This window comes from Columba livia, chromosome Z (genome assembly GCF_036013475.1).
Source record: "Columba livia isolate bColLiv1 breed racing homer chromosome Z, bColLiv1.pat.W.v2, whole genome shotgun sequence".
Classification (NCBI taxonomy): Eukaryota; Metazoa; Chordata; class Aves; order Columbiformes; family Columbidae; genus Columba; species Columba livia.
The window spans coordinates 79,837,998-79,910,086 of NC_088642.1; the positions used below are offsets into that span (position 1 = coordinate 79,837,998).

Genomic DNA, 72,089 nt, shown 5'->3' on the forward strand with positions numbered 1-72,089 from the left:
ACAGGAGGAGCTTGGCAGAGAGCAGGGCAGACAACAAAGCAGCAAGGATAGGGCTCCATCCTCTCTGAATCAACCAGAAAGAGCCCACAGCTCCTACCTGATGGATTCTTCTCACTCCCAACTGTTGTCATGAGTTTGCCAACCCTCTCAGACTCGAACTTCACACCAATGTCTTCTTCACTTTTTCCTTAAGCCAGCCTTGCTAAAATTATCAGAAAAGGGAAGGCAAGGAGTGTTTAAAGTTTTCCACTGTTCGCAAATTGCCTTCGGAGTAGACATTTCATCATTGCTAAGCAGAATTACAAAACTCTTGTGTTTTTAACAAACCTATTTGATTTTAGCTTCAGATCAGATTTTCAAAGTTGTACAGGTGCATGAATGGTTCAAATGTGTACTAAATATGTACTATCAGATGTATCCAGATAGAGTTTGAAATTAGAAGGAAAATATAATTACATGCTTTTTTGAAAGCCTATTCTCATCCTGTATCTCATAAATATCTTTTTGACCTATCTTTATCATTCAGTATTACAGATTTCTATTATCATCTAAAGTCTCACTCACTCTGTGATCAATAACTATTTTTCTAGCACTGAAGTGAAAAGCAAGTTTTTTTCCTATATTTCAAGTGCACACAAATACATGATGCATTCCCACACCAACATGACTACACACGTGTGATCAGGAAAGCCAACAACTCTTCCTCATTGACTGGAGACAGGGATACGTATACACACACATGCTTAACGAAAAATATCCTTTTTATTTATTCTTTCTTTCTATTTTCCTTTTTGATTATATTTTTCCTTTCAAAATCAGTATCACAACAAAGACCCTATAGCTCCTACTTATGTTGTTCCTTGAGACCAGGGTGCACAGTTCAGGTGTCTCTGAGAATGTGTTTATAGAAAGCCAGAAGCAGTATTAAAAATGCCACTTTTTTAAGCAGTCACCAAATGACCGATGATACTGGATTTTGGAAGCACTATGCAGCGAACTACAGACATCTCCAGCACTAACAGCAAGGGTGGAAGCACTTGGGAGGTGAGAGGGAGACACTTGTGAGAGACTAGGGAGCTTTAATGATTTTTAAAACGACATGACAATCCTGCAGTGCAACAGCTGACCCTGTATGCTTTCTGCAAATTGGACAGAAGAAGCACAGGATAAATGCAGATCTCAACAAATGCCAACGTGAAATATCATTGTAAACTTTCAACTAGAAAAATCAACTCATAGTGATCACCCAGACTTAGTGTGTACCTTTCAATTCACCTTCTTGCTTCCTGCTGGCAGCATCAGAATTAGTTTTGCTAGTAGAGAGAGAACTGACAACCCTCTCTTTAGGAACAATAGAACAACAACAACAACAAAAAACAGACACACACTTCCCTGTGTCCTCAAAAATAACAAACATGAAGATAGGGAAAGATTAAACTGAAAAGCAAGACTTTTGTTCAGGATGGAAACTACATGAAATGTGAAAACCTTATAATTGCATCAGGAAATTTTTCCTGGTACATAAGTAGAACTAAGACTGCACTTCACGAATGGATCAGCTAGTGCACGTTTGACTGTGGGAAGAAAGTAGAACAACGGTTTGAAATGTGGCTCCCCAGAGAGTTCATTCCCTGCTTCACTGAGAAAAAAAATCATAGGGGAGGCTGAAGGTCAGCAGGATGGGATTAAAAGAGATGCTTATGGCTCTCTGATACTGTGGTCTGGCACTCCTCCTAGCACAATATAAAGGTAAACATAAATCACATTCTTGGCCTGCATCAGTGTAAAACAGCAGCGCTAGAGCTCAGTTCTATCTTGTTCCTGTCCTGAAATGTTTCTGAGGCAGCATCAAAACATGTAAATCTGTTGCAGTACGCAGCCTAGCGCTCCAATGTTGTGTCTGCCTACAAACCCCTGTACTTCTACCAATACAGATCGATCAGTACAACCATGAAAGTCTGTAAGTGCGGCCTTTATCTGGGATTTCAGGATATCTCAGAACTATAAAAGAAGAAGAGACAGACAGCAAGGTGTAAAGCAGCAGGAGTACTAACTGCTGCTTTTAAAAGTAGAGCTCTAATGTCCATTCAGGATTTCTAACACCATCAGTTAAATAGAGCAAATTAAGTGGCTGACCAAAAGCAAACTGCAGGTACCTGGGCCACAGCCACTAACTGCTGGTGTAGTAAGAATTGGCCTCCAAAGTTGTATGCATGCACAATAGACCCTTCAATTAACATAACCAGCTTTTAAAGGAAATGTTTTAGAAGCTGAAGGTATGCCTGCAGCTGATACAGGCACTCCCAAGATATTTTTAAACTAAATTTTAAACTAAATTTGGTGCAGCTGGCAGAGAACAGTTGACACAAGGAACTGCAGGTGGGACAACTACCCGAGTGTTTACAAATCCTTGGGTAAGTTTTGGCAGGCACAGAGGGGCAAGGCTGCTCTATTTGCTAGAGATATACCCCACTTGGGAAGCTGCAGCCAAAGATGCGAGTAATGATTGTGTGGACTGAAGTATATTATCTTCACTGAACACTGGGTGCAAGGCAAGGACTGAATTGGCTGTCCATTAAAATGGCAACAGAACTAGAGGTTTCACGCACAGAGAGTTTCCCAGAGATGGTTTTCATGTAGCTCACATGTCAGCAGATGTTCATTTTGGCAGAAAGATCATTGCAATGGTCTGGTGCTAATAGTCAATTACAAATCTCAGAAAACGTCAAGGCAGATATCAGTACAACCTGTAGAGACCTGTTCTTTTATGTATGAGGACTGTTACATTTCTGCTTCTGTAACATAATCTTTTAGATGCAAATTTGTTTAACTAGTGGTACAAGGTCATTTCCTCTGAAAATGGATTGATTGTGCTATATAGAGAGTTTACGAATTAGAAGCACTTCTCAGAATTATGGAGATAGTATTCCCTAATTATGTGAGGTCTACTTTCTTTATAGAAAAATTGGCAATTATTCCAAACTGGTAATTTGGCTCCATAGTAATTAATGATATTCTTTAAAAAATAGTCCAGTGTGTTGCAGGAGGTTTATTACAAGCAAGATAAAAACTGCTTATCTAGAAATAAAATTCCAACAGACTTTCATATGTTGATCTGCTTAAACCAGAAAAAACATTTATCTGCTCTAAGTGTGAACACACAAATAATTCCAGACCAACAGCTGTCCTTTTCTTAAAAAAAGGAATTAAACTCCAGGTTGTGTCTTCCAAAAAATACATTGATTTTATTCCTAAAGTTAAGTTATGTTCTCATCAAAACAACTTTTATGTGTGAAAAATATTTACATCATAGGGACAAATATGAGTCTTGGAAGTGTGGACCTGTAAATATTAGTATGTCTGATGCTGTGGTCTTTTGAAGTAGATTTGTTGCCTAAACATAATGAATCATCATAGTCTTTGGGAGCCTGGAAACATGACAAGGTAACTGACATACATCACAGGTAAAATAAATAAATCTAGAAGTTCCTTTTCGCACCACTGTAAAATGATATATACTGTTGTTTAGAATCAATAAGTCTGAAGCCCAAAAATAAGAAGGTATCTTAAGATCCAGAGCTGGACAGTATAAATCTGTCAACACGCAGAAATAAAAAAGAGAGGAAGGCTTATTAGCTCAAGCATTACACCAGGCTAACACGGATGATTCTCAGACCAGATTAATGTATTCACACAGCTCTGCTTGGTGCCATGTAGAAACAATGACTTGGTTGAGGCTCACTCAAGAGCAGCTGAGCTCTACAGAACTAAAAACTTATTAAAACTTTTCTTTACTAAGGAAGTCCTCAAGCAGCCACTGGGTAACTTCCAGTAAGCTACTTTTGTTTAAATCATGTATATTTTTCTTCTGTTTGCACTTCTCTCAAGTAAATACCGTGCTCTGCAAAATCCCAGAGCTCAATGGTCAGCTGTACTACTACTCTTGAGAGAACACAGACCTGCAAGAAGTGAGTTAAGGTTATATTTGCTTAGTAATCACAGCAAACTGAAAAGAATCAGGAGCTTTATATCCAGTCAGGAGGGACAGAGAAATGAGTCACTACTCCATAAATCACAGAAATGTGGAAGTGTTAAGGGCTTAGATTGCGGGGTGACTATAAAACCATGGCAGATGTATTGTTAACCTCCTCTCCCTCCTCTTCCCCTCTTTGTCCATCCCTCTCCCCGCTTCCCACTCAGGACAGGTGATCAGGAGGGAAAGAAGGACAGAGAGAGGAGAGTTGGAAAAATTAAAAATGTTTTAGTAATGCTACTAATAAGAATAGAGAAAATAATACAAAATATTATAAAACCAATCTTGAAAGTCTCAGCAACTGCAGAGCCAGCACCCGAAGTCCTGGACTGGACTCTGCAGCCAACCGGAGCTGGAGTCAGTCTGTCACTAGGCCTCAGTTCACAGGGACGACTAGCAAAGTCCTCTCCTAATGTCGGCCATAAGCAGAACGGACGAAAAAGGAAAAAGGGAAAAAGGGATGAGATCCTCATGATCTCCCACTTTTATATGAAGTATTCACGTGAATGGGATGTTATACACAGTTGGTCAGTTTCTTGGTCACCTGTTTCTTGTTGCCTCTCTCCCAAGATGTCCATCTATGCTTATCAATAACTTCACATTCAATTGCTATGTTTACCAAAACATGTACCTGGTTCTCCAGGAAAATGTAGCTGATATGAAGGCTTTAGCTGACAGACAAATTCACTAAAAGAGAATCTTGTTTTTTAACAAAACCAGGACAGGAAGTCAGACAGAAGGAGTTTGAAGGTCACCTAAGGCATCTCCTTGCCCAAGAACATGGAAAATTACATCCATTCTCATACAAAACTACCATAACCTGTTCTTAAAATCTTCCTATACTTGTCATGACTGGAGGCCTGCAGCTACAAGGCACTTTGCATGATCCCTCTTTAGAGATCGTGTTAATTCCAAAAGAGTAATGAAATAGAGGATTATGAAAGAAAAGTTACAGAAAAAAGAAAAAAAATCACTGCATTGGAAAGAAGCAAGCACAATTTCAAGTTTCTTGGGTTTTTAATTTTTGTCTTATGTTTGCTCTTTGGGAGGCTTTGACTTGGGATGTCTAGGGACAATACTAGTCAAGCTATGGAAACCAGTTGTGCAAAGAACTGAAAGATATTCAGATGGCATGCTTAATTACTGATTGGGTGTTTCAGGAATCTAAATCTGTATAGTGAATCAAAAGGTTAGTTCCTTGTTTAAATATTCCAATCAGAACTCTCTCTTTGCAGCAACTCTACGTGGACCTCCACGTTGTTTTAGTTGTGAACTTATCTGTGGTGCAAAATCTGTCTGCTTTTGGTACTCAGATTCTCCAACTGAAACAGCGGTCAGCCCTGTAAACCAGAAATTTGTCATGTTCACCTTCCTTCATCCAGTTTTGCCCCGAGGTCACCTTCAACAGTGCGGAAGCATGGAGTAGGATCAATCCCAGCTCTTGGTCCCAGATGTGTCCATCTTCAGCAGAAAGGAATGAGAAAGAAAACAAAAGCCTACAGAGACATGTATCTCTGCGGATGGAGGTGCTTTGTGCACAGAAGAAGAGGGAAGAAGAGGGAAACTGCGTTTAGGGCAGGAACGAGCTGTCATTGTTTCAGACAGACACAGAACACCTATTTGAAAATAAACTAAAGCTGGGGGTAGGGGAGGTAATCTCCACATAATTGCAATTGTCCTGCTTGTGATATTCCCTCTCTCTGAGAATCACTGCCGTAACAGTGACGAGTTTCTATGACTCAGTGCATGACTTACATTAATGCCTAGAAGTGCTCTCCGTAAACCAATATTCATTTATTTCCCAGCAAACACATTCAGGCTCCATAAAATGTGCATGCATTTCTTCCTTTGGAGGGGGAGGGATAAAATATTTAGACTGGTTTCTAAATCTATTGCTTTTTCTTCCTCCCTCCTTTTCTCCCAATGCAGCTAACAAAATAATCATTCCTTGCCGTGTCTCACTCGATAAAACGCTAAATAAAATCAAAAAGCCAACCTGCTCATATCGTGAAACAAAATACAATGCAGACGTCACGCACATGGCTAATCTTTCCTAAGTAATGTTGCTCAAGCAGATAGCACCAGCCACACTAAAGAAACACATTTCCAAGATACTGCCCAGGCTATTTAGTATCATTATCATTTCCTCAGGCTTCTAGGTAAACAAGCATGCATCAAAAATAGACCTTCAAAAGGGTTAGAAATTAAAGTGATGAGAAATCATGTTGACTCACTGGCTGCCTGTCCCACCAACAGTGGAACAAGGATTTCACCTCAAAGCTTTACCCTCTGCAATATATGAAATACATTTTTAAGGTTAGTTTACTATTACTAATTTATTTGGCAGCTAGCACTATGCCAATACTATCACATTCTGTTTGCCCATTGGAACGTACAGATAGACATAAAGACAAAAAAATATACCACTTAGACAATCTTCAATTAATATGAGAATTCCAAAGAATTATCTCTAGAACAAGGTCCTACACAACACGGGATATTTCTAAAACTTATGTGGCATAAATGCTAAACTGTAACAGCCTTTGAAAGAAAAATAAGTGGATATATGCCTATATTATGCCTACCATCAAAGTGTATCTCTTGAAAATAAACTATCACTATTCTGCAAACGAGCTTATCTAAGAGGTGCCTATGTCTTTTATTAGCTGCCACTCACCTCAGAAATTGTTTTGTGTAAAATCTTAAACAAGTACTGGCAAAATTCTCATCAGTTCAAAAGGGACCAGGACTTGGGTTTTTGTTGTATTTTGTTTGTTGTTTTCTGGTCTATTTTTCTGCCACACTTGCTGCTAGAATTACTTTACAAGGCAGTCACCTGCCATCAGTTTTCATTCCTTAATCTGACAAAATTATCTTAGTCTTAGTAAATTCTTTGGGAAGTTCAGGTTGTCAAACTAAGGGATCCCCAAAATTTTGCCTTATTTATCTTGGATGTGTCACCAATTAACTCCCAAATGCCTGCAAACATTTTGCAGGGGACTTGATAGGATAGCACTAGTAGCTATAGGTATCACAGTATCACAGTATCACAGTATCACAGTATCACAGTATGTTTGGGATTGGAAGGGACCTCAAAAGATCATCTAGTCCAATCCCCCTGCTGGAGCAGGAACGCCTAGGTGAGGTTACACAGGAAGGTGTCCAGGCGGGTTTTGAATGTCTCCAGAGAAGGAGACTCCACAACCTCCCTGGGCAGCCTGTTCCAGTGCTCTGTCACCTTCACTAAGAAGAAGTTTCTTCTCAAATTTAAGTGGAATCTCTTGTGTTCCAGCTTGTTCGCATTACACCTTGTCCTATCATTGTTTGCCACTGAGAAGAGCCTGGCTCATGGCACTCATGGCACTCACCCTTTATATATTTATAAACACTAATGAGGTCCCCCCTCAGTCTCCTCTTCTCCAAACTAAAGAGACCCAGCTCCCTCAGCCTTTCTTCATAAGGGAGGTGCTCCACTCCCTTAAACATCTTCGTTGCCCTACGCTGGACCCTCTCCAGCAGTTCCCTGTCCTTCTGGAACTGAAGGGCCCAGAACTGGACACAATATTCCAGATGTGGTCTCACCAGGGCGGAGTAGAGGGGAAGGAGAACCTCTCTCGATCTACTGACCACTCCCCTTGTAATATACCCCAGGATGCCATTGGCCTTCCTGGCCACAAGGGCACAGTGCTGGCTCATGGTCATCCTGTTGTCCACCAGGACCCCCAGGTCCCTTTCCCCTACACTGCTCTCTAATATGGAATTTCCCAACCTATACTGAAACCTGGGGTTGTTCCTGCCCAGATGCAGGACTCTACACTTTCCCTTGTTAAATTTCATCAGGTTATTCCCCACCCAACTCTCCAGCCTGTCTAGATCCCGCTGGATGGCAGCACAGCCTTCTGGCGTGTCAGCCACACCTCCCAGCTTAGTGTCATCAGCAAACTTGCTGATAGTACACTCAGTTCCCTCATCCAAATCGTTAATGAATATATTGAATAATATTGGCCCAAGTACTGTCCCCTCAGGCACTGCACTAGATACTGGCCTCCCACGAGACTCCGCACAATTGACTACCACTCTCTGGCTTCTCTCCTTAAGCCAGTTTGCAACCCACCTCACTACTCTATTGTCTAGACCACACTTCCTCAACTTAGCTGTGAGGATGCTGTGGGAGACTGTGTCAAAGGCTTTACTGAAGTCAAGGTAGACCACATCCACCGCTCTGCCATCATCCATCCACCTTGTTACATTCTCATAAAAGGCTATAAGAAGTCACTGTTTTCAATGGGACCAGAATTGTAAATTTGGGGATGCTCCCTTTATTCCCGCCTGACACATGTTATTTCTTCTCCTCCCTTGTCCTACAGCATGTACAATACAGACTCATTTATTAACCACAGCGACCACTTTGTCCATTTCTCCTTGGTAGCCATTTCTTGGGAAAATGTCAACAGCTGCGTTAAGAAATATTGCACATGAATTTAAAACAGCATAAAGACTTTGAGCAAGTCTCAGCTAGCATAATATGGACTGCTTAACTGTCAGCACACTGATTTATAGCGTATAAGATACACCACAGCCACTGTAATCAAAATTAATAGTCATATTACTTCCCAGCATGTAAAGTGACAAGGATATGGTTGAAGCCTTTACTTCTGTAAATAAACTGGTGAAATCCTGAAAGACCACATGGATCTTCCACTATTTTAGTCGAGTTTAAGCACAAGCATAATTTTCAGGTGTTTATGACAATGAAAAATTTCATATTTAATGTTACATATAACAATGTCAGTAGCATACACTCTTGATAAAGAAAACATGCAAAAGGATATGATGAAACATGGAAATAGTTCCTCATGCCACTAACTTTTGTTGCATCTTTAAAAACAGATTATTTGTGTCACAGGGCAATGACACTTATGTACAACTTGTTTTGATGTCTTCTCTTTAGCCCAAGGAATCTGGCTTTTGTTATTTTCTCATTTTTATGCATCTTGCCTTCTTCAAGAAAAGTTTCCTGTTTTTTCATGCTGTGCCTGATCAAATTTTCTATTCTTTTGTTTAGTTTTTAAGTCATTCAAACTTCATTTCCAGAAGCAAAAACCAAGAGGAATGTGTGTTATCAATGTTCTGCTAAGACACCAAAGCTAGTCTACAAAGATAAAGACTTAAACATAGCCCTGATGTTGAAAATATTTAAACCATAAATAACAGCTTTAGAAATGTGTATAAGCAAAAATGGAGCATCATTCCAATAAATTAGCAAAAAGGACCCGTTACAGTTATAAAATTGCACAGCACAATTCGTTGAACACAAAATTAGTAAAACCAGCTGGAGATGTTACTTACAAGCTCCTTAAGAGTCTGACATCTTTCTTTGAAATCTGGTTTGATGAGGCTAAGCCTACATGGAAAAAAAAAAAAAAAAAAGGTAAAAAGAAGGGTAATAATTATTTGTTATCTTTTTCCTCTGTCCTTGCCGTTAATTGAATTTCTTCTGGCTAAGGAAAACAGGCTGGAAATATCAATTCAGTCACACTTAATTTTGTTGAGAACTGTGAAATGTAAATGTAAAACAAATATTTTAAAAAAGCTACAAAGAAGGCTTTAGGCATATAAGGATAGTTGTTGATAATATTTTCTCTGTTGCATTTAACATTAATTTCTTCTCCCTTATAACTGTTTTATTTGTATTAGCTCTCACACCCTGATAGTCCTTTGCTTCGCACTACCTCTCGCTAAAGAAGCTGGGATCCACAACATAATTAAAATAGGTTAAAATTACCAAAAAATATATATTTTTTAAAATAAAATTTGACCATATTGTACTTGATTGGGCAACATTCAGAACCATGAGTATTTCTTAGCCCAACACATTTATTTCTGCATGTTCCTCATTCAGTCAATCCGATCTGTTTCCTGTTTTTTAACTTTAATTAATCCCCAAACAACTAATATTGAGAGCCCCTGTTAATTCAACGTCAAATATGTTAGTCATAAACCCATGGTATTCTGATCTCAAATGAAAGTGGAGAATGACAAGCATGTAGACACATAACAAAAAAAAATCATTAAGGTACGGGATCTCGACAGGCTGGAGATTTGGGTGGGGAATAACCTGATGGGTGGGGAATAACCTGGGAATAAAGGGAACACCCCCAAATTTGCAATTCTGGTCCCATTGAAAACAGTGACTTCTTATAGCCTTTTATGAGAATGTAACAAGGTGGATGGATGATGGCAGAGCGGTGGATGTGGTCTACCTTGACTTCAGTAAAGCCTTTGACACAGTCTCCCACAGCATCCTCACAGCTAAGTTGAGGAGGTGTGATCTGGACAATAGAGTAGTGAGGTGGGTTGCAAACTGGCTTAAGGAGAGAAGCCAGAGAGTGGTAGTCAATGGTGCGGAGTCTAGTTTGAGGCCAGTATCTAGTGGAGTGCCTCAGGGGTCAGTACTGGGGCCAGTATTATTCAATATATTCATTAAAGATTTAGATGAGGGAATAGAGTGTACTATCAGCAAGTTTGCTGATGACACTAAGCTGGGAGGAGTGGCTGACATGCCAGAAGGCTGTGCTGCCATCCAGCGGGACCTGGACAGGCTGGAGAGTTGGGTGGGGAATAACCTGATGAAATTTAACAAGGGAAAGTGTAGAGTCCTGCTTCTGGGCAGGAACAACCCCAGGTTCCAGTATAGGTTGGGAAATTACATATTAGAGAGCAGTGTAGGGGAAAGGGACCTGGGGGTCCTGGTGGACAACAGGATGACCATGAGCCGGCACTGTGCCCTTGTGGCCAGGAAGGCCAATGGCATCCTGGGGTGTATTAGAAGGGGGGTGGCTAGTAGATCGAGAGAGGTCCTCCTTCCCCTCTACTCCGCCCTGGTGAGACCACACCTGGAATATTGTGTCCAGTTCTGGGCCCCTCAGTTTCATAAGGACAGGGAACTGCTGGAGAAGGTCCAGCGTAGGGCAACAAAGATGATTAAGGGAGCGGAGCACCTCCCTTATGATGAAAGGCTGAGGGAGCTGGGTCTCTTTAGTTTAGAGAAGAGGAGACTGAGGGGTGACCTTATTAATGTTTATAAATATATAAAGGGTGAGTGCCATGAGTGCCATGAGCCAGGCTCTTTTCAGTGGCAAACAATGATAGGACAAGGTGTAATGGGATCAAGCTGGAACACAAGAGATTCCACTTAAATTTGAGAAGAAACTTCTTATTAGTGACGGTGACAGAGGACTGGAACAGGCTGCCCAGGGAGGTTGTGGAGTCTTCTTCTCTGCAGACGTTCAAAACCCACCTGGACATGTTCCTGTGTAACCTCATCTGGGTGTTCCTGCTCTGGCAGAGGGATTGGACTGGATGATCTTCTGAGGTCCCTTCCAATCCCAAACACACTGTGATACTGTGATACTGCGATACCTAGGTAATATACATCCATAATTTTAGAGTAATGCTGTGAAATACTTTTGCAATTAATTAAATTCACAGAACTTATTCTGTCCTGTCACTGGGGACCACTGAAAGGAGCCTGGCACCCTCCCTTCATATATTCATACACATTGATGAGTTTTCTCCTGAGCCTTCTCATCTCCAGGCTGAATAGTCCCAGCTCCCTGGGCCTTTCCTCATAGGAGAGATGCTCCAGTCCCTTCATCATCATCATCATCATGGCCTTTATTGGTCTATCTCCAGCATGTTCATATCTCTCTTGTACTGAGGATGTGTACAATTGTGATATTTTAGCATTGGGGGAAGAAATAACATGATGTTATTTCAAGCTGACTTTAAAAACACTTTTATTTCCTCACCCCGCCCCCCATTATTTTGCACAAAGTGACAAATTTTTAAAACATCCATTTTCAAAAATGCTTCTATCCTTGTCAGATTTACTTCAAAACTTCTAAAAACAATTCAGTAGTCAAGGAAGAAAGGGTTTGGACTAAATTATTCTGTATAGCTCACGTATAACACGAGTAAATCTATACTAAAATACAAAATTCAGCTCAACTTTATTTGCAGTGCTGCTTTCTCTGCATGTTCAGAGTGATTAAAAAAGACTCTCAGGCGTTTCTTATTCTAACAATCATCCTAAAGATGAAGACTTACTCGGCTTACAGATTTAGGCTGAATACAACATTAAATATTGCAGCTGATTGCATCAGTGCCTGAGTAAAACTCCGTGAGAGTGTGGCACTAAGAGCACTTGGTGAATTTCTTCAGAAAGTTTTTGCAAATCAGACTACTACACATCCCCTGTTTAATCTCTCCTGCATATTTCAAATTCTAGCTAAACAATCCAGTAAGCAGCATGTTCCGCTCATAACCCCAGAGCAGCAAGAATACTCAGTTGTCTCTCTACCACTTGAAAAGTTAATTGTAAGATTCCCTCTTTCATCTCACAATGTAAATGTGCTTTTGGGATGCTAATTCTGTATCATTCGCAAACAACGGTAAGAAAAGGTGTAGACACAACAGTGGTATATAAAAAGCTATGAAAATTAGAAGGAAAAGAACACTCCAATTAAATTGTACAAAAGCCCCTTCAAAATCCCAGTCTGGCACAAGCAGCACAAATTTAAGAGTTCCTTGTGATTATGGTGGTACATGCTCACGAGGCAACATTCAAAACAGCTTAAATGCAAGACTGTTTGCAAGGAGAGCAGCTGAAGAATACAAATTGAAATAGTCTCCAGGCTTCCATTCTTTCTTAGAAAAAGTAACCTTAATTTTCAAGTGAAATTGAAGCAGTGCCCAATTGCTACCATGCTATTATCAGCTACGTTTCACAGGACATGTACTACCCCGTAGTTGTAAAACAATAACACTGAAGAATATTATGAAGTTCAGAATTTTTACTTGGGCGTATATTAAGAGAATGTGTACATATTTATCAGTATATTCCTATGAAAGAGACATTATTTGTAACAAAAATTCTGAGTTTATTTTCTAACATTATGTGGAATAGTTGCTTTGGAGCACAGAGCATGTTTTTTTGAACACCTGAAGAATGGATAACATATACAACTAAATTTTTCCCATGGCTACAGTCAGAGGCTGAGAGAAATTTTGCCACTTTCATGCTTACACTTGCATAACTACAGTTATGTATTACATGCTCTATCATATATGCCTGGTTGGCTTAATTCACACTGTCATCTGTCACTTGCTTCCGCCCCTGGAATCAAGGTGAACTAGTTTACTACTTCTCATACTTTTAATTCACTACCTGAACTTTACATGATCAAAGAACATTTTAGATGTATGTGGGGAAACCATATCATGTGCTGGTGGTTGTTTTTCTGAACTACCTAATTTCAGCAAAGACTATGACATTGGTAGAGGATTCAACCTGTTTAGATTTATATTTAGAGTATTTTACACAGCTCTTCTGTATCTTCCAAACTTATCAATTCATTTAATTATAAACTGCCAGCTTATGAACTACTATTGAGAAAATTTTTCCCCATTGAACTTCAAACACTTTATATATGGCATTATGTCATTTATATGTGGCATTATGTAAAAGCACATAATTTTGAGATAATTTTTATTCTAGTCCAGAATATTTATCAGAGATTTGATTAAAAAATTGTAAAACATAAAGTTCTAGTGCTATTCTTCCTGACGATGATAAAACATGATAAGGAATTAAAGTCTTACAGTGGTCAGTGCAGCTAGTGAACTTCTAGCCAATTGTCAGTGATATAGAAATCCTGCCTCACTAATCAATAGAGTTTTTTCTTACTGATTTCACTACAATCTGGTTTTCACCTCTGAACTGAAAGGCTGTGAACTCCTCGTGTGGGCTTTCTCTCCCTCGCCTTTAAAAGAAAAAAATCTCTACATATATGATACCTGCTCAGATGGTGGCACATTAGATATCCTAAGGAACATACGGAAAGACAATTAAAAATTGAATCAAATTTATGAATATGATTGCTATGGAGGCACCCCAAAGTCAGTTTTAAGTGGACAAGTTTCAAAACAGACTTTATTCTACCTGGAAAAGTGCAACCAACGAAACTACTAGAAACAGGGTTTATACAATTAGCACTCGACGACATAAAATACAGGTTCGGATATCAGTTGAGGAGATCACTGGGGTACAACAATATAAGAATAATGAGAATCCACAGCATGCATGCACACACTCACAAGAAACAAAACCAGAGCCCTCTGACTCCAGGGTACCCACAAGAAATAATCACTTGCCTGGGTTAGGTGAGGACTTGCCTGGTTAGGCAAGGACTCATTCAAGGGTATATCCAGTAAATAACCACTCACTCAAACAAGGCGCTCTCAATTCCGGGAAGTCTCCTTAGACAGTGTCTCCAGTTCAAAGACCTGCTGCTCTGAGAAGACCATTCCCAAGGATGCCTTCAGCAAGGACCTTGTTTTATAGCCTGGTGACATCTGGCTGTGGGCATTCCAACACAGTCCAGAAGCTTTGCAGCTTTTCTGGGCACCTCCTTTGTTGAGGACGCTGCCAAATGACCGAGGGTCCCACCTCTCCTGCCCCACCAGCTGGCAGAGGTGAAGTCACTGTGCTCCAAGGATGTGAGTAACAGCACCTTGGTACCACCCTAGGTGTGTACATGGGGACAGGCACAGTGGGGCAACAAAAGGTGCTAAGGAGCCATCAACTGCCCCATTGAAGGCTCCAGGTCTCAGGGGGATGTGCAACTGCCACACAATCCACCCTGTGACCACAGTCACAATCTGACAAGCCACTCTGGAGTTGTAGTACAGTCATCTCTTGCCTCTGAAGTCAAAAGGGGGAACTCTGTTAGTGACTTTTAATGCCCACTGTGGATCATCATACCTTATGTGTCATTTTCCTGTTATACATTATCATTACAAGTCAACCTACTAATAAAGAACAGAATAGTGCAAATTACAACAATTACAGTTATTATCAAATGGTGGAGGAGGCTGGTTAGTCATCCTGATAAGGAAAATAAATGCATTGAAAGTTTTTTCACCAGCTTGTTCCCAGAACAGCAACAATTGACCCTGAGTCTGCTGTTATTTGTCCTCATAGTGGTTCTTGTAATGGCACCCAGATGCTCAGGATGTAGACATGGCTTCCTGTACACACCTTTTTCCTTCAATATGATCAAGTGCAATATGGCCTGGCTTTGGACAGTCCTTCTGTATTCATGTTGCTGATGACTTAAAGAGCTTATGCAATATTATGCATAGAATTCATTAGTGCTTCCAGTTGCAGGCTTGCATCCTGAATGGCATGTTGGTGTTGCCCTGGTGTGACCCTCATTCCAAAGACTGACTCTAACAACCACTCAGTCTCAGCTGGAGCTTCTTCCACCACATCCATATGTTCCTTGGTAGGAACAGTCAGGATTGTCCATCTTCCTTTCATCCTGCAAGAGAACACAAAGATGGGCCTTGGTCCCTTGGAACTGGGCTTTTGGAGCTACACGTCCTGGACTATCCACCAGACACTGATGTGGTGGGTTCTCCCATTTTCATTAAGGGCCTCCCAAACTTATAAGCCTCTAGGTTTTGCTAAAGTCAAGGGCACAATACCAATGGAAGGTAGTCTCACCATGACAGGCTGGCCCACTTGTGTTCTTGGGGGCTGGTCTTTCCCTTTGTCTGTTATAGAGTCGTTGTTTGTTAGCAGCCTCTCAGGGCAAAATGCCCTGATTTTGGGGCTTCCATAGCTCTCCAGCGGTTTTCGACTATGAGGACAGCTTGTGCCGTGTGTCCCAGCTAGGTTGCGAGATGTCAGCATGTTTTTTAATCAGATCATTGGTCCGTTCCACGATCCCATTGGCTTGGGGGTAATATGGTGTTTGAAACACCCACTTAATACCTTCCACCCCCCAGCCCAATCCTGAAAAATGTGTGCCATTATCACTTTGGATATTCTCAGGGGTGGACAGGACACTAAACCACTCACACAGTGCTCGCACTGTTTGGTTGTTTCCCTTCCCAGGTAAAAGTGAATTGTGCTTTGTCTTCTTCCCTTAGGGGAATCATGAAAAACATATCTTCGACATCTAAGGAAGGGCTGCTGCAACCTCCATGGATGGGCTGCTGCTTGTATTGCAGTCACCACTGAGGACGTATTTTGGACCAGAGCTGTTAGGGGTGTGATGTTACTATTCAGTTTTCATAATCAATAGTTAAGTGCCACTGCCCATCATTTTTATTGACAAAATAGATTCCTTCTTATGAAGACGGTCGAGTTCCAACCACAAAGCTATGATGAAAGCTCAGTTTGTGAGTCTGTGGGACCGGCTGGACACCAGTTAAAACTGCGAAGTAACTGTGATGGGAGCCACCAACCATTCTCAGGATGTGGACTCTGCAATCAGGAGAAGAATGCGACCCAGTTCCCACCAGTGGCGTCTCAGTCTGAAGAGAGGGCTCCAGTTCACAGACCTGCTGCTCCGAGAAGACCACTCCCCACATATCCCTGTCCCAGTCCTCAGGGTCTGTTGCCCGCAATCAACGTCTGAATTTGGGCAGCGCTAAGGGGGGATTTTGCTTGGCTTAACAGGAGCTCAATCCTCTGTTGTAACAAACACACCCGCGCTCTCTCTCTCTCACTGTAACTCCACTTTCAAACAATCTACTTCCAGCTCTTTTCCAGGATCACGCCTCTCCAGCTGGTTATAGGGCTTGCACTGGTCCCAGGCTTGCTTTAAGCAGGCGCACAGAACAGCACCAAGAACAGCACAGACAATACTGCAAACACTAGCACAGAAAACAATGATTTTTACAAAAGGTTCCAGTTACTTAAAAGACTAAGCTGTCTATTTTACCCTAAATAAACTTACAAGACAGACTTCTTCGGCTCCATGGTTAAATGGTTATTTGGATATGCACACAGCAAACTCCAAACACCCTTAGAAACAAGAGAATGAACAGATACAGTTTCTTTCAAACTGATCAGTATTCAGAAATAAAGAGAAGGAAACAATACACAATAATTTATTTTTATGAATGTCAGGAATGACAGTGCACTTTAATTTTGTAACCAGCTCAAACTATATCTGAGCCAAATATTTCATTTTAAGAGTCCTGTTAAATCTTTTTGAAGGCCTTGTTTTATGTGTTCATGAAATAACTCACTATTTTTTAGCTTTCAGGAATGGTAATTGCTGTAAATCTTCTAAATTAGCATGAGTAGTATCAGCAAGACACTCTGTTAAAATTCATCTACATTGTTGTTGGAATATTTATTAGGTACTAAAATATTTAAAGGAAACCTACAACCACTACAATTCAAATTACATTTCGCCTAAGAAAGCCTTTTTTATAGCACTTATTATTGTTTTGTCGGTGTATAAGAAAGCATCTAACCCAACTCCTAATCTTGAGTGGAAAAAATTCTTTTCAGTAGATTGCTGAATGAAATCATTATATTAACTAGATATTCCCCATAGTTTTTTATCAGTTTGCACAAGTAAATTGCACTGCTCATTGTAGTAATTGACATTTTCCACATTTGCAGATACAATAGAAATGTTAGCACCATTTATAAGCTAGTTAGCTCTTGATGGATTAGTGACCTTCAGAGGTTGTTCAGTAAGGGTTTTTTTCTGTCTGCTGCTGTAGCAGCTGGAGAGATTACCTCCCCCATTTTTTCATTATGATCACCTACTTTCTAACATCCCTTTTGTGTCAGCATCTCCTAACTTGTTCCAGTCCAACTGAGCTAGCTGACATCGACTATTTAAATTTTTAATATTCACTTCACTCATTCCCCACCTCCCTTTTTCCCTCCCTTAAAACTCATTTGTATTCTCTGCTCCAGCTGGTGGTCGTGTCAAGCTTTTCAGCTTGTGCTGCATCATCAGGTCTGGCTCAGCACCACGACAATGCAACAGGATGAGCAAACGCTGCGAATGGGCAAAACCGAAGCAGCTCTGAATATCAGCCAACTCATCACACTTGGCATCCGTTATAAGCTACTCCCTTAAGCAATTCAGTGGGATTCTGACAGGTTTACCTGTAGAGAGACCGTATACCAATTCCTTTATTAAAACGTTACTACACAAAGATCAACCTGAAATGCTGGATTTTCCTTCCTCTATGACAAAGTGACTTGACTTGAGGAAAGAGATGCACATAGAGACCTGACCTCTTCTGTTTGTTTTCCAAATAAACACATCACCTAGGAAAGACAAGAAACTAACAGAATTTGGCTTGGTGCAAATAACATAATTAGCATAATATATATTAATCTGTGGCTCTTACCTTGTTCCTATTTGCAGCTGTTTTAGGAGCAAAACCCACAGAAAACCATGCTGACTAAAGACAACTCAAGTAACAACTGCTTATTTTTAGTACGGGTAGAGTTTCATATTCTTCTCCCCAGAGATAGACAAAATTAACTCCTCACATTTCTTCGGTGGTAAAAAGACTTAAGTGCTTCACAGAGTAAAAACAAGCACCACATTGCCCATATTTTCTGGGAGGAGGGATAACAAAAATATTTTTTTAAGAGATAAAATACGCTTTGTATTTCTTTCTGATTACTCTAACTCAGACAAATATTAAATGAAAATGGAAATATTGGAAGGCTCTGAAAACTCCTTCTGAATTTCTCTTCCATCTTCATGTTAAGTCATCGGTATAGGAACTTTCAAATTAACATGCGCTGACTCTCACATTCATTAGTCATTTATTTCTGTCTACACTGAGCACAGGTCAGGTTTTCTATCTACTTTCCTAGGATAAAACTGGCAAAATAAGATAGAAGGCAACAGACAGGCTCTTCATCTTACAAACTCTAGAATCATTCTCTGAGTTTGCTATCAAGTATTCTACAAATTTTCTGAGATCCATGTTTTACACTATATTTCCTCCTATTCTGTATTAGGGTTATGTATTTTTATCTTTCTTCAAACAATTATTGTATCGTATTGTTTTGAGGCCCAGGGTAATTTTTTTTTCCCCAACTTTTAATCTACATCTTTTCCAGACATTAGATTTCCTCCACTTTTATCTAACATCCACAGGAACAGGAGGAAAATGAACTGTCTTACTGTTAGAACTCTTCCTCCTACCGAGGAGTTCTCATTTTTCCAGAGAAACAGACAACATTCTGTGCCTGTCTTTAAAGAGAAAAAATAATATATACACTTTAGCCCTAAAACTGCAGTTTTGCAGTTATTTACTTTTACTCTTTCAGGCTGACATTTGAGTTTCTCACCCATTGCATAAACTGCTTGCACTATTTTTAGAGTTTTGATGTTTGATTTAAGATACTTGGTGCTACTTCACAGGGAAGCACAGCTGTCAAAATGCTCTGCCACAGGCTTCTACTCTCAGTGTAGCTGTGAGGTTGTAACCTCAAGGATCTTTCTACGTGCATCTTCTCTGTAGGTACCACAGGTCCTGGTGGAAGTCTTTTTTTCTTCTTGTTGACATGGCTGTAAAGCAGAGACACTTCTATAGACCTCAAAAATAAGTTGTCTTGACTTAAAATGAAACTAAGCCAAATCAAATGAGTCCCTGTCAAGCTACATACATTTTTTGTTTCTTCCCTAAAAAACAGAGAGCAAAAGGTCATCATTTTGAGATCCTCTGGTATATAATATCCAAAATATTGATGTACAATTTCATTTCAAACAATAAAAAAAAAAAAAAAAAAAAACCTTACCAGTAGGAAAGTATTGTTGAGGTATTTCAAACATTTTCCCAGGAAATTTCTCCAGCTCCAGTTTCATCAAATAATGCTTTCTTGTGAAGAAAGATTCTGGCAGGAAATCTCTAAGTTGTTTTCCTGCCCAGTTATGCTTTTTATAGCCATATCAAGTCGTACAGTGTATATACAGATTTATATACACACCTACTACCATATTACATTTAATTTATCATTCATTCACACATAAATACCAAGCATTTTTTTCCATTTCCTCACACTACCTGAGCTATCTGTTGCATTTATTCTTAATGTTCCCAATACCCTTAACCATTCCAGCAGATGTGGACAACCATCCTACCAGCATAAAACTCAGGCTGAAGCCAGGTGAGATAAGCCCAACACCAGTATCAGGAAAGCAGGAAGTCAAACCATTCATTTCGCTACAGGGTAACAGAATGCATTCTGCAGCAGGGACGCAGTTCATTGACCTATGCAACAATCAAGGGCTTGGAGAAAATTAATCAAAAAAGCAAAAACAAACTCAAAGCTACAGTTACATCCAAGCAGTGAACAAAGCAGTGACCAGCTGATAAAGCTTCCTCACATACTGCACATTTGGAAAAAAGAGTTCACAGGTTACTATTCATCCAGCTACATTTACTTCAATACAATAAGTCTCTATATAAAGGACAGTCAGTTCCAGGGCTAAAACTGAAAGTAAATTCTCAGTGATTGTCACCTAACTACCAAGGACAATCTATAAAGTCCTGGACTGACTGACAAGTCACATTTCAGAACAGCTCTGGTTCTACTGAAATGAATGCAAAATTGCTATTTTGAAAATTTGTGGTATTTTTAAGTTTTTATTAGTTCTGTGAGCTCTTAGTCTCCATGAAGTATTGTGTAAAAACTCTATCATTCCCAGCACTCCTTACATTTTACCATACCACAAAGTTCTGAGACAAAAAGACTACAGAAACAAAACAATCTGTGTAAAGGAAAAAGAAAACAAAAAACAAACAAACAAAAACCAACAACAAACACACACACACAAAAAAAAGAACATCTATTTGTTATATATTGCTTCTTTCATTTTGTGTGCCACTCTAGTGACAACCCAAGTCCTACACAGCAGAAGTTGTGGCAACTACAGTCTCACATCAACAACTATCACACATGGCCTTCCTCATAAAGTACCTGCACCTCTGGAAGTCCTGATGGTAAAGTGTACATGCTAAATAATCAGGGTGTATCTTTGCTATCTGAGTAACATGAACGCCAAAAGAACAGTAATAGAGCCCTTGCACCATACCAAATAGCACATATAGATTCTGTTTGTTTACTTGCACACAGACAATGGATTGACTTTTCCTGCTTCTCTAGAATGAGATCTGGTGACTAGAAACAATTCATTGTTGTATGATACAGTATAATTTAAGTCAGTAAAATTAAGAAGGTTATAAAATGTCTGTAGGCAAGCAGAAATCTAGCTAGAAACCATGACATATTGCTTAGAAAAACTCTCATGGGATTATTTTTTAACGAATTTTTTTTTCTTTACAATGTATCTAGAAAAGAGAATCATGAATACATTGTTGAGGGCAGTTTTTACTCAGGGGAAGGAATAATACATGGTAGGAACAACAGAGAAAGACACTTAACATAAGCAGAACACTCTGCACCTGTGTTTGCTGTTGTAGTCTGTGGCCAAAATAACTTGTGTGTCACTAAGTCCGAGACTTGACAAGACTCATTCCTAAGATCATACAGCTACAGGCACAGGAGTAAGAAAAACAACAAGCTGCTTGTCTTGTTGATCAAAGAATATAAATTCACGTAGACAGCAGCTGCTGCTGATCCCTTCAAATCTAAATCACAGACTAAATTCAGATCTGGACTTTGTCTTATGAACTCATCTTTCCTCCTTTGCCATAAATCCAAGCATAAACTGAAAACTACCCCATATTTGTGCTTTATGAGGAATGAAGACGACTCTCAAGGAAAGTCAGCGAAGGCTATTATGGGACTCCTGAGCAAGGGACTTCAAATTTTCTAGATAATCTTCTCCAGTGATCAGCTGACTTGAACCCAGGCCTAGTTCTGAGAGAACAGTTGTGTAATCTTGGTTGAAACTTCTGAAAAAAAAAAAAAAAATGCTAAATTGTCAGGAAATGCTATGAGAAAGTCCATCAACAAAAGCCATGAAAAATGAGGAAAGTAGAGTTGCAGAGAATGGTAGGATTGCAAAGCACAGTTAGCTGATCAAGATTTCAAGACTTGCACAAAAATATTCTGTCAAAAAAAAAGGAAGTACTACAAACTGTCATAAGTATGCGTTATCATCATTACATGTATCACCAACACAAGCATGCCTCTGCACAACTTCCATTACACTGGCTTATTGTTAAAACGCTTTACTAAAAGAGCGTGACAGATCTGAAAAAAATATTTATGCTTTCAACAAATGTATCAGTCTCAGTAGGAGGCAAAAGAATAAACAACACACAAAGCACAGTAAATAAAAAGTGAACGTATTTATTATATTGTCACTTCTAATTCCAGGAGGTTTAATAGATATTTCCTTATAACATTCACATGCCCTTTGGAGACTATGATGACAGAATGATGTGTTACTGTCTTCCTTTTATTTAGACACCAAATCAGATGCATCAGACGCAAACAAGGGATCACTTGTAAGGCCGATCCCAGTTTAGGAGGCACTTCAGCCTATATGAGTACCATGCAGTGTCATGCATACACCAAAGAGCCTTGCTGAGTCCAAACTTGAATAGTAGCACAAAAAACAAGACAATATTGTCGATCTCATGGATGTGCACCATCCAATCGTCTATAATTTCTTTCACTAGTCCCTTTCTCATCTTTTACCAAATACCCTTTTTGGATGTATTTGCCTCCATCCCTTGCCCTCTGCTTCCTTCTTGCTTTCTCCCCAAAATCACTGCCCATGGATCAAGTACTCAATAAAGGAAACTGAGTACTGCCGTTTAAGGAAAACATCAAAAGGTGAAACGGCACTGGGGTGTCTGCCAAGACAGAACTAGAAAAATACTTTGAATTTGGTGGAAAAGAATAAATGACAGAATATCTTTTGGCTCTGGTTATATGGCTTGTAAGTAGTTTCCACAGGAAAGAAAACCCATCAATGCAGAGCAGAGGCAAGAGCTGGGCTGAAGTGGTGGCATGCACCCTCAAGCTCAAAGAGACAAGTTTCTACATCCTCATTCTATGTGTGCCATTCTCACACTTTAGATATAATCTAGGAGAAAGTGCTATCGGTGACAACAATATTTTGTATCAGAAGTTGATATATGGCATGCACATACATAAAAAACAATATGGGAAAACTGAACTTTTTTATAGAAACTTTATATCTCTGCCCCATACTCCCACAAGCAGAAACATCTGGCCTTGAATTTTGACCCACAGAATTGCAGCTTCAAGCACATTTTGGCAAATAGTCATGCACCGTATTTATCTGAAAATGTTAACAGCAGTATTCAAGCAAGATTCAGCAATAGCTACTTATTCATGTGCTTGCTCTACCAAAGCAAAAGCTTGCTAAACATCCACTGCAAAAAAATCACGTCTCTGCTGCCTCAGCCCCGCTCACCACTCTGAGGAACCACAAGAGAACCCATTTAGCTAGATTAACTGTGCTATGTGCTAGAATAGCACAGAATAGAAGGATAAAGGTGATTACAAAGAACCATCAATCTGCTCAGTTCTGTGTATTTTTAATAAGAATACAATGTTATCAACCTTACATTGGGATCAAGAACAGCCAAAATTATTTTTGAGTCAACTTGAGTACCTATACGAAAATGAAGTTTTTCTGTTTCAGATTTCCAGTATTTCAATCTGGTTACTTTCGTAGACAATAATCACTTGCTCTACAGTAACGTGACAAGCTTGAGCTGGATTAAATATGCTCTATTCTTGCAAACTTAGCCATTTTTACACTTGAATAGTCAAAGCAAAAATTGGTAGTATCACACAACTCTAGTCAGGAGTCAAGTTTCCAACTGTGAAATGAAATGCTGTGAAGCAATTGACCATGTGCAGTGGAAAAAAAAAATCCATTGCTATTCCCAAGTCTATTTGGTAACAACTCCCTTATATAAAATGTATTGAATTGCCATTTACAAAATGAACTATTTTAGAGGAGAAAGCTGGTCCCCAGTGACAAGCCGCTGAAGCTATCAAGTTTTCCACAGAAGCATTACACATATCTCTTCAAGACACAGAATATGACAAAGACGAGACATGAAAAAAGACACCTTTTGAACAATAGGAATTTTTCATGGTATTTGATAAACATACCAAGAATTTGATAAAGTTTGAAACCACAGAGGATTAAAAATGACAGTAAGTCCACCCAAGATGAATTTCAGAATGTATCTCTTTAGACACTTAAGAGGATTTTTTTTAATTTCAGGAACAAATATGAAGCTGATAAAAAAAGATTTTTAAAAATGTTCAAGTAAAGCCTGAACAAGCATTTTTGAGCTCAAGGTGATACACAGACTTCATACAAGGCATTGGAAACATCCTTACTGCCTGATACTCCAACATCAGTGTTTCTGTACAGTCATGAACCTTCAAGCTTCAGTTTCTACTTGCACCTATATTCATACTTGATGTTTATTCACAAGCTTGACTTGGAGAAATGATTGGCTTTTAATTCTGGGGAAGGCTGGTGGGAGAGAGACTTGCTGGTTAGAACTATAACCCTCCTACTACCTGCAACCAGACCAGATTTGTCAAAGGAAAACAAAACACGCTTCATGTCCTCACTGTTTTTTCCTGCTGGACTTGCAGCCCGTCTCACTGTCAAGGTGCCCCATCTCTCCCAGATTTGGCATTCTGATACACAGTCTCAGGAGTGCAAGCAGTCTTTTTGCTTCTAGAGGGCATTCCTGGACCCTCTGTCAGTCAACTTGAGATGATCCAGAGTGCACAGAGAGTCAAGTCCAGGTATTCTGAGGCAAGGAAGAAAAGTTTACATTTTTGTAACACAAGCTGGCTATTTCAAGACCTCGTCCTGCAGCCCCACACTAGCAAAACCTTGCCACATAAACTTAATACAGCATGTAATTCTACCATTGTGCCTCAGAGAGAACAAAGCAAACATTGTCTTCTCGTAAAAAGATAGTTTGTTTTAAGATGAGGAGAAGAACATGCACAGTACATTCTGGAATAGGAATCTGCACCGTGTCAAAATTTAGCTTCCCTTCGGAAAATGTTTGAATACATCATAGAAACAGACTCAGTGCCAAAATGTATGGCAAATAACTAGCATGAGATTCCCATTAGGTAAACATACAAACAAAACCAAAACCAACCAACCAACCAAAAAACCCATAAACAAACAAATCACACTTATTTAGCTCTTGGACTGCATTTGTAGTTTGCAGCTTTGCACAAACTTTGTTGTGGAAACTTAGGAACCAATGGCTAGGCAATAGTTGGAAACATTTTGAAAATTACTTTCAGCTAAATATAGTGTGGCATCTTCTGCTTACCTCACTACGAAAAGTTTATCACTGAAATACTTCCTCCTGTCTGTCTTATTAATTTGACTGATAAGTCTGACTCCAGACTTTCTAACAGAATTATCTTGTTAGTGATTGTAATGAAGAAGATGTGAATCATCCCCACTGTCACCTCATTTTACGTTCATATTTAAAGTTAATGAGTCAGTACTGCCTGAATTACATAGCAAATTCATAAGCAAGACCAAATCTAAACTCATTATCACTTCAGAATGCTTGACTGCTGACCAAACACAGCCAGTCCTTAAACAAAAAATATCTGAGCTTTAGTAGATATTAGCTCTTTGTTGACCTCATAAACAAAGGTGATAATGTTGACGCACAATGAATATAAACTAGTGGCCACCAGCATATTTCACATTCAACATTGTGAACAGTTAATATTTCATTATAATGATAATTTGTAGCTGACACATTCAATTTAACCAGAATATAGCAAAAACATTATTGAAAAACATAAGTTTAGAGGAGAGATCAGTGAGCACGTCAGCAGAGGGACTGAAAGGCTCACTAGCAAATAATATAGCTTGACTGAACTGGGATGTTATTAATGAATCAACATATTAGAAGAAATGGTCATAGTTTAAGGTGATAGATTTACAGAAGGCAGAAAATACTATACCTAGAAAACAAAAAGGAGGTTCTCGGGACTTCCCTCATATTCAACAGTGTAGTACAACCATAAAGACTACGTCTCTTTAAGCTGTATTTATGTATACAAATATGTATACTTATGTATATTGCTATATATGTAAATATTTAAATATAAGGCCACTGTCAAGTTAACGGAGCCTTGTCCTCTTAACGCCCCTCAGTGTCAAGGATAACGACAAACACACAGCCCAAACAGTCTCATTGCTACTGCAGCATCAAACAAAGCATAATTCAACAAGTTATCAGAAGATTTTTCACTTGCCCATAGGCAGAGCATACCATTTCACTACTTCTCCGCAGGACTGTCAGTAGATGGACTAACCACCTTCCTCAGAAAAATGTTGCAGATCAAGAGAACACCTGTTAGCAGAAGTAGGCCCTGACAGAAGCTCCAGCTTTGAGCTGTGTGAAACAAGATATTAATTTCTATTTACATTTTCAGTAACACCAAAATTAAAATTACATAATTTCACCTCCTGTCAACACTGGCATGTCTGCTTAAGGTATCTCAGAATAGCTTTTAGAAACACCAGCTACTGTTCTTTAATCAAGGTAAGTCAGAAGTAATTCCACCAGCAGGTATCCTTGTTGTAAAAGATACTGTTAAAACCTGTTGTGCATGTACTGTCACAAGTGAATTTATGGCCTGACAATGTATAAACAAGAAAAATGAGAGCAACAGTTGCTGAACACCTAAACAGTCTACTGCTGTTAGAGAAAGCAAATAATATAGAGAGCTACTGCTTATCACTAACTACAAGTTTCTGAAAATGTCAGTCTAGAAAGTGTACTTAAGAACCTAAAATAATAGTAAATAGAGGTGTAATTGCATTGGTCCAGTAAGTTACAGAGAAACGCAATTTGACCTTGAATAAATATTTTTCTTTTCATAAAAGGTACCAAAAAACCCACAAACAAACAAACAAAAAAACCCTCCTTCTTCCACCTTCATTTCCCTTTATACTGCCGTATTTCTTTTGAAACACAGTCTTCTCACAGAAATAGTAACTGACTGATCAATACCAAGTGACAATGCACCTGTGAGCAACTGAGCTTTTCAGACTTCCCATTCAAATTACTCACAGCTCTCTTTTCCCTTATTCCCTGAAACATTATGCAGTAATACCAGTCTAGATTTAGAGGTGAACTGAGGTTTAAGCAAATGGCACTTGAGCTGGCATTTCGCTCCCTAGACATCCCACCCCTAGGTTATGTCTGCACTGCAGTCCCTGTATGACAACCACCAGCCTTAATGCCTCCTCCCAACACTCCTATCTACGCATTAAGACACCAAAGCTCCACCTGTCTCCCAGGGCGCAGACATTCAAAAAATATTTCAGAAATACAAATACATTAAAAATATTTGTGCATAACTGAAGAATCGTAAAGGTGGAGACTGACAGAAAATTATCTGACACGTATCACAAGTATATTAGAACAACTGGATTTTGAGGGAACATTTTTGCCTCCTTGCATATCTTCAACCACATACTGCTCTGATGCAATAACACTTCAAACCCCTCTAATAAAATTAAAAAAAAATATATCTTTCATTAAACTATTTAAAAAGTAAGCACAAATACAGCAGAAAAATCAAGGGCATTTGTGGCTTTTACTACTGATGTAAATTAAGTATTGCGCCTGCAAGTAAGTTTAGGATAAACAGGGTGATTTCAGGCCTCCTAGATATTCCTATACACAAAAAAGCTCCTTCAGACCCAAGTTTTAGCAACCAGCCAATGACTGTTACAGAGAGAGTTCAAAATGCAAGTAATTGTAATGCTGCTCACAGTAATTTTAAACCAAATGTGTCTTGGTGTCTATGATAATAAATAAGGAGCTTTACATACTCCATTTCAGAGAAAAGACGTCAAGACAAAATAAATAATGCAAAGTAGCTCTTACTCACTATGCAACTGTATTCTCATGAAGCCTCTAAAATAGATTCCATACAATAAACCCTCCATTAACTATTTTATATGGACTTCTGTGAGATTTAATTAATGCTACCAAGTGCTTTGAGATTGATGAAAAAAAAAATCTGTCAGTATAAAATACTATTGTCAGGCATTCATTTCAACGTGGTTTTGTACATATAAATGAGACTCCATAAGCACAAGGAATCATTTATATGAAGGAGCAATTTTTTAATTAGTCCACATAAGGTGAATATAAATTTATCTAGGTACATTTCCAAGATTGTAATTTTGTCACTATGCACATCCAGCTACAGCTATGCTCAACTTGCTTTCATGAGTAACATTCAACCTATAAATATATGCACAACCATCCATATTACCTGTGTTTTTCACAAAGACCTGACACTACAGTACTTAAAAGTGACTGGTCTGTCTAATAAGGAGAAAAGCAGCAATGAAGTTCCTACAGCACTTCTGTAGTCATGATTTAAGAGTATAAATTATGTAAGCACTGTGTTACTTCTCCCTATAATCCTAGTAGTAAACCAGATACAAACAGAGCTAACAGGCCAAGCTGGACACACAAACCCTCTTCCGCATTCCAAATAGACACAAAAATCATAGTATTTCAACTGAGTTTGGGAACAGTAAGTCTAACTGTATATGTTAATTGTTAACATGTTAATATCTTAACTGTAAAATGTTAATAATGTTAATTACACAGTTTTAAAAACACATAATTTGCATTTGTGAAGCAGTGGTTGACAGAAAGAAAAGAAAGCTCACAGTGGAGTGCCAGACTTTTGGACATAAAAGATATTGCAGCAGAAAGCTAAATCTCCAATTATTTTATTGTCCCATTTATAACATATAAACATATCTGCTTATAAAATTGCAAAATATTTTAACATCTACCACAGTACCATCTTATCTTGAATGTTATGACAGATGATGCTGGGAACTAAAATTCATAAATGCACTAGACATTAGAAATTTGGGATTTAGGAAATAATTTGTTTCATGTAGTCATTTCCCCATGCCCTAATCCCAAATAATATATATGTATTCAACACTGAAACTGTAGTTGGACAAGCTTTTAGCCAACACAAACAAATGTTGCTGCCAAGAAACACTAATTCTATGCCTCCACTTCCACCTTTTTATTGCAAGAGCTGCTCCACACCTTTCTGCAAACTAGTGTAAGTTTTTGTGCAACTACATAGTGAACTGGATCTGTGAACTGATCTACTGAAAAAAACACCTGAGTGGTAAAAAAGTGTCCTTTGAGCTATGCCTCACAAAAATATTTTTTAGTCTATATTTACCTTTGAAAGTACCTCCATCAATTCATACCTTAAGAATGGCTTGCTCATTTGGAAGTTTGGCTGGTTTTAACAAATATATCCATAATACAATAATAAAAGATACTACTTCTCCTAACAACCTTCTCCCACAAGCATCCTTACACTATCCATGTCCACAACAGTACTGTAACTGTTTCCACAGGACAAATCCTCTTAACACTCTGTTTCACTTCCAGTAACGTTGTTGGCTCTTTGGAAGCAAATAAACTAACTTTTTAAAGTAGGAATTATTTTAAACTACCATTCTCTATTCTTTCATTTCAACATTTTCAGTATTTCATTGTGTCGAATACAGATACTTCAAATACTAACACTTTTTTTTTTTCAACTGATGGTCCCCATGTTATTTTTAATGCTGTTCATTGTTTATTTCATATTTGTAACACATATTTACATTTCAGAACACTCATTTTGCTGAAAAAGACCTATCATATATAATTCAAGCTAAATTACTGTTCTGAAAGACGTAGAACTACAATTGTCGAATTATAGTAAGACACTGTCAAATTACCCTAATTCTATTACAGATATTTGTTAACTCATATTTTTGCTAAAAATATGCAACTAAAATTTATTTTATAATGCCTCTTAGAACTCCTATTCAGCCTTTTCCGTTCATTAATCAGCATTTAGCAACTGCTTAATCTTGTGGTTACCTGACCTTATGACCAGAGATAAGTTAACTTTTAACTGCTCGACAAAATAATTTATTTTGCCAACAAATATACAGGATGATTGCTGCAGAAAAACAATACTTCTGTGTCATATTTGATAGTTGTTTTGTCTCTTGAGACCTCTGTAAGTGACACTACTAAAAAAATTCTGGAGTTTATCCTATTCAAAAGTTTTCACAAAGTATATACCTGCCAACTTAGCTACATATAATTTCAGTATTTACAAATGGCTGTTTCCTTCACTCATAAAACAGGACTGAAAGAATCAGTATGACTTCTATCTAGGTTCTGTCTTTGGATCTCAGTGACTGGAGCGACCAGTCTGGAAACACATAGATCTGTATGGCCCTGTGTATTTTGCTAAAATGTCCACTAAGCTTTCTATGCTTCTTTCTTTCATCAAGATCACAGTTATTAATTATGTTGTGTCTTGCAGTTCAATAAGAATATTCTTTGTGGGGAAAAGTGAGTAGCAATAAGCAGTATCTGATAGAGTTAATCACCAAGTTGCATTCACAAGCAGCAACATGTAGCATATTATTGAGGATTAAGAAGATAATCTGGCAAAACTAAGCAATCATAGTAACAGATTTTTCAAAGAAAGAAAGAACTGTAGTTATAAAAATCTGTATGTGAATTAAAAACCTAGATTCAAAGATTCTTAGGTTTAAAACCCTGAATGTAGCACCACAATAATTTGTTCTGACCCTCCAAATAACACAGGACAGGTAATTTCACCCAGCAATTCCTCTTGTGAGCTGCAGTTTGGATGTGAGTTAGACAGTCTTTTTACAAAGGGACTCAGTGAAGCATTTACCATCTCCTATAATAATTTGCCCTGCTACTTGAACATCCTCACTATAACTACTGTACATCATATTTCTCATAATTTGGAAGATATTCTCATTCCTTTGCCAGAATTCCCATCAACATAACTGAGCCCGTTTCTCAAAAATCTGCCTGCACAGTCTTCTCGAATGCCTGGACTAGAATACTTCCTTTCCTACTTTTTACTTTGAAGGAGAACAGATAGGAGTGTTCATAAAACTTTTTTCACCAGCTGTGAAACTGGTAACTCCTTCTCTTGAAAATCTACCACCCGCTATCATATCTACCTACAGATCTCTGTCTAGACAGAAAACACCTGCAAAACACCTCTGAGTAGACTGAGCAAAATTACCTCGTTATGTTAGAAATGTCTAAACCACATCACTGATTGTTTTGTGAACCAGCTGGCTGCAAGACCACAAGAAGAAAATGAGCCATTTACCTGGTCCTCAGTAATATGAAAGATCTTTGTCTGGTTCAACATCTTACCACTTAAGTGCCACAGTGTAACACGGATCTTTATACCTATATTCAGCATCAATTCAGAAGCAACAAACACCATAAATTTCACTACAGGAAGAGCTACATGCAAATGAGAACACTTTTTAAAAAGATGATACAGCAAACTAACATATAAGAAGCAGCATGCCATAGTTCCAATTAGGAAAGGCTTCAGAAACCAGGGGAAAAAAAGAGGCCTGGCTGACTGAACAGCAAAGGAAGTTAGCAGAAACAGAAAAGCATCCTCTGATGTACTTAAGACTTAAGCAAATGAAGAAAGAAAAAGAATTGCAAAATTCAACACATAAAATTAAAAATGTAATTAGACGGAGAAAAAATCTGAAAGAACAACTAGCTAAAGGAATCACAACTAAATCTACAAACAGGGACAAAAGGTGCCCTATATTAGCCCTATATTGGCTAATAATGGTGTAGGAATAAAGAATCACTCAGAAATGATAAGGCCATTGTAGACATGCTTAAAAGCACTGATATTCACTGTGGAAGAAACCTACTTAGGCTGCATGTCACAGGCTTTTTTTTGTGAAGATGACATCTGTATGGACAGGCTATGGTGTATCTATGGACAAAATAAGTACTAAGAGATAACCAGGACAAAATGACACTCACATAAAACCACTAGAAGAAAGCTATGATGAACAGCTGAATTACTAATGAGTAGGTTAAGCTCCCACTTAAAACTTCCTTGCATGGAAAATACTATATTGAGTTATTCCAGCAGATTCCAAGGAAAACTACAGGTCTGTGAAACTGTAATCTATACAGGACACTTTAGCAGAGCTTATAACAACACTAGAACAAGCAGATATATGAATAAATACAAACCCGGGTGGAGGTGTTGATTTTGCTTCCATAATGAGAAGGCAAGCATGACAAACCTCTTGAAGTTCCGATGAAGACATCAATATACATGTGGACAAGAATTATCTGATGCAAAATTCCAATTCACTTGTCCTTGTACGGTCAACTCAACACAGTGAAAGAAAAGGGAAAAAAAAAAAAAAAAAAGTTAAGAAAAAAGGAAAGAATTCCTGGTTTTACACAGCATCAAATTAGATTTATAGAGTTATGTTTTGCATCTAAAACAACTCAAGAGTTACATTATTCCAAGAAACTCTGAGAACATCCCAGTAAAGTGCACCTGAACTAATTCAGATTGCCCTCCAGCTTTAGAAAAACCTCAACTCATAAGTATAAAAAGCTACTGCTGAATTTTCCTGGCAGTTTAATTTACTCATATTAAAACTCAGGTGTAGGAAATCACTGCAGTTCAAATCTATGAGTTACTCCCATAACTATTTCTGAAGTGTTTAGAAGTGCACTTAGTGCAAACATGTTTATATTACATTGTTTTGAAATTTGTAAAGGAAATTCTTCATGAAAATTAAATCAATATTTGTACTTCATTCCAATTTATGCAAATACTTTCATTTGATACACTTCAAATATTCAAAAAACTCTTGGTTGTTTCATGTCTCTTTTCTGCTTTCTGCATAAACAGACTTTGCCTCTTAAAACAATCTGTGCTAACTTGTCCTTACTGGTCCTAAATACTCTATTTTCCAAAACAGACTGCCTAAATAAAAACTAATATAATCACATCTCACTGTTCAAATTCCCAGTTCTGTCAGCTTGCCTTAATTTATGTGTTGTGTTAGTGAGCATGAGGAAGAAAAAAAAAATGTATATGTATATATCTATATCTATATATATCCTCCCTTAGATAGTATCAAGAACGGACATTTAAAAATTGTTTCCCTGCAACACAGACATCATAGAATACCAGGCTGGAAGGGACCACAGGGATCATCTGGCCCAACCTTTCTTGGCACAAGCATGGTCTAGACAAGATTGCCCAGTGCCTCTCCAGCTGAATCTTAAACATGTCCAATGTTGCAGAATCCAACGCTTCGCTGGGAACATTATCCAATGGTTGATTATTCTCATCATTTAAAATTTCCCTTTTGTGTCCCACTGGAATCTCCCCAGGAGTAACTTGTACCCATTGCCTCCTGTCTTTTCCATGGGGTTTCTTGTAAAAAAGGAGTCTCCACCTTCTTTGTAGCCACCCTTTAAATACAGGAACACAGAGACAAGGTCTCCCCTGCGCATCTTTCCTCAAGGCTGAACAAGACCAGTTCTCTCAGCCTTTCCTCATATGGCAGCTTCCGCGTCCTTGGATCATCTTTGTGGCCCTTCACTGGACCATCTCCAGCCTGTCCATAGCTATTTCATGTAGCAGAGAAAGCAGCATCAATCTCATATTTAACTGCTAAAAAATGTAATGGAATCCAGAGCTTTAACTTAAAATACTGCATGTACAAAACCAGACAGATACGACTGCTTTATTAATAACTTTGTGAGAATTCTTATTATTCCTTTCCCAGACATGAAGGGACAGACATATTGTCCAGGTTTCTTTACAATGTGACTTTGCAAGAAAACTACACAAGAATATACTCAAGAAAGTTGGCAGTATCACATGTATCTTCACCATGCCTCACCCACATTCACCAGACTCCTACAACTTTTAAAACTACAGCCATCAGCTAAATCAACACCCAGTGACCTCTGTTTCTGTAGTACTGTAGAGATTAAGCACAGATGTTGACGTATCACAGAATATCAGGGATTGGAAGGGCCCTGGAAAGCTCACCCAGTGCAAACCCCCCATGGAGCAGGAACACCCAGATGAGGTTACACAGGAAGGTGTCCAGGCGGGTTGGAATGTCTGCAGAGAAGGAGACTCCACAACCCCCTGGGCAGCCTGGGCCAGGCTCTGCCACCCTCACTGAGAAGTTTCTTCTCATATTTAAGTGGAACCTCCTGTGTTTGAAAAACACAGTTTTTCACAAAACCACAAAACCTCCAGTTTGAACCCTTTACCCCTTGCCTTATCATTGGTTGTCACTGAGAAGAGCCTGGCTCCATCCTCATGACACTCATCCTTTACATATTCGTAAACATTAATAAGGTCACCCCTCAGTCTCCTCTTGTCCAGCTCCAGAGCCCCAGCTCCCTCAGCCTTTCCTCACACGGGAGATGCTCCACTCCCTTCAGCATCTTTGTTGCCCTGCGCTGGACTCTCTCCAGCAGTTCCCTGTCCTGCTGGAATTGAGGGGCCACAACTGGACACAATATTCCAGGTGTGGTCTCACCAGGGCAGAGTAGAGGGGCAGCAGAACCTCTCTGACCTACTGACCACCCCCCTTCTCGTACACCCCAGGTACCATTGGCCTTCCTGGCCACAAGGGCCCAGTGCTGGCTCATAGTCACCCTGCTGTCCCCAGGACCCCCAGGTCCCTTTCCCCTACAATTATTCCGCTTATTGCTCGTTACTCCTGAACGTCCCTCCTGCCATTTCCCCACCGCACTTCAGTGAAGCGACCCCGCCCCCCCGCCAGGGGCGCGGAAACCCCGGGCAGGAGACAAAATGGCGGAGAAAAGGGGGCGGGGCCTGGCGAGACGCTCCCGCCTCTGAGGCGCCGAGTGCGTCCAACCGCAGGCCGCCGCTCCGAGCCACGTGATCGCGCGGTACTACAACTCCCATCATGCCCCAGGGGCGAGCTCTTTCCCCACCCCGCTTCCGGCCGCGCTCGCAGAAGGCGCCGGCGCTGCTGGGGGAAGGTCGCGCAGGGCACAGGGTCGCTGGGCTGCCCCGTAGGTACCATGCTGGCTGCCGGTGTCCGCAGGTTCGCCACCTCCGCCCTCCGCAGGAGCCACTATGAGGAAGGCCCTGGGAAGGTAACGGGCGGCGGGGACAGGCCGCGGCCCAGGCCCGCTGCGGCGCGGCCTGAAGGTCGTGGGAAGCGGGAGGGCCCGCCGCGGTTTGGAGGGGGATTCTAGGACCCCAGCGAGTGGATGCTGTTGCGAGGAGCAGAGTAACGGCTTCCCTCTTGCCAGCTCTCCAGGGTGGGCTTTGGGGTCTTTTTATAGTCGCAGCAAAGCAAATTCTGCTGCATATGCCTTCAGTGTCCTCCCCTGCAACCTTCCACTTCAGTGGTACAGATGATGAGCATTACAGTATGAGGGACAACAGTGATACTGTAAACGCTTTCTGATGTACTTTATGCTTAGCATGTTGAGTCCTACGTCTGAAAGTGAATTTTACATGGCTAGTGAACATGAGGAAAACAACAATGTTAGGGGTTGGAAGAAGAGACCTTGAAAGATCGTATAGTCCAATCCCCCTGCCTGAGCAGGAACACCTAGATGAGGCTACACACACAAAAAAAAAATCTTCACAATGAAGGTAATTAAATATGTGAACAGATTGCCTGGAGAGTCTGTGGGATCTGAATCTTTAGGGATGCTTTTGCTTGGCTGGATGAGGCCTTCAGTGAACTGGCCCTGCTTTGGATTGATGGGGGGAGGGGAAGAATGGACAAAATAACCTCTAAAGATCATATTTTAGTTACTGTGTTTCTTTGCTTGAGAGGAAGGGAAGTTGTTTTGATACTGAATATTTACTGAATATTTATTTTATCAGCTTGACTCCACCTGTTAGTGGTCTGGGCCTCTCACCGTTTACAAGTCAATGAGGAAGTAATTACTATATTGATTGCAAAACTAAAATTCTTTTTTTTTTTTTCTAGAACCTCCCATTTTCTGTGGAAAACAAGTGGCGATTGCTTGGAGTAATGTGTGCATTCTTTGGAAGTGGATTTGTCGCCCCTTTTGTTATAGTCAGACACCAGCTGCTTAAGAAATGAAGGGGACAGACTGTAATTGCACTAATTGGGTACGTTGGTTTTATTTTTAGATTCCATAGCAGAATCTGTAGTCAAAACTAAGCTTTGAGGAGTGTTTTCTCTTATAAAACCACTTTTAAAATGTTCCCCCTTTTGCAATCCAGGTGCTTAGAGTTTGTGGTCAGCAGTGGCATCTAAGCTCACATAATAAGTTTGTTTGCTTCACCACACTGCTGCACTGTCAGTGACATGTGAATTTCGACTCCCCAAAGGCTGCACCTCTGACTGCAGCTTCTTAATAGTCCACAGATATGTTAACTGAAGAGTGCTGCTACTCATTTGACTGGGATAATAACTAACCAAAACCATGTCTACCACCTTTAGAGGAAACAAAGCTACATTTGACGCAATCTGTAGGAAGAACTGGCATGTGTGATGTGAACCGAACGGTATGAGAAACTGTGATACTGTAAACGCTTGCTGATGTGCCAGTTAAAACTCAGTGGAAAACAAGATTTCTTGGACTTATGTCAACCATGTCAGAACAGTCACACCATCTACATACAACATTCCTAACCGTTTATGAGATAAAGTCCACTTAAAATAAGGTCACTGACAGCACAAGTGATTATAATTAGTGTTGATGATTCTAACAAGACAAAGCAAACCTCAGACGTAGTTCAGGCTGTGCAAGCATTCTGCTTCCAGTTGAAAGGCCACTTGAGTTTATCCTCATCTGATTTCACTTTGGAAATATCTGGTATTGTCAGTTCTGCAATCCGAGAAACAGTAAGTCTTCAGGAGCTTGAATTACCCAGGTAGTTCTTGGAAGGAAATAACCGTCCTCCCTGGAATCTCATAATTAAAACCAATTGAAATAATTTATGTAATTGTTTGGCTAGTCTGGTGGTTTTAGCTCTTAAACTAAGGATAAAAGAATGGGAGACTTGTGTTGAACCTGAGCATTTAGAACTGTGTGGTTTTATGTAAGTCAAGGCCTCTGCTACAAAAGTATGTGGTAGACGAAGGAAAGTCCATTAAAATTCTAGTTAAAGCATATCTTTATAGTGTTTCTAGATGCAAAGATATTGAAGTTCTTTATTTGTTAATTCTTTGTTTTTTCCTTGCAGGGATAAAGTCTTCTACACAGCATCTTTGAATGGAACAAGGATAGCTGCAATTGTGTACCATGCTGGTTGTGACTAAATAAAATCTTAAATCTGAAAGTCTTGGTCTATGTGTTTTGTGAAACTCTTAAAGTGCTTTTGACAGGTGGTGTATACTAAGAACCCTTTCAAATTGCAGTATATTGACACTAAATTGAGCAGTAATTGTCTTTAGGTATAAAATGAGAGGGTTGGAAAAAGCACATTTCAAAACTGGATTAACATTTCTAGTCAGGTGCTTAAATAGCTTTATTAAGCCATGTGGTTTTCTCAAGTACCCTTCAGACTACTCACAGAGTAATGTCCTGGGACACATTGTGACCAGTGAGCCTCACAGTGAGTATGCTGCCACCGTAACTCATGGTGCAGAATTTTCATCTTGAGTATTTTCGGCTGATCGGTTGAGAATGTTTTACTTGGCTTTGTTTCCACACAGAAAAGAGCTGCTGTTACTGGTGCGGTTGCCCTGAGCAGGAATACCTGCTCTGCCTAGTCTTCAGGTTTGGATAATGAAGTAGTCTGGAAAACATGTACAGCAAAAGTAACTACGATTCTGACCAGAAAATGTGTTGATGATATTCTCTAGTTTATCAGAACTCTGATACTGCTGCAAATTTGTAGCTATTTGGGAAGAATTGAGAGGTTTCATTTTGTAGCTGTAGTCTTAGCACAGGGTTGTGCCTAATGTTGGGGCCTGTGTAATCAAGGGTAGTCTGGGAGCTGTAAATGTTGCTGTTGGGATATTTCTGCCAACTTGAATGTGACAGGCAGGTGTTTGCATTAGTGGCCCTGTTAACAGCACAAGCAGAAAGTAATTTTCACATCCATTTTGGTTGAAACAACCTCATTGTCTCAAGACAGGGTATGAAAAGCACTGGTGTAACCCAATAATGGTTACTTCGCCCTTGTCAATAATGCCTTTAGATGGTAAGTATTCTGAGTTGCTTTCCTTCCCTGAGGTTTTCTGGTTTTGTTTGTTGATTTTTTTATTTACTTTTTTTTTCCTTAAAGCACGTTTGCCCTATCACGGTGCATTTAATGTGGCTTGCAAATATCTGCCAGTCCATGGACTGAGTGGTTGCTTCGTGGAAGCTGCACTTCTGTTGTCCAGTCCAAAGCTGTACGAATACTAATTCGTCATCAAATATGAGTAGAAGCGAGTACAGAAACAATAAAAGACTGTTGTAACAGAGTGGTGCTTTTTGGGGTTGACTTAGAGTGCTGATGACTAGCGTTGGAAGACCCTGAGCTGGGAACAAAAGAGTGATATTGTCTTGCCACAACTTTTTTTACTAGAGCTAGAAGGAAGCGTAGTGATGCATGGTGATCTTGATCAAAAGGCCAGCAAAGTCTGCAGAAAAATGATCATGAAGAAAGCAAGATTCGAAGGAAACATCCTGAACTAATAGATTCAAAGTAAGAATGCCTGATAGCTATGACAGAGATAGAATTACATGGTATAATTTGTTTGTTACTGTCTGTCTACAGAGTAATACCTTTCAACAAAGATTTACAGAGAAGATAAATGGTGTGCACTGTAGGTGATGCAGGAACATCATGCTGAGACAGCTAGGGAATCCAGAAAAGGTGCACATTTCTTGGTCTAGATGTTGGGAATTCCTGGAAAAACTCAGGTCCTATTAAAAAAAAAAAAAACTGCCCTTTTAATGCAAAAAAATCAAAATTGGAGCTCTTAGGTGACAAAGTCTCATTTGCCTCCTGCTGCAGACGCACAAATCAAATGTCTGTTGCACAAGGCAAGTCCTAATGGCATCCTGTTACAGGGTCTCATTTCTTTCACAAACGCACTTTGCACTGCATTTATTTGTACATAGCTCACTGTGCTTGTTCTTTAATAACAGTTTAGTTGGTTTGGTTGTTTTTGTTGTTATTTCCACCCTTACTCCCCGTCCTTGATGCATTTGGAAAGAGTGAGCATCATCTGCAAGCATCTTGTGGGCTAAGCAAACCAGTTCCTTTAATCTGCTTGAAACAAAGTCTCAGTTCTGAATATCATTCCCTTCTCTGTACTTTTTCTGCTTAAATATACTTTTGAGCATGGGTGGTTATACTTGAAAGAGTTATTTTTAGATTTAATGCTCTCATGATGTATTCTAAAAACTGTACTCATCTTTTTCTTCCCAGTGTCACTACATTGATGGATCATGGTCATTTACTTAGGAGCAGAGAGGTCCTGGGGGCTACTAGTTATAAGAAGTTTTCAAATTATGACCATGTTTCCAACCCTGCCACCGACTTATAAAAATTACTGATGTGAATCGCAATACCCATAACCTTTCATCTCCTGCTTTTTTACTTGATTTCTGTCACTGCAGCTGTGAGGCACAGTGGGGGATGATCTCAACCTCCGCTGCACTCATGGTTGTCTTCCTACTGTTATTTGTCTGCTCCCACTCTCTATGCCAGTACATCATAGAAAAATTAAAGCACATCAGTCCTGCTTTGGATAATTTAGCTGACTAAATGCATTGTGTTAGTCATAAACTATCATTTGACAAACCTGTGTGCATATTGTCCCATTATTAATTAATTAATCCTTTAAAAAGAATGTTTAATACAATTTTGTAGCCTTTTTAATCCAATCTGCTCATTTAATTACTTCTTGAGTGTAGGTTGAGGAGACTTGCTAATTTTGATGTGTGCAGCTCTCCAGTTGTTACCTTCTATTTTTGACATAACAATTACACAATGTAAGTTTCAAAATGAGTAGCCATATTCTCCATTCATTGCAAACTCTGTCTTACTCTTACATGCTGCCAAAGCTGTAATTAGTCTCTTTAGATTTGGACTGTTTCTCTATGACTTGCTCATGCAGTTTTCAGTAATTTTCAAGCCTCATCAATTATCAAGTCCATACGTTCTCTTTCTGACTTAAGTAATTGGTTCCCTTAGGTTTTCAAAACTTTTACTTCTGTAATAGAAACACATTAACAGATCTGTTTTGATCTATCTTTCTGTTAATGCAAACTGGGACAGTCTGCATTTTACCCAAAGGCATTTTTTATTACTCGATTATCTATAAAGCCATGACTGTTCAATAAAGCAAAGTCTAAAATTCTTTGCTGTGGTGGAAAATACTGGTTTTCATCGAGAGATGTGTGGCTCTTACCGTTAATATCAGATGTTTGACAGTGTCATTTTGTAGAGGTGCAACTCCAGACTATATCAGTTTCTTTGCTGTTATGAGAAGACCACTGCTTATAGCTAAGCTTGATTTTTAGGAGAGTATGTTAGGGCCTAGAGCACCTTCCCTTTTCAACTTTTGTTTTTTCACTGCTACTCCTAAAATTATGTTTGTCGTAATTTTTTCTGTTTTACCTGTTCTATGGTTTCCTATTTAAGTCCTACCACTCTCTTCTTTGCTTATTGACTGCTAAATAGGTAAGCCAGAGAAACTTGGGTAGATTTTTTTTCTTTATTTAATACGCTTATTGCTAACCATTGTTTGTGAGATCTCTCAACTCTTTTTCTCCATGCCTAGTTCCACATGGTGGAAAATCTATCCATAGCAGCAAAATGCTAGGGGAGACCAAATGTTCTCTGTTGGGAAACCCAATGCTGGTCTCAGGAAGCAATGCTCTGGATAAAATGACTTCAAAAAAATGTCCAATTTGAGATATTAGTGCATTATTCAAGAGGCGCTGAGCTGCCGGGTCTTCTATTCACCTCACAAATGGGACAACCCCAGCTCTACATCCTGACAAACCCAACCTGGTCATCCCCCAGCACAAGTTTGGGGACAGATTAGTTGATCTTGTTGACTTCAAAAGAATCAGAATCTCATCCAGGAATTACTTCACTGAACACACTCACGCCACAGATATTAATGTGGAAATACTCAGCCCTGAATTTTTCCAAAAATTGAGGTGTTGCTATGCATATGTGTACTGATATTTAATGGTAATGAACCAGACCAGATTAATTAAAGGAGTTGTAGGATTAAGTTGTTCAAAACTTATAAGTATATTCTGTCTTGCTCAGTTATATAATAACCTGAGTACCCAATGAAATATTTACTTTTAAAGTAACCCTTTGGGTTCCCTTTAGCACACCTTGACTTCGTAAAAGATAAATCATTTAAAAAAATAAAAAATGAAAAAAAGATGCAGAAAAAATAAAACACAGGCTTGAAGTTACAGGCAATGAGCAATATGTAAGTGGTGCTTCTGTCATTAAAATTGTACTAAGGAAATGATCATGGTTAAAGGACATCTGGGAAATAACACATGTGGGTGATAATATATTTTGCTTGCTGAATGCCAATTTTAAGGAAAATCTTTTACGTTCGATGTTTGTTTGTTTCCAGGTTTTTTGTTGTCGTTTTCCCCTTCACAAATTCTGTTTTGACTGAAACTCAAAATAGTTTCAGTTTCCAGAGATGTTCATGTCTCAGCATTAGGTATCAGTAGTCTTCAAGCAGTTTCTCAGTTGAATCTAAGCAGACTTGATTTAGATGTTCCTGTGTTTTAATATTTGGAATGTTTCTGGCTTGGGGATCATTCTGTCTTACTCTGGAACTTTATTTTGTCTCGTTTCATAAACACATCTGAACATTTGCAAAACCTTTACAAAGTGCTCTGAAGCTATCAAATGAAGCATTTTGGTGGAGAGAGGAAGAGGGAGTATATCAGAGGTCAGATATTTTTAGAAATAATGAATGATTAATGTTTGACACAAATAGGATGGTAAAGCAACACTCAAATACATTTGTTCTCTGTGTTTATATTACGTATCTCAGAGATGTACAGAGGTTGCTAATCCTTACTCAACCCGATACAGATAAAATTCAATGTCGACAGATGCAAAGTGGTAGTGGGGCAATTTGAACTCTCATGGAAGTTATATATCATGAATAAATCATGGTCATTCTAGCAGAAGACACCATTGTGGACTGCTGAACGAAAACATTTACTCAGTGTACAGTGGCAGTCAAAAAGGCAAGGAGGATGTTAACTTCTTCCACAGAAAGAGATAGAAACCATAGTTGCAGATATCATAGTGCTATTGTATACCATTGGTTGAACACCCTGTGAAATTTTCTCGTTCTACCCAGATTACTGAAAGACTTTTCTGGTATGGAAAGATTTTAATATGCAGAGGGAATAAATCATTAGAACTCTTTAGAAACGAATGAGAAGAAGAAGCTAAACCCTCAAAGTCTTTCACATCTGGAAAACATTACTAGTCCCGATGACAAGAACTCACTGTTTGCACCTCCAAGCTGTGACTCCTACAGCAGGTCAGGCGGCTGAAGAGCGTCTGTTGCTTGGTTTGCTTGTTTTAAAAGAGGGGAAATGGAACATCAATTTTGAACTGCTCCTTCACTAAGCAACATACTATCATACAGGAATTAAATTTATTATTGACTTGGAGGGGAGAATGAAGGACTTGTGTTCAGTTACATTAAATAATTTGATAAGAATAATAATTTGAAAATAATTTTATGAGAAATATCATACCTATTATTTTTCAAATCAAATGTTTCTGGAATTTATGTTCAGCAATTACTTTTACAATGTACCCTTTTCAGATCAGATCCAGTCTTCAGGAAGCAATGTGGATTAGATTATCTTTTCCCTTAAGAACAGAAATTCCAGGTTTTGTTCAGTTGTGCCTTGAAGCACCTGGTATTAACTGACATTGGAGACAGGATACTGCATTTGATGATCCACAATTCTGAGCCATTGTGGGCAACCCTTTAATAACAGATTAATATTAGTACAAGAAAAACCTGGGATAAGTTTTTTGTTGCTTTAAGTTATTGACAACCATTTGAAGTGATTTGCTGCCATATACAATAATTAGAGTATGAGTTACTTATGAAAGTTACATTAAAAAATCTTTTTACTACTAATTAAATACTAAAAATTCAAAATATTTTCTAAGTTTTCAGCTACTCTTTTCCTTTTTGTGATTTTGGTGGCCTGAGATTTTTATTTCTGTTTGAGGTTAACACAGGAACATGAAACAATTTAGAGGTTTATAAACAAATTGGGCTTGAGGAAGAAAATGTGAAAGTAGAGATGTAATTGTCCTGACAACCATATTAGCAGCCATTCTTCTTGAATGTAAGCAGTGGATGAGAGCTTGGACAGTATTGCACAGGATAACACTTGGAAATTAATTGTGTTCTTTATAGACAAAGGTCATGTATACATTGCATTTCATTAGCTTGGCTGATTTCCAGAATCTCAGTGTAGTGATATTGGTGGGTATAATTTTAAAAATTAAATAGAATTGTCAAGGGGAAAAAACAAGAGCACTAACTTTGCTGCCTCCATGTGAAGGAAATTGATTGGGTTTGATTTCATGACAAATAAAATAAAGTGAAATTCTACACCCGCTAAGTCATAGCACAGCTGGGATACAACCCAGCTGTCTGGTCCTATAAAAATATTCCTTCCTGTCCTCACCTCTTTGGGGTACATTAAAAAACCATAAGAGATACATGTAATCATTATTTTCATGTGTGAAAATATCTAGAGTGGGGCGAAACTGGTTAAGTCTTTAGATTGCTTAACTGGAAATTGGAATGGGTATCGGGAACACAATAACATGACAGTTTATGGTTATAGGTATTGTAATTACATCTCCAATTATCACAAAAAAAGAGACATAGGTAGAGAAATGAGAAGGCTACTGTGATTTCAGGGTGTATGGAAACACAGACTTCAGAACAGCATTGACTGGTCTATGGCAGATCCAGATGGAGAAACGGTGACCATAAGGCCCTCTGTAGAGATGGGAATGCATACAGTTAATAATTGTTCCAATTATTAAGAAATAAAATGTAGAAGTAGAATTGCCCTTTCTCTGGCATACACACGTGTTTTATCAAAGGTAGATGTGTTAATGTCATGTTCCTGCAAGCTGTGGACACCAACCTCTGCCTGGCTCCATAACCAGCTTTTATTCGCTCTGATTGTAGCAAGAAGATAATAGATAGTTACTCTCTAGGATGATATGCTCAGTAAGTTTGACTTGCATTTAAATGAGTTTAAAAGAATAGTATTTGCTGGAATTAATGTGATCCGCTGTTCCATTTTCTCTTTCAGTATTCCATGAATAATATTAAGCTCTTTTCTGTGGTTGTGCCACCTTTTCCATTAGTGATATAGAGCATGCAGCTCTTTGAATAATGTCAGTGTATAAATAGCATTGCTGAGAACCTAACTAAGAGACAAAATGAAGTAATACTTGTGAAAAAACAGTGCATATAAAATTTTGTAATTCTGTTGAACAGGTGATGGAAGGGGAGTGTTGAGAGGGGAGAGTGCAAATTGAGGCTTTGTTTCTTTTTTCTAGAACTTTGATTGCACTGTTAGAATCCGAAATTGCTTGAGGGTTCTTTGGACAAAGCATTCACAGAATCCCAGAATGTCAGGGGTTGGAAGGGCCCTGGAAAGCTCATCCAGTGCAATCCCCCCATGGAGCAGGAACACCCAGATGAGGTTACACAGGAAGGTGTCCAGGCGGGTTGGAATGTCTGCAGAGAAGGAGACTCCACAACCTCCCTGGGCAGCCTGGGCCAGGCTCTGCCACCCTCACTGAGAAGAAGTTTCTTCTCAAATTTAAGTGGAATCTCTTGTGTTTCAGTTTGTTATCCATTACCCCTTGTCCTATCACTGGTTGTCACAGAGAGGAGCCTGGTTCCATTGCAGAAAAAGGTGCTACGTGACTCTGGACTAAATACACTTTTGTAAAGACAGTTATAAAGATCTCATCCTCAAGGAAGGGAAAACCTGGTAGCCACTAGCCTGCTTCGTCAGTCAGCACTGATATTTGACTAAATTGGGCTTTGCAGTTGACCAAAGCTATTACCTGTTGCCTCAGACAGTGGCAGGGTGTGGAAAAGAACAAACATACGTATATAGATGGGTCATTGATATGAATGACCAATTCTTCTTGCACACATCTATGAGACATCCAGGTAATTGAAAGTGAAACCTGTGGCAGAATGCAAACCCCCCTCCCTCCTTCAGTATGGCACATCTTCCCCTTTTCTCTGCTACTTGAGGCTAACAGCTTCTTTTGTTTGGCCCGGAGCACCCTGGCTCCTGGGCCATTGGGAGAGGGGAGTGCTGGGCGCCAACGGCCAGGGTAAGGCTTCAGGGGCACCCACAGCCAGTGTGGGGGATGTTTGGAGGCTTCAGGGGCACCCACAGCCAGTGTGGGGGGTGCAGAGAAGCTTCTAGAGTGCCTACAGTCAGATCTGATCAGATAAAAAAGGGACTCTCGTCGAGACCCAGCCCCATTTTTGTGTGGGGGTCTCTCAGAGTACAAGCTTAGCCACTGCCGCCAGGAGAGCGCCCCCCCCCACCCGGATGGAGACTCCGCTTGCCTTACCACCACGGATGTAAGTAAAACTTCTTGCAAGATTGCGAGTATACTTATACTTTCCGTGCACATATGCACGTATAACTTTCCGTGCTCCATTTAAGTGCGTATAAATTTACCCTCGCCAAATCGTGGGTGTATTTTCCTCCCGTGCACATATGCATGAGTAACTTTCCGTGCGCATTTGAACGCGTACTTTATCTCTTTAAAATAATCCCGCACCGTGTTAGGCAAGTGTGTACTTCTCCAGGACTCAGGGCCAGCTCTGGCATTTTTTTGAGTGAAGCCACGTGTACGCACGCTGTGGACCGCCTGATTGGTTGTATCAGTTGCTGCCCCTCAAATAATTTTCCTCAGCTGATATCCAAACCTTTATTTAAGTCACTTTTGGAGTGCTAAAACCCTGTTCCTCACCGGTTTAATAAAAGTTGTTTTGGACTCTGTTGTCCCTTAAATTAACCTGCGAGGACTCTCCGTGACAAAACCTAAAGAAGATGTGCCTTTCTGAAGAAGATCGGTCTCTCCAAGACCTTGTTTTGTGGATATTTTATTTATTTCATTTTTTTTTCTGACAGCCTGAAGTGCTGCCACTTCAGATTTAGGGACAGCTAATTGGAAACTTTTCTGGAAATGTGCACATCACTGTTGTCCAACACGGTGCAGGCTGTGTGTGCATCAGCTCCCCTCGCCTCGCCGCTCTCACTTTTCTTTCCTATTTGGGTTTTTTTTCCAGACGTGCTGCTGTCCTCTGAATGCAACACTGCAGAAAATTGTTTTCAGCCAAACAGCTGCAGTTAAGTTGTTAACTCACTATTATCTCAACCCGCTGTCAGGAGCTGTAATGGCTCTTTACAGCCCAATTGGGAGTATTTTAGTGCTAGCTTTACCAAGCTTGCTGGAGAAGAACTGTGTTGTGTTTTTTTTTGGAGATGTTAGGGGGAAGGCTGGTAACCCCTAAGTAAGGTTGCCTTTTTCATATTCTGAAGTGGCAGGACAAAAGGGGAGGTGTTCTGCGAGAGACAGATACTCTGCAAGATACAGATATTCCTGAAGACGATTTAGGTACTACGTAATTTAACTTGTTAGTCGCAGTTTAAGCACCTCTGCCCAGTACATAATGCAAAAGGAGAGTACAGGCACCTGAGATCTTATCCACAGGACAATTAACTAGCTGAAGGTGTGACTTCAAAACTATTTAAACTTCATTTAGTTCTCAGTTTGACACTGCTTTCAAGTTAAAGTAGCCCTATATCAGTTCAGTTTAACTTTACCTCTGAAATCAATTTATGTAAAAAAAAATGCCAGTTTCTCTAATACTAAGTAGGTCAGGAAAAAACTAACAGCACTTCTGATAGTTGATTATTTAAGAAGTTAATTCCAGTTAATTTTCCTGAGGTCTGCTATATAGACAACCCTAAGAATGGGATATGGAACCCCAGAAAGCTGAGTATCAGCATTGTTACGGTCTCAAGCACAAGGGTACAACTCAGACCTGCCCTTTCCTCTGGGGCATTGGGTGCCTCATTTGTGGTCCCAAGGGAGGAGACAAGCTCAAGGTAGAGATAATGTCCTATGTTTTTAGTGGTTTAGTTCTCATTTCATTGTAGAAAGCCCATAAATTAATAGTCAACATAATTTTATGGAAGTCTTGACTTTCAGCTTTTGCTCCAGTGACTGCTTAAATACAATTGTATATAATTAATATTTTTAATGTATTAAACAAAAACTCCTAGCAAAATGCCCCAACCACCCCTCCTATGCAGCAGATACTTAATAATCCTTGGAAAATCGAATAGCTCCAGCGGGTGGTCCTGAGAGCACACCCTCATCGCCATACTTGAAACTGTATGTGTTAAAGCCCACCCTTGGAAGCTGCTGGAGATCACTTGAAATTGAACCTGAGTCTCTTGTATTCTGCACAAAAGCTCCCCTGGGTGGGAGGTGAACACATACAGCTTCTTTCTCCAGCTAAATTTAGATACCCCTCCAGTAGCCATGTGAACACCCACTAAATCAGGTCATGAAGGAGAGAAAATAACCACAGGTTCTGCCTTTGAAAACAGCATTACTGTCAGATACATACTCTAAAAACTTTTCCTGAAATTATAGGAGAGGGAAAATACAATCTGTCATCAGGGACTGAAAACATTCATTTCTTAACCCCCTCTAGCAGTTTTCAGGTAAGATTACTAAATGAAACCTTCGGTCTCCCCTAGAAATCAATGACCTTTGAAAAGCTAGTGGCCAAACAGAAAGAGGAGACAATTCAAGGCAAGTCTATTGACAAAAGAGAATAAAAAAAACACACGCAAGTTCAAACTGTCTCACTAACGATGAAATGGTGGAGGCACTGCTTGATGAGATATACTAAGTCAAGGTTAAAACATCCCACAGCTGCAACAAATCACATTTAAGAAAAACTGCCCACCGAAGGGTGTTTGTCCACCCACCCACCAGGTCAATAAGAAAAAAGGAGAAAAATTTGGACCTAAATTTTCCCAGGTATTTCTCCTCACTACATCAGTCTTCATGGGCATAACGATTAGTGACCTTTTTTGACAGGTCTAGTTTGGGATGCGGGTAAAAAGTGTGGGTGCAAACTACACCCTGTCACTGTTCGGGGAGCAGAGAGGTGGTTTTAGCACCAAAACACACACTGACACACACGGGTGAATGGGTTTTGGTAGCTGTGTGCTAAAGAACAGAATAATCTTAATTTTCCTAAAGAAACAGAAATCAGGATTCTTATCTGTGGTTTAGATGCTACATTAACCATTACTAAATTAAGACATCTGTAAAAATAAAACAACAGCAATGGATCTCTTTATTCTGACTTTAAATTTTTCAATGTTTGGGATTCTGTGATTCAAAGTGCTCAGTTTGAATACCCAGTCCCAAATGGTTCAGGAAGGTCAACTTTTCAGAAAAAGTGTGCCAACCCACTATGTGAACACCAGATTGATGCAGAGTTTGGGAAGCCATACTCCAAAAAATTAGAAGTCATTAAACTAAAAACAATTTAGAAACATTTCAGCCTAAATATTGTAAAAACTATGTTGTTTCTTACCCTTAATCCCAAACATTTTCCTTTGCAAAATTTTGTATCATCTCACTAGCTACTCTGGAAAACTACAGTTTCTCCATTCTTAGCAACAGACATCCTATGAAACTTCAACACTCATCATGTTTGGTGCTGATGATGAGCTGCTTATTTGACAATCCTGTTCAAATGCTGATACTCCAAAATTTTCCAGTCTTGTAAAATTAAAAAGCACTTAGGAGGTAATGCACCATCTGGCCTCATAATGTCACTGCTACTCTTGCAGGACATCAAAAATTCAGTGCTTCTTTCCTCTCCATCATACTCTTGTGGAGGTTATTCTGCCACATTTGGCTTTTTTTAATCTTAAAAAGTTAGTAGATTCAGAAACCATTGAAAGCCCAAAAGGGGGCCAAACCCCTATGGTGTTGTCACACAGTAATGCAAATACAGTTTTAAGTTATCAGAGATGACACTGTTAACATCACATAAAGCAGATATTTAGAAAAAAAATGTAGTTAAGTGACTTTGGAAAGTTCAGGTTTTCTTTATTGAGTATTTTCAGACCTTAGAGAAGATATTAACGTTTCTTGAAATACAGATTTTTTTTTTTTCCTAAAGAGACAAGTCCTAACAAAAAGTTGTGTAGATTTTGTTTTGCCATGGGAACAATAAAATAGCAAGTGGATATATTCAAAGTCTAGCTAATTAAGAAATTCCTTTTAATTTCACATGGACAGTAAAGCCTCTGTGGAAGCAGAAAAGAAACCCCAAATCTTGTCAAAAAACATGTCAGCTTTTTGTGACAATGTTTTATTTAGAATAGAACAGAATAGTTCCGGTTGTAGGGGACCTAAAACAGTCACCTAAAACAACTTTTCTCTACTTAATGCATCTTTTCCTAGTTATTGACTTCCTTCTTTTCATATGTGTGTGCACGGTGGTGTACAGGTAGTAAAAATTTACAGAAATGTCTGAATGCATAGAGTTGTTCTCTGTTATACTGACAGTATTTGTTATGTGGGAATGAATAAGCACAGAACGAAGACATTAAAACAATTCATAAAACTTTCCCATTACATTTCCTCCTATTCTGTAGTGCTTAGCCATTAAATCCAACTTTCCTAAAACTTCATTCTTTGCACAGAAGGATTACTTACATAGCACTGAATAACACGAATCTGAATAAATATTGTATAATTCTTACTTCATTTCTTTGCTCAGTTCAAGTGGTCTCGTATGAAGATCCAAAAGACTGCAATCATTCCCATATTCCATTTTCTCAACAGTGTTTTTACATTGCTGTGTCACTATAATAAGTATTATAATTGGAAGAAAATTGAAATACATGCCCAAATGTTTGCCAAAAAATTAGATGTTCTGGACTGCTGCCAAGGAAAAGGGAAATAATTCCCAGTAAACCATGCAGCAGATACTACTCATCTATTCAAAGAGTACCCAAAAGAATAGAATATTCCTTCATTTGGTGTGGCTCAGAAAATACAGGAGTGCCTAAATTAGATACCTTTTCATATAGTTTTGTGCAGATGCCTGATTTCTCTGCAATGTCTGGAAATGATTTGCTAAATGTTTCAGGCTTTCCTGGGATACTGCCAGTGTCTAACAAATCATCTGTCTTAAAGAAATGACCTTTCAATGAAGAAAACTGTTGTTGCTTATGTTTTTTAAATGCTGATAAACTTACGTGAGACAAACAACAAAACCAAGATTTATTGTACAACCCCCCCCCAGTATATATGCACCATCAGGTAACTTCACATTCTCTGGTGAATAAACAATTGAAGTCGTAATTGTTTGTGCATTCCTGCAAATGTCAACAAAATCAAACATCTGTCATGCCAGATAAGGAAACGTGATTCATTTAATATACTTAGCACTCTACTCAGCCTTGAAAAGGTCACTCAGATTTTAACAAGCAGTACATAGTTTACTGGCTTCTAGTAAATGACCATGCAGTGACAATAAAGTTATGACCATATTTGATTACCCTTCAAACGACATATTTAATTAACATAACACATCATATTTAGCACAATCTGTTTAATGTTGCTTCCGGATGTACTCTAACTCTTTCAATTACAACCGATTCTAATGTAAAATCAGTTTTACCAGAGCAATGCTCATAACTCCGAGTCCCATCCCACCCAAATAAGCAGGGCACACCAGAAATCACCTTGAAATCCACCATTTTAAGACAACAAACAACATACAAAGGCAGCATTTACTCTTCTTCCAAATTCAGTAGCAATAAACAAAATCCATGCACAGTTCAGTCGTGGATTGAAGCCATCATTTACGTACAGGTATTGCTCATCTGCCAAGGGCACAAGGACTAAACACCCTTTTGATTATATTTTGGTTTCCTGCATCAGGCTCCTTAATTCTGTCCTGAATCCTGTCAGAAATGACTCATGGCAAGTGCTGCTTGTTATCCCTACTGACCTACACCAAAAGGCTGTTAGGACAGCCCAGGAATGTCTCATTTTACACAGAGCTATTTAGCTGAAAACTGATATTTTGAAACCATTCTCAATAGCCTTTGTTATTTTTCTGTTGGCCTGCACCCAAAATAATTGCTAATTTCAATGAGAGACACTTAGGGGTGAATGTGGACACAGTATGGAAGAGAGTATCATGCCTGCTTCACCAGATGGTGCTAAAATGTGGGTTACAACCCCTTAGTCATTTGGTCAATTTTTTGCTTGATGGCTGTTGTAACCTAACACAAGAATGTAGTGCATTGGGTCTCATTTGGCCACAAAACCCCTGACTAAGTGTTACTATTCTGATTCTATACCGATGAGTTGATCCTGTTCCTCCTTAAAACAAGAAAACTAATCCTGAAAGATACCATTATGCAGGAGATCAAAATAATCAGTGTATTTCACAGGCTGGTTGGCAGGTTGGAGTTAACACAGATGCACAGATGAGTTGATCAGGTCTCTGGACAGCTGGTGGGAACTGGCCCAATTCTCTTCCCTCTATTCTTCTCCCAAGTATTTGACTCCTGAGCCAATTCTGTGAGCTGGCTCCAGGAATTCATTTATAACCTGTGGGGGTGATTTGGGATGAGAAAACAATATTCTAAGGAGGTATTTGCTTTGAGTAAAGGTGAATTTGAGGTGCTTTAGGTGTCTAAATTATGGCAGACCTTTTACAAAGCAGGAAAAAGGATATGGCCTGTTCTTCCTTTCCATTCATTTCTGGCACATGAGGGAGCCACAAGGCCCAGTGAGGATCATGCTACTTATAGAATGGCTTTTTTTCATCCCAAAAGGATCACAAAACACTTCATGAAGTGTCAGCTTGTTTCACACCTGCCAGTAACGGGAAATACGGATTACAGCCCTCTGTGTAGAGGTTGATCACTGCTCCCTTGAGGGACAACAAGCAGGTTTGTGTATCCAGTTCATCCCTGAAGGACTGCCTAAGGGAAATGAGGTTGGATTTCAGCTGACACTCATCTAAGTGCATAACCAACATTTGCAGTGGGTTGTTACTAGGCTCTCTCATTGTCTATTCCACCTGTTTTAGAGTTTGAGTTGGCCTGACCTTTTCTGCTGCAAATACATGGTAGGTATGGACATGCAAGAAGAGGTCAATTTCAAAGGTAAAACACGTGAGGTGGTGGCCCACAATGTCACCTGTTCACATAATTGGCTCATAGACATGGGTCTGCCATGTTCAGCATCCTTCATACAGACGCAATCCAGAGTATTTTGCATCACACAATTGCAGAGATAGATGGCAGCATGAGGAGTCAAGGGGTTCAATTACAGATCAAGAAAAAGTGATAAATACAGGTTACACTTCTCTTTCCTGGAATCTGAATAATTGGTCAAATGGAAACTGAAGTAATTTGAATAGAAAAGTAAAGAAGAATACCTTCAGAATAAAATCGGATTTAACCTGCAGCGTTTCTTCAAAACCCATACAATTGACATACAATTATATTTGCAGAATGTCATCCATGGACCATATGTGATAGTCCCCATGCATGGGAAAAAATGCAGTTGAAGGGAAAGGGTATATGTGAATTGAGGCAGAACTAATGACTTGAGTCAAGGACAGTGGTTAAAGTACACATAAGAAGTAGAAGAAAATGCAGAACTCAGTGAATATGAGATCCCAGTTAGCAGCAAGGCAAACAGCTTTTACCAGAAAATTAGAAAATTTGGGGAGCTATTAATATCACTTATAGGTGACACATGTAGAGAATATAGGCAACAACTTATGTCTCATAGCAAATATGATTATTCAGGGGAAAAAGTATAATTTGAAGTTGCATTCGTGGTCTTTTTGGTTCCCAGTTACGGTTTAGATGTCACTGTGCTGCAGTCAGAAAGGCTAGCAAGCTGTCCAGTGTCTATGCTGTGTGGCCTTTTGCCCCTCTCCAATGTCTGAATGACCTGAAAGTCCAAACTCTGAGTTCAATATCTAACTGAAACTCTCATTTTCAGTACTGCCTGTGACCGCTTGTTGAGCAGGAAGTAAATGGTTGTCAGTTCATATTCTCCTAATTTATTAAAAGTACCCTACAGAAACAGAAATAAATATATATTTTTTTGCAGATTATGTAATTCCATTGCAGAACACATTACTCCAAGGGAATAAAACATGTGGAAGAGTTAGAAAAAGATCAGACAAATTCAAAGAGGGTAGGTCCATTGGTATGAAATAAACATGATGGCCCAAACACAAAGTGAGCTCTTGACCATAAGACAGAAAGACATTGGGAAATATCCTGGAAAAGAACCTGTATAGAATTATGTATTTAGTACCTTTATATAGGTCTATAATTTTCTATTCCTTGTGTTCTTGTGTGTCTGCTCTTGGGTGGCCCCACAGAAAGAACACCGCACGAAGAGGACTCTTGCTCTGAGCTGGTAAGGACGTTGCTATGCAAGCACATTGGAATATTGTCTTAAACAACCAGTCCTCTAAGATGCACCTTTACAAATTTAATTGTGTTTCATACCTGGCAAGTGCATGATTAATCTTGATCATGAAGGTACATTTCTCTTTGGTTTATATTTTTAATCATAATTAAGGTCGTTTTTCTATTCTGGGCCATATTGCTATTTCATTTACTTAAGCTGTGATGATTAAATCTAATTTGCTACTCTGTGAAAACTTAATCCTACTGAAGACTAATAGGTATAGTACACAGCTCAGTTAAGAAACAGATTCACCACATAACCTGCATTAAGGAATTCCATTTATTTCAATAAAACTACCTGACACATGAAAGAAAGAATCTATGGTGGTCTTTAGTCTCCAGAAAACCATAGAATTCTTTATAGAAACACCAAAAAGGTATTCTGACCTCTTCCTGAACATATGATTTCTCACAGCAAGGAGTCATGAAAAAAATTTCAAAACAAATCCAGCTCATAAAATCTGTACTCTAAAAAAAACACCTATGGTTTGTGCTTGATCTTATTTTACAAGTACAGAATTATCCTTTTCAAATATGTGAAATGTCAGCTTGAAAATACAGGTATAAGAGCTTCCATATCCACAGTGAACATGATTTCTCTTAAAAACAAAACAAAACAAACCCAGAGAAAGAAAAGACTAATAATAATAAAGTACTCTCACTTTAATCACGTTTTCTTCATTACTCCCATATTTTAGGTGATATAAAAGGAGGAACAATTATTGCCTTGTTCACTTTGATTTATTTGGCTTAGTGCCTTCTTACCTAGGTAATGTAAAATAAACTGTGCTACATGGGTCATTTATGATGTGATTTAATAAGATGCTTTTTATTTCTAGCCTGCAGGGAAACATATTAGTTTGCAAGCACCTGGCAAAAAAACATTTCTTTCGTTGATTTTCTATTTTCATTCGGTAGACTCCAGCCTACAAAGTAATTTAGAGCTACAATGCACAGGTTGTCATAGAGGCAATGTACTAAAACAGGTCTTCAAAACTCACACAAGGAAATAGTGCCTGGACATCAAAATAAGGAAGGTCATAACTACAAGCTTGACCAATTCCTAACTTCCTATGGGTATTTCTGTGTAAATTAAGAATTGTTCCTTTTTATTGTCTGAAATAGGTTAATGTTTTTCCTTAACAGCCCATAGTGTCTACAAACAAAATTATATATGTGTGACAAGCGCTTGAGACAGACCTGGAGTTAAAAATAAAAAGAACTAGGAAACTCGTTTTCTACAGACACTCTGAATAATATGTGCAAGTTTACCATGCTCAAACTCACAAAAAACTTACAGGAATTTGTGTCCTGTTTCTATGTTTTTTAGTATTTTTGAAGATTCGCTTATGCCCATTCTGTGGGGATAACATTTAGCCCAACTCCATGGATGGCGAAAAGTTAAAGAAGCTGGTATCTCAAAATCCTATACATTATTATTCCACATATCACCAGTGGTAGAGCTGATGCTGATGGCAAAGCACTGCAGTTAAGATCTCACACCTGTTTTCATTACAAGTCCCTGTTTTTCGTCACTCAAAGTTTTCAGACATTCTCATTTGAAACAACACTGTCCACATTTGGGCTTAGCTGGAAACAGATTCATGAGTGAGAAGAGCCAAGAAAACTAACAGCATATTGCAGCTATTTAAAACCAATAAAACATTGCACCTGTTTTTCCTGTTTCTAAAAATAGTTAGCACTTTACCACACAGCTCCACAGACAAAGAAATCTTAAGCTGTTTCCATTCTTTTTGTCTGTTTCTTTGTCTCAGCTGACAAGGCTTGAGACTCATATCTAGCACTGAATTGTTCACCAGGTTTATGCCCCCATGCATGCATAACTTATTTGCTAGTCTACAGTCTCCTTCAGAGTTGAAAACACAATTAAGAAATCTTTTGCTGTTGCTTGATAAAAAACCCAATCAACAAAACAAAAAGCCCCACCAAGTGCCTACCTGAAGTCCTGAAACTGAGCCTATATAGCTGCCTGGGCTTTAGAAATGTGGTAGCCCAACCAAATGAAGGAGACGGTGAAGGTCATTGCAAGGATTTTCGGAGGAATTTAGGAAACAATGTGAATGTGCTTACTTGTCAGCCCCACCACATAAATTCAATGAGGATGACAGGAGTACGCACAATTTTAGCTGCAGTTTATGAGACACTATTGGATGTCCCAGTGTTCTTAGGGACATGGCTTAGTGACAGTGTTAGGTTTATGGTTGGACTCAATGATCTTGAGGGTCTCTTCCAACCAAAATGGTTCTATGATTCTATGATAATGAGAAGAAGAGGTATGATGTTAGAAACTACCAATGGCTTAAAACCATTTTAATCTCCCCGTAGGTGAGAATCTCTGTACCTATGCCTGTATACTTGCACGAGCATCACAGATTTGGGGAATTTTTATTTGTAATGGCATAAATACAAGTGCCATCAACATTTATTTAATGTACAGCCTCAGTGTTGCTACATTGGTACAGCTGATGGAGAGACCAAGCCTGGTACCACACCAGCATGCAGCCCCATCTCTCGCCAAAGAAGCTGTACAGACCCTGCTATGTCTCTGCACAACCCTGTTGAGGCATATTCCTCTCTCATTTTACACTAGTTCTTCTCCTGAAAACATGACAGAGGAAGTCCAGATCTATCATCACCATCCTAGAGACCAAGAGCTGATTCCTCTATGTTTAACACACTTTATCCACGTACATGGAGCCAGGCAATTTTGTTTGCAGACCCAGTATCAGCAGGAACAGGAAAGATCCTTCTACAACATGTAAGAAGAACTATACTATTATCCTGAGGAGAAATTGGCATTCCAGCTTTCCAATGGTGTTCTTCAATTTTTTTTTTTTAGGTAAAAATATCAGAAACATACAAACATGCTTTTTAACACACAGGTAAAAGATTAACTAATTTTCAGTTTAAATTGTTTTCTCAGGAGGCAAGTCTACTGGGAAAATTAGTGTTTTTGTTACAGTAATGATAACAGATGCTGTATTTCCTGCCAGTATTTATACATCTGAGCTAAAGCACTTAACTAATGGTATATGTGGTTAGCACGTCAATATAGTCACATAATCCATAAACATTCTCTTTCATAAACTCTTATCACAGTATCACTGATTATCCAGAAAAATCATTAGTGTTATATGACTTCCTTCACTCTATTATTTTTAGGCTTAAGCACAGTTAAAACATGCTAAGGAACAGGGGCACAGGTGGGGAACAATCCCAGGCAAGACTGGAAATGAAATAACTGGAGATACTTCAAACTCTTACGAGTTGCAGCTCCGTTTCACACACTGCAGCCCGCACTCGTCTAGTCCAGGCTTGGGTGGGAAGAAGCCACTGCTGTGTGCCAAGAGCTGGCTTTGCCAATGCGACCAGTTTGCCACACTGAACAGCTAAAGTAGCATGGTTCACTACATGGTCCACATTACAAAGGGCAGTGTGGATAAGATAAAGCTAAAACAACACAAAAAATAAGTAACTAGGTGTTCTCTTAAACTGTAGAAACAGATATGCTGAAGGTGCACATACAACCAGAGAGATTCCATAAATAAAATCTTCTTATGGATTCAAGGTTCTGAAAAATGTTCAGTAAAATCATCTTTTGATATGATTCACCAAGAATCACACTGATTTCTCTCTGAGATCATGCTTCACTAACCACTGGAATTAACAAAGCAAATTCTCTTAACTCCAGGAGGGGAATCAATTCAGGACACAGTGAATGTATTGATGCTACACTTACATAGGCACAAAAGATTATGTTTTGCTGGTTTGGTATAACAAACCTGACTGCAATAGAAGACCTAAGGGAGCCGAGACAAACGGTTATGAAAAGTTATTTATAGCTAGGTTTTGTCTCATCTCTCTCGAGCGTGTAACCGTAGCTGGGTTTACTTTAACAAAATAATAGGAAACAATCTCAGTATTTGGTTCAAAGGTTAGTATTGTAGTTTTGAAAAATCTAATCTTATCCTGGACTCCCTGATGAGCTGTATTAACTGATAATATTTCCTCCTGCACCTTTTTAAAGGCATTGTCTTGCCATGTGCAGTTCACTGAACCACTGAGTTTTGCTCTTTGTCCTTTCTTGAATTATATTACATTTAATCAGTCTTGGGCTTCCATCTCACATAAAGAGGTGACTTGTTCTTAGCAAGGAGCCTGCTTACAGCTTATAGCAGCACACATAGCGTGAAAAGTACACAACACAATGAAAAGAGCATGCTCTGCAGCACCCGTGAGCTTTCACTGTTTTTCATCATAATGTTAGATTGAAGAACAAGAAGATCTGACTCATGAACAGCAGTGACTACTGGAGTGTGTCAGTACTAGGACAGCTATTAGCAAATGCACTTTTTAAAAGGGAAGGGAGAAATGTTGGCAAAAGGTTGAGCTCGAAGTATATAATTTAGATGTCAGAATGTGTCAAAGATATCACTGTCAAACTTGATCTACTGCCATTGTATACAAAATTTATCCTCCAAGCAATTAGTAGCCTGCACTAAATGCTGGGAGCATGTCCAACCAGCATTCTGGAACGAGGCAGTAAAATGGCCCGGATGTCTGCCTTCACAAAACCAGGGACCTCTGAGCTTTTTTCTGCTAAGCTGGAGCTTTGCAGGTCTGTTCTTCTCTCACTTTAGCAAAAAGAAAGGAAATATGATGTTATCAACTGACTCTGATTATACTGTTGATCTTGCTGCTTCAGCAAAGTCTTACAAAAGTTGTTTACAAAGACTGCAAAAACAAAACAAAAGTGATACAAAGCCAACTCCTATTCAACGAATAAAACTGTTCAGTATCTGCAAAGATTTCCCTAGCTGGCTTAACATAAGACTGAGTGCAGCTAGCATTAATCGGCCATTGCCAGACCCGCTGTCTTCATTGTTATCAGCTGTGGACCAAATTCTTATACCTGGTGCTGGTGTAAATGATGAGCTAGTTCACCCTGCTTTAGCAACAGTGACTAGATGACTTCTGAAGGCCTCTTTCAATTCCGTCGCCTATGCTGTGGCAGCAGTTTAGTTCTGCAGTTTAAACATGTTTTCATTTCCTCATGAAGAAATAGTATATTCACAATTTTAATTACAAATCCCCATCCACATTATTTCAGCTGCATGTAGCACAGGAGGAGGGCACAAAAAGGTACTGTAGATAATGTTGAGTGTCAGCTTAGGCTGTGGTCATACAGGACAAAACCTTCCATTCCTCATTTCTGAGCACTCACAGTGCACAGAGTCAGAGACTATCGTTACAGAAAACCAGAGTTTAAAGCAGATATGAAAAGAAGACATTAGCGCTCTATTGCTAAAACTAAAGCTGTGTTCTTCCAAAGCGAAGTCTCACAAGCATTCTTCTGTCTGTCATTCTCACAGTGTCCTTCATTCTGGCAGAACAAGGCAAATAAACTACATGAAAAGGTTTCATCCTAGAGGAATATGCAAAGCAGCCATTTCTCTAAAGTATCTACAGAAAAATTATTTTTCATAAGTTTGCAGACTTATTTATCACCCCTATGTTTTTAAGGTTCTTTATTCCACTGCTTAAAAATCAACTCACTTACTGTTGTACCATTTCCACATTTATACCATTGTTAATGTCAAAGTGATCTTACAAGTATCTTCTGGAAACATTCTTAGATGTAGACATATTTGACTCTAACAAGGCAGCACATCAGAAGTTTTTTTGCTTCTTTCGGCATTCAAAAAGAAAACCCTTTCCTTATCAGACACAAATCACCTTATTTCCCTTATAACAATCAACACTTTCTGCAGCTTGTTTGACCTTTTTTTTTTTGATGTCACTAAAATCACTGGAAATCTTCATATGAAGAGAAGCATGTAACACTTTGTTATATTCATATAACACAAAGTGAGGAAGAAATTGCTGAGTGCATGTAGTAGATCCACATGGGTGATAGAGTAGGAATGAACAAGTAGTAGTATATATTTGTGAAGTGTGGGCAACTTATACTCTCCTCCAGCAACAAATTTATATGGTTTTGTGTTGGTTGCTTTTCATCAGCTGCTGAATTACTTCTGTTAACAGAATGCAACAAATTATATGAGTTACATAGCTGGCATTTCTTACATGGCTTGAAGAAATGAGTCCTCCATGTCCGGCCGAAGCAGCGGACCCACCAGATGTGGGGGGGTGTTTAATCTGATCACTCTGAAGCCTCCACCCTGCCAGCCACTGAAGCAGGAGACATGGTCTCCTGTGAGGCCAGGACATCTTCCTGCACGTTTAGTTTTGGCTGCTTTACAAGGCCTGCAGCAAGCACAGAAATGGGTTGTGGGGGTTATGTCTTGTGACTGGATCAACATTCAGCTTTTCCTGATTAATATGATGGAAGCATCCCAAGACAGCGAGTCTGCTTCACTCTCCAGGCTAAGATCAAATCTAATTCTCAGAGTTTATTAGCAACCGCTAAAGATCTGGCTGATGTGACCTGATTTGGAGATAAAAGTTCCTTTCGAACTAACACACGCAAAATTGATCTGATTGCCTGTTTCCGCATCTTTAATTCAATCGAGTAATAACCCACAAAAAATCTGGAGGTAGTCCCTGCTGACAAAATTGGTCGGCTTGCATTGACGATGCAGAGCTGCGAGAGAAAACTATTTCCCAGCCTGGTGCAAGTGCGCAAGTGCTGGAGCACTAAATGTCTCACTCTTTTTGCTATCACATTTGTATTGCTTTGCTCAGAAAGAAAAGAGGAGAAGCTTTATCTCAAACTTGCTCCAGACCGGTGAGAATTTAGCATAAGTATATCCTGAGCAGAAGTGATTTGTCCTTTCTTTGGTACACTAAGTGTTCTGCAAGTCTCATAAATTATTTTTAAAGCTACCTACTGTGATAAAATATGCAGTCAGGCTCTGACTGGAATACCGTGATATACTGATATTGAGAGCTCCACATCTTGCAACACATTTCCATTCTTTTACCTGGTATCTTCCCACCTCCCTTCTAATTCCCATGAAAATTCCGAATTTGTTTATTGTGTAACATCCATCAGGGAGTTTGCAATATGTAGATTATTACCAGCAGGATGGCTGCATTTAAATTAACATACAGAATACCTTGTGCACAGACAGAGAGTGATATGCTCATCTTCTCTGAGCACATTAAAACAGTGCACTTGACCATCTTATCTTGTTCAGTCATTTTATTAGTATCTGGGCTTTTTGTGGAAAACTACCATGTAATGTTAGTCTCTGTGAGATTATATCTTGACTTTCTTTCATTTTCCAGCAATTTATTGCAGACCAGAATAAATCCAAAGTATAAAAACTTCCTGTCTCAGACATAACATTGTGTCAGATAATATCATCTTAGTAAATATTGTTTTCTTCCTGAAAAAAATAATAATGGAGTATACATTATTCTGAGAAAATTCAGAGTGCAGAAATTCCCAGGTCTATGAACTTGGTAGAAAAAAATATAGAATTGAATCCATACTTCATACCTGATTAAAATACGTAAGAAAATAGATGGATCAATGCACTCTACATGTTTTATAAGCATTGTTTACTCCCTAACCCCAATCGTGTACCTATTTTAATTTTCTTAGTAAATAGTGCCCTCTGCAGCATGTCTTTATATTCTACGAGGTTCTAAGTACAATGCATTCTTTGACCCTTAATGCATCACAGGCAAAGGGTGTTGTGCCAAAAATACATAATTCCAGCAAATCTGCATAGGTCTTATGTTGCTTTGCATTGTATGCTGGAGGTCTAAATGTTTCCCAGGCTGCAGTCAGCACCCAGAAAAGTATTTTTGTATTTGCAAGACAGACAGTGTCTCAAAGGAAGGCAAAAGCTAGAAACATGTAAAGAAAAAGAAACCTGCTCATTAAAGCAGTTATAACAATATAATTTGGAAAATGTATAGATGATTTTTAATGGTAGTCATAGCACACATTTTTACGGTGTCTTTCAGCCAAGGGTTTCACTTAATAAGCTTTAACTATTTATTCCTGTGAGATTTGTACAGGACTTGATATACATTCTTAACACCATTTAGGTTATAATTGATTTTTTTTCTTTTATTTTATTAAAGATTTGTTTATTTTATCGATGAAATAATAAATTAATTTTAAAGGAGACTTTTGTGTCATGATAGCAGTTTCTAGGTCAGATATTTTCTCTTCTGAAATTCTCCCTTGTCTGCTGTACATAATTTGTCTTACAATGTACAGTCTCTTATTCAGAGAGAACTTTTAATCTTTTATGGAGACTTGATAGTGCCTGATTCATAATAGAATATGTTCAGCCAGAGAATAGAGACATGCTGGGATGATAAAAATAAGAGCTAGACAAACATCTGTCAGGAATGGTTTAGTTGTAATTGAGGCCAGAACATTGACTAGCTGACCTTGCAAGGTCATCTTTGTTTTCCAGTCATATGTTTTATCGTTCCATGAAAAACTTTCCTTGATAAGGCTTTTTATTTTATATTGTGTCATTCTGCTATGGTGAAGATCAACACAAGCATTGATACTGAAAAGTTGTCTTTATACTTATATGAAGAGGGAATCACAAGTGGATTGCTACACAGATCTAGGACATGGACATCATCTAAAAGGCAGGATAAACTGGATGACATTGGACTACATGCTGCAATATTTTAGGTGTTTCCAATGCCTCGTTAAAATCTGGCTTGGCTATATTCAAGTGCCACCTCAAGTTGAGACATTAAGTACCTTTTATTATAAGGGTGGTGAAACATTGGAACAGGTTGCCCAGGGAGGTGGTGGATTAACCATCCCTGGAGACATCCCAGGCCAGGCTGGAGGGGGCTCTGAGCAACCTGAGCTGGGGAAGATGTCCCTGCTCATGGCAGGGGTGGCACTGAGGGAGCTTTGAAGGTCCCTTCAACCCAAACCATTCTGTGCTTCTATTCTATGATTCTAAGTCTACAGGTTGACCTTAAACTCTAAGTATCCTTCTGCTACAACAGCATACTTGGAAGTGCCTGGAGGTCATCTTTCCCCAGAATGCTCCTGTATGTACCATAGGAGGGAGAGCTATACATTTAGCCTTCTCACATATCTTGGGGACATTTCATCCAACTCCCAGCTTCAGCACTTCGGTATTTCCGTGTTTGCTTTGTTAACAGATAAGAAGTCTGTTAAGTCTGTGACCTTTTTACAAGTATGTAGACAAGGACCGATGATGGATCTACTGTGGAAGGAAGTCTTACCTGGACACAATCTTCCAGAGCAGAAAGGCAAACTTGATTTTCCCTCTTCTGGCTCAGCAGAGGAAGGGAGCACAAGATGCATCAGACCAAGGAAAGGTGCAGATCCTCTGTGAGGGACCTCTGCAGCAGCATAGCCCAAGACTGGAGCTGGAGGTCAGATCTGCACAAGCTTCAGGGTTCAGTGAGAGCAGAGGCAGGATGTGAGCTGCTGACAAGGAGAAGCAGCACAGTGAGATCATTTGAGTAACAATGTGCACAAAATTCGGGAGGAAAGAGAACAGAGGTTGACTGAGCCTTGCAACCAAAACCACAGAACATCATTAGGTACAAAGGACTGAGCTAAAACGCAGAAGAACTGTTGGTCCAAAGTTTTGTCGGAGAAAACCTGGTGGCCCATGGCAGTTCTGCACAGAATATGCCCCAGATGTGGTACTGGTACCTGAAATGGCTCAATAACAGCATTTTAAGGCATGTCTGAAAGTGTCTCAGCCGCATGCTGCAGCTGTGGTGTACTTGCAGAGCTGGATAGACCAGGGTCTTTTTAGAGTCCTTAAAAGAGGGAAGCTAAAAGAACTGGCAGAAAAAGGATGAACGTGTTTTGAATATAGGTAATACCCAGAGAAGAGTTACTAGTCTTGTAAGAGCACAATTCTCTTTGTTTTCCCAAAACTGGGTTCTTCACCTGCTGTGCAAAGAATAACACACAAGAGTCAAGTTATTTGTTTGTTTCATGTCTGTGCAGAGGTAGGTGCTAGGTAGCAACTCCACAAAACTAGTACCCCTTAACTAGCATGCAGTAAACATTTATACACTTCAGGCAGAAGTTACCAGTACTTTATACATTACACTTAATGAACCCCATCCCCATTAGCTCCTTCAGTTCCTGTCTCTTTTTCCTCTCTTTCTACTGTGCACATTTAGTGGGGAAGGGGCTATTGTTGTCAGGGAGTGTTCAGGACCTAAGGGCATTTTTTTTTACTGTATAAATTAGAGTAGTTCACCCATAGTTCAAGTGATCCTTACTTAGCTTTATCAGCAGCCTTGTTCTACTCGCGCTTATCTTCGTGTTCTCTTGCTCAGTTAATTTATGGCGTCATCCTGTTCCTCCTTTCATGTCCATGTCTTGCTAACTATTCTAAGAAGGCTGATTAATGTCCTTTTTCTTTATATCTCTATTCCTCCAACATCTTCAACCACAAAGGGGCTGAAGGACTGAAGAGAAACACTGGGGAAGGGAGTTATAACTCTCTCAATATGGGTCACAGAGGCAACGCAGAAAATGGAGCTCCTCCCAGGTATGGACAGAAAAGCTCCTGATTGCCTCAGCTGGACTTTGGGTACCCCTTTTTGGCTTAAGACACTGAACTGGTCCAGTTATGACTCCTAGGGCCACATCAGGAACACCTGCATCTCAACTTGAAGTGCAGCTATGGAGAAAGATGCTACCACTAAGACCTATACATAGAATCATGGATTCATTTAGGTTTGAAAGGTCACTTAAGAACGTTCTAGTTCAACTGTAAACCTAACACTGCTAAGTCCACCACTAAACCATGTCCCTAAGTGCCATCTTTACGTACTTTGATTAGGGAAACAGGGTGAGTAAGAAAAAAATAGTCTCAGAAAAGTCTGTATATTAGAATCTCTTGAGTAAAAAGCCACATTTTAACTAGAGAGGAAAATAAAATGCATTCACAGAAAGATCTTCCCAATTCCTTTTTTAAAAAATAAGCTTCCACATCAATAAAGCTTTTCTCTTTTTTTTGTCATTTTTTTCCCTGTCTTGCATTTCTAATTGAACTGGAAAATGAGGCACATAATGTGAAAATTTACATCAGTCACAAAACCAACACCCTTCCTGGTAAGAGGTGGATTCTTCACATACCATTCATCACCCTGCATCATGGAGTGAGCACTGCAAACGCAACATGTGGATCTGATAAGAAGATTATTCTTTCTTTTCTATCTGAATACATGAGAGAGGAGGGTGAGTTACAGATTTGCAGGATATTTAACACGTTACAGTAGTTTACACGTTTGGCTTCAGCTGTCGTGGTTGTCATGGTCAGGACAGCAAATGCAGGTCAAGCCTGCACCTGAGCCAGGGCAACTTCTGGTATAAACACAGGCTGGGGGATGCAGGGATGGAGAGCAGTGCTGTGTAGAAGGACTTGGGCTTATTGGTGGATGAAAGATTGGACATGAGCCGGCAATGTGCGCTTGCAACCGAGAAGCCAATTGTATCTTGGGCTGCATCAAAAGGAGCGTGGGCAGCCTGTGAAGGGAGGTGATTCTGCCCCTCTGCTCCGCTCTGGTGAGACCCCCCTGCAGTGCTGGTCCAGCTCTGGGTCCTCAGCACAGGACACACATGGACCTGCTGGAGAGGGGCCAGAGGAGCCACAGGAATGATCCGAGGCTGGAACAGCTCTGCTGGGAGGACAGGCTGAGAGAGTTGGGGTGTTCAGCTGGAGAAGAGAAGCTCCAGGAAGACCTTATTGCAGCCTTTCTGTACTTAAAAGGGTCAATAAGAAAGGTGGGGAGAGACTTTTTAGCAGGGCCTCTTGCAATAGGACAAAGCATAATGGTTTTAAACTAAAAGAGGGGAGATTCAGGCTGGACATGAGGAAGAGATTTTTTATAACGAGGGTGGTGAAACACTGTCCCAGGTTGCCCAGAGAGGTGGTGGATGAACCATCCCTGGAGACATCCCAGGCCAGGCTGGACGGGGCTCTGAGCAACCTGAGCTGATGAAGATGTCCCTGCTCATGGCAGGGGTGGCACTGGATGAGCTCTGAAGGTCCTTCCAACCCAAACTGTTCTGTGATTCTGTGTTGCAGCTAGAACAGGCACAACCACGATGCTTCAGACTTCGGGGACTCTGCACAGTGTTGCTACCCCAAAGATGCTGCGGATGGGCTCCTGGGATATTTATTGGTTACGTAAAGCTCTTTTAAAATTGTTTCGACCAAGTATACAAAGCTAGGCAAAAGCAAAGAACTCAGAGGTTGCAAAGTTACAAGAAATCCAATTTACCCATGATATTTGCTTTTGATATTTTTAGAGACATAGGAAAAAATTTGCTCTTAACCTTTAGTTTTAATCAATCTAAAATGTTCTTACGAAAAGAAACAAGAAGAATAAAATAATAAAAGAAATGTTAAGCTTGTAGCATATTTGACATCGTGCGCTTTTTTTTTTCCTAAGGGATAAATATATTTTCTGCAGTTAATGCCTGAGAAGTAGTAGATTCATTGAGCCCTCTCAGTTCATACAAATCTAATTGCTGGAAACAGCTTGCAAGTCTGGACTATCATCATTCCCAGATGAGTTCCTTACTGCCCTTAATTAATGGCAGCTAACAAAAATGAAGTAAGAAAGCTGATTGATTTCATACATGTTTTTCCCAATCAGCCCAAGGAACTCTTTAAGGCTTCCAACGTTTAGAGGAATTGTGTTTTCTTGCTGCACACCCAGCAATTCTCAGCTGGAACATTTGGATTTTTATGGCAATGAAGCCAGGACCTCAAAGACAAGTATCTTGCTTGTGTGCCTGTTCATTCTCGCTTAGTCCTATTTATTTAAGAGGATCTTTTAAAAATTAAAATCACACTGCGTCCATTTTTTTGGGAAAAGTTAGGGACATGGTCACACAGATATGTTACTGGAAAGTTTATCTCCATAGAAAATACTGAGTTAGTGTTTGCTGGTGGTGGGATGGTGAGCACAGAGTAGACTGGGCCCAGCAGGAAGGTCCAAGGTTGGGGCCTCAGCTGGAGAAAATGCCTCTATCCCCAAACCTGCCCAGTGAAACAGAAAGAGATGCATGGAGGAAAGATGGAAGAACAGAGCTTCCTAGGTGGAAGCATAGCACTGACAATCCATATTTTCCTGCACCTGCGTTGCATTACCTTCTGTATCTCTTCTGAAAAATAGGAAACGTGGCCACTAATCAGGGGAAAACTAGTAGCTGTATTTCATACCACATTGCATTTTGAGCAAAAATTGAACAGAGTGAAGAGCAAAACTGACATTGTGCAGGGCATATTCTGAGTGCATTCATCTGAGGAAAATAAAAAGAAAGTTAAAACTCAAAAACCTATGTCATACTTTTTATTGACTAAAAATGTATTTCAATAGTATCATTTTATCTCAACCCTTTCTCTCACTACAACTCTGTGCTACCAACTTTGGCCAATTTTCTGCATATGGAACAAATTTGATAAATTCTAGAGTTCTCTGAGTTTATTGTGATAATATAACCATTGTATTAATACCTTTAATAAGTTCTTACTTAGGTCATCTTTGCAAATGCTTTGTATTTGAGGATTTAATAAAAATGTTCTATTTAATGGTTCAACCTTATTCAAGCAGGATTTTATGCAGATAGTATATGGTTTCATCCATCAATCTCTTCCTGTGGACATATGGGTAATAAAAGTATATGTATTAGAATTTGTCTTTAATGAGAGCCATATATTTAACCAAGGCAAGACTCTAAGAGCGGCCAAGTTCATTTACAGATTTCAAAGGGACCTATAAAAAAACCCATTCATCTACCTTAATTATGTCAGTGCTGAGACTTGAATTTACTCCCTCTTCGTAAATACTACTTAAAATTTAATTTCAGGTGTTCTGCACGGAGTACATTTAAAAATTAAGGTTCACAGAACTTACAGCTTCAAATCAATCCAGTCTTCCAATGACCTGCATTAAAAACTTTGGAGTCCTGATACAGAGATTGAGAGATACTTTTTATTTTTAAAGCATCATGAGAACAATAATGAGTAAGTGAGTGTGAAGAGCTCTAAGTCTTTTGGAGATTCCTGTAGATACTGTAGATGTGTCAGTAACACCGACAATAACTCTGGCATGAGGCAGGTGTTTTAAACTCTGCTAAGCCTTATACCTTATACCTTTTTTTTTTTTCTTTTCTTCTTCCTGTGAATTTTAAAGCTGACTTAGATACTGGATACTGGTTAACTCTGGTTGCTTATTCAGTAACCAGAAAAAATATGCAGGATTGTCAGAAAAAAGAGACACAACAGAGATAAGGAAGTTGCTACCAAGAGTTAAGATGGACTCTGGTGTTTGAGCAGCTTTAGCAAAGATGTGGACTTGGAATACCTTTTTCTAGGATCACATCAACATGTATGAGACATCAGGGTGGGAAAATGGCAGAAGAAGGTGAAATCAGTTTTCTCTGAAAATAGTTGAGTCCTGCTTTGTCTACATAAAGGCAGCATACATAGAGTGTGCTGTTTTCAAGCAAGTTACTTATTAGACTTTGGTCAAAATTGATTGAGTAGCCTGATCTACAGTTTGTCCTGGTCCTACATGGAGGTCTGTCATGCTGACTTATTGTAGAGAAAACTGTTTAACATAAACACAGCACCCCAACAAGAGGCAAGGCATTTGCATCCATTCTTAGAGCTTCATTCTTGCCTATAAAAGACTTTTTCTTTTTGGACACATTAAATGGGTGAACTGTATGGAAGTGCAGTCTTCCAGTCTACACTGATCTGTATTTCCTTCTTTCCACTTGACTCATGCAGAGCAGTGATATGACTTCTAGGTCAGGAAAGATAAGAGAGGTAGAGGGTGCAGGTCCTCTCTACAACATAGAATTCCTTTAAGCTTGCAGTGGGATATCATGATGTCCACACAGAAAGCTTTTAGGATGAAAGACCTTGCACTGGTAGTGACAACATGCAAGTCTACAGGTCTTCCTGGCACAAATGTCACAGCCTGGACCGCAAAACTACTCTTCCAGTGACACATGACTCCTCACCTTCTCCCTACAGTGTATGGGAAGAGGACCAATTGGCACTCCCAATCTGTGAAGGTATGAACTCAACTATAACCAATGTAGAGGACACTTGCTGGAAAAACTGAAGGAAACTTCCCTTTAACCCACCTGTTTTAAGCCTTATTTGCTTTGGTGGCTGAGCTGTAAATTCTGCTCCCAAGTTACAGATTGCAGAGAGAGAACATAGTTCTGCCTCTGCTTTCCCAGTTGGAAGACAGAGTTGGCTTTTTATCACATGATTGCAGAGTATCCTGAGTGTCCTGAGAACTTCTATACTTCCTTCTATTCTTTTTGTGTGGTTACAGACAAGTTTTAATCTTCACTTCCTAGCAGACATCAATTTACCTATTCAGCAGCTGGCATTTCAGTTGGCTATGTTAGACAAAAGCTGCAGTTATTAGGTAAATAATAAAGAAAGAAAAACAAAAGATCTTTGTAAGAGGAAATAAGAGCAGACACATTTAGTTTATTAATGGTCATTTATAAGGTTTGGGGGTTTTGTTTGCTTGTTTGTTGTAAATATGCGTGTTTAATTAGAAAGCTAATTTCACTTGAAATATTTTTCTCAGAATAGAGCCCATAAATTACTGACTGAATTTACTGACATCTACATTCCATTGTCTTTCTTTTGAATAATACAAAAAATAATGTAGAATAGAGAAGAAAGCATTAGTAAGAACAGAGCAAAGAGCAACTCCTGGTAGCACTTCTGTATTAAAAGGCAGTGTGTTTAATCAGCTGAAGATACACCACAATATTTGTCTTGCCGCTGTAGGACACTAAACCTGCCTTAAAATGCATCTTGACAGTTAGAAAATGTGATAAAATAGGATTTTCATTGACATTTCATGTTTTATGAAGCTAGGTGCTAAGCTTCAAATAAGCTAGTCTTTGTTTCAACAGTTGCTCAAAATCATTCACTCCTCCCAATTTAGTCTATAGGTTAAAAAAAAAAAAGATAAAAAGATGAAAAATGTTGCTCAGGAAGCTACAAAGCTGATGTTTTGCAAAGGAGACCAGCAAAGAAAATAAAAATCACACACAGTGAACTGAGGTCCCTGGAAGATGGAAAAAATACATTTTCAAATATGTGATTTCTGCCTCTTCGTCTCTTACCTAATTTATAAAAAGTCTACCAGCAGACTGTCTAGAAACTGAAGAATGAATAAAGTAGATATGTATTTCCACAGAGACAGCTGAAAATACAAAAGAAATCTTTATAATGCTTAAAGCTGTCTGTTTTGGTCTTATCACATATAATGTCACTAGTACATTTTGTCTCAGTTTTTTGGGCTCTCAGTCCATATATCAAAATATGGTAAGCATCACTTGGACTCCTAGGAGGGAGTAGAGCAGCAGCCAGATGTCTTCCCTGTCCCCATAGAGTGAGAAAGCTTTCTAATCCCTTTATTACTGCCCATGAACTAGTGTAGATCTTGGCCCAATATGCAGAAATCAGGTGATGTCAGTTTATGTCCAAAGATGTTGGAGCTGATGGTTAATGTGCTGATGCAACACTGCGTTGAGAAATGAGTGGATCCAGCATCTTGCATATGATGCTTCCACCAGATGTTTCACTGGCATAGCTCTCTGAAAATCTCCTGTTTAAAATTTAACCCACAGTTGTTTAAACACTTTCAGCAATGCTACCTAAAGTTCTTGTGTTGTCTGCAAGTGTTTTTAAGGTTACCCTAAAAGTGTTAAAATAAACAAAGCACTCACACAAGGGGAGGTAAGGTCTAACTTTTCAGGAATGTAACCTTTCAGTGACCTGTGAATAATCCCTCTGGAATGCTGGACTGCTGAATATATTCTGGGTAATATTCACTTCAGCTGAGTCACATCCAGCCATTTCCACCATATCGCAATCTGAAACTGCAGCTACTGCAGATCAGACAGCAAACAGACTTTGATGTTCACTTGGCCACCTCCTTCCAAAAAAAAAAAAGCTTGTGTAACATTTCAATATCTCAACACATCTGAATAGATATTGTGACTCTTGTTCTTGAACAGTTTGATTTCTTACATCAGTTGTGGACTGCAACACAGCAGGAATTAAGATCTGACTACCAAACATAGTTCATACAGATTATCAAAATCCCTTCAAAAACCAGGAGCTATGGGCATGTAGTTACGGTGAGAGTTCATATTCCAGTAAGTTTTGTTGTCGAGTTCGTCCATTTCAGATCATCCAGCTCCAGCTCCACCTTAATATTTATGTTAAGGTAACATAAATATTTATTAAAAGATATATTAAAAATAAATAAAAATATATAACGGATATGAATTTATTATTAACTTCTCTTTTCACATCAGCAATTGGATTGCTAATTAAATGTTATCAACCATACTCCACTGTCTATTTTTCTGGAGAGCTCTATAGAGCTGTAAGTCTAAACCGAGGTAGAGCAACACCAGTGTTCAGACCATTTCACCATGTTTGTTGTTCCCAACTGGAGTTTAATGGAAAAATGACTGCAATAAGGTTCATCCTGTTTGAATCATTGATGGAGAGGTAGAAATTATCCTAAAACAGAACTGTGACATGAGTTTGCAGTGTTACAGTAGTATTAATTAGAGTATCAGAACAGTTCTTGCTGGAAAATATTGGCCATCAAGGATGAAATTAAGCAAGTCAAAAGATTTAACATGCAAAAAGCAAAAGAAAAAAAAGAGTATTCTGTGTTTAATCAAAGCAATGCACAACAGCAAAACTCAATCCAAAATAGCTGTTCAGACTGAACTGCATTTGCCTAACAAGTGAGAGCTACTTACCTCTCAGGATTAACCTACATTTTATGTTAGAACTCATTAGTTTAGGAAACCGTTTGTACCACTAGGCAGCAAATTAGACATAAGAACAGTAAGACAATTAAATTGCAGTAGATTTCACTCTAGATTGTGCTTTTAAACACACACTAATGGCCTCCCTCGAATTTCTTTAATGCTTGGATGAGAAATCACTCACAGAGTAGTTGTGCTTGGAAACCACAGGATGCTCATGGCAAGAGTAAAGACACAGTTCTGTGTAACTGGGCAGTAAACAACCTTTTCCTTACACTTAAGGTTACCCATATTTCTCATTAAATCACATGGCATATTAGAGTATATGTTAGCACGTCTATACTAGGTATACTATTTAATCTGAATTTAAGGATTTGTGGTATGTTACAGGTTCTTGAGTCTGGCATAATAATTTCTGTTCAAATACATTATAAACATGTCCTTGTGTGCTCTGTTAAATTGTAGGCAGGTTTGAAATAATGACAATGGAACATATGGTCCCTTTTAAAACAGCAATAAAAAATACAAGGAGCAGCAGGTACCAACATCAGGGTGGGGACCTCTTTTCATCATCCTGTTTTGGATCACAACAGCTCCCATATTGCCTAGGTCTTTATTATACGGCATGGGGATATTTGCTGGTGCAGAACGAGAAACAGCATGTCTCATGGAATTGCATCATCGAACAGCTTCCAGCTCAAACACTTCCATCCTTTTGTGTTAATTGACTACATCTATTTGTGGTAATTGCTTTCATATTCAGCAATTGAATTTCAAAAAGGAAGGCCTCCAGCTGTCATTACAACCAATGAACACATACTGTAAACAAGGCAAGGACGAGGAAGAGTTTACAACTGTCTCGATAATCTG

At 39.1% G+C, this 72,089-nt stretch overlaps 1 protein-coding gene, 1 long non-coding RNA gene and 2 other non-coding genes across 4 annotated transcripts; 3 read left to right on the forward strand and 1 right to left on the reverse strand.

The window, feature by feature from the left end:
• Window positions 1-11,761: 11,761 nt before the first annotated feature.
• On the reverse strand, window positions 11,762-34,599 carry LOC110356823 (uncharacterized). The gene is made up of 5 exons (XR_010469060.1): window positions 32,018-34,599; window positions 24,474-24,658; window positions 18,266-21,793; window positions 16,843-16,910; window positions 11,762-15,417 (listed from the first exon to the last, which is right to left on the reverse strand). It is a non-coding gene; the product is annotated as an uncharacterized LOC110356823 (long non-coding RNA).
• A 129-nt stretch (window positions 34,600-34,728) lies between these two features.
• Window positions 34,729-37,109, forward strand: LOC102088232 (cytochrome c oxidase subunit 7C, mitochondrial). Its single transcript, XM_005515921.3, has 3 exons — window positions 34,729-34,936; window positions 35,788-35,933; window positions 37,014-37,109. Exons 1-2 carry the CDS (start codon window positions 34,862-34,864, stop codon window positions 35,902-35,904), a joined length of 192 nt encoding a protein of 63 aa, XP_005515978.1. The 5' UTR covers window positions 34,729-34,861; the 3' UTR covers window positions 35,905-35,933; window positions 37,014-37,109.
• On the forward strand, window positions 35,195-35,257 carry LOC135577467 (small nucleolar RNA Z39). The gene has a single exon (XR_010469279.1). It is a non-coding gene; the product is annotated as a small nucleolar RNA Z39 (small nucleolar RNA).
• On the forward strand, window positions 36,310-36,371 carry LOC135577468 (small nucleolar RNA Z39). Its single transcript, XR_010469281.1, has one exon. It is a non-coding gene; the product is annotated as a small nucleolar RNA Z39 (small nucleolar RNA).
• Window positions 37,110-72,089: the final 34,980 nt, after the last annotated feature.

Excerpts from the sequence above, each read along its gene's own strand:
- LOC102088232 (XM_005515921.3), top strand. The coding sequence starts at position 34,862 with ATGCTGGCTGCCGGTGTCCGCAGGTTCGCCACCTCCGCCCTCCGCAGG. Across the intron at positions 34,937-35,787 it reads ATGAGGAAGGCCCTGGGAAG|AACCTCCCATTTTCTGTGGA; the intron begins GTAACGGGCGGC and ends TTTTTTTTCTAG.